The sequence below is a fragment of the Rousettus aegyptiacus genome, unplaced genomic scaffold (assembly GCF_014176215.1).
Source record: "Rousettus aegyptiacus isolate mRouAeg1 unplaced genomic scaffold, mRouAeg1.p scaffold_m13_p_9, whole genome shotgun sequence".
Taxonomy (NCBI): domain Eukaryota; kingdom Metazoa; phylum Chordata; class Mammalia; order Chiroptera; family Pteropodidae; genus Rousettus; species Rousettus aegyptiacus.
The window spans coordinates 10,348,851-10,420,939 of record NW_023416312.1 but is presented as its reverse complement, the minus strand read 5'-3'; the positions used below and the strand labels follow the sequence as shown (position 1 = coordinate 10,420,939).

General features: G+C 36.4%; 1 pseudogene; it reads right to left on the bottom strand.

Moving 5' to 3' along the window:
- Window positions 1-45,119: 45,119 nt before the first annotated feature.
- Window positions 45,120-45,623, bottom strand: LOC118607863 (annotated as a pseudogene).
- Between the last annotated feature and the right edge of the window lie 26,466 nt (window positions 45,624-72,089).

The following is a 72,089-nucleotide window of genomic DNA, read 5'->3' as shown; positions in this document are numbered from 1 at the left end:
AACCTCTGGGAAGAATTCACCATTCTAGATGCCTTTAAGAATATTTGTGATTCATGGGAAGAGGTCAAAATATCGCCATTAACAGGAGTTTGGAAGAAGTTGATTCCAACCCTCATGGATGATTTTGAGGGGTTCAAGACCTCAGTGGAGATAGTGACTGCAGATGTAATGGAAATAGCAAGAGAACTAGAAGTAAAAGTGGAGCCTGAAGATGTGACTGAATTGCTGCAATTTCATGATAAAACTTTAACGGATGAGGATTTGCTTCTTACAGATGAGCAAAGAAAGTGGTTTCTTGATATGGAATCTACTGGTGAAGATGCTATGAAGATTGTTGAAATGACAACAAAGTATTTAGAATATCACATAAACTCAGTTTAAAGAACAGTAGCAGCGTTTAAGAAGATTTACTCCAATTTTGAAAGAAGCTCGAATGCTATCAAACAGCATTGCATGCTACAGAGAAATTGTTCGTGAAAGGAAGTCAATTGATGCAGCATACTTCATTGTTATCCTGTTTTAAGAAATTTCCACAGGTACCCCAGCTTTTAGCAGCCACCACCCTGATCAGTCAGCAGCCATCAACATTGTGACAAGACCCTCTACCTGTGAAAAGATTACAACTCACTGAAGGCTAAGATGATGATTAGCATTTTTTAGCAATAAAGTATTTTTAAATTAAGGTATGTACATTGTTTTTTTTTAAGACGTATGATATTGCACCTTAATGGACTACAGTATAGTTAAACATAACTTTTACATGCACTGAGAAATACAAAAATTTGTGTGACTTGCTTTACTGTGATATTCGCTTTATTGTGGTCACCTGGAACCAAACCCGCACTATCTCTGAGGTATGCCTGTATAATAACAGTTGAAAAATGTAGTTTCACTTTGGCAGGCTTTTAAAGTACTTGAATATAAAACAAACTTAACAAAATAATAGAAGAAAGAGTGTATAATTAATGAGTAGATTTACTGTGACTACCACCACCATAACAAAACTCATGAGAAGAAAGCCACTGAAACTGCAAACATGCAGTCATAATAATAGTCTTTGCTAGTTTGGGGGTTCATTTTCACTGTAGTTATTAAACTGTTATTGCATTTTAATGATAATTAGAAATTCTGCAGATTTTCTCTGCAAATTTGCCAGAAATAGATTCTTTGGTTAAAATAATTACTTAACAAAATTTTTATCTATGAGTCTAGTGCTGCACTGTCCAGTTTGGTAGACATTAGCCACATATGGCTATTGAGTACTTGAAATATATCTAGTCTGAATTTGGATGTGCTATGGTGTAAAATACACATTGATTTCAAGACTTACTATGAAAAAAAGAATGTAAAATATCATTAATAATTTTAAATATTTGATTTTATGTTTAAATGATATTTTGGATATATTGGTTTTGATAAAAATATATTATTAAAATTAATTTTACTTGTTTATTTTTATGTTTCAAAATGTGCCTGCTAGAAAATTTAAAATTAGATTTGTGGCTCACATTATATTTCTACTGGACATCACTGATTTAGATGTTATTAGAGTGACATATAGATTGGCGCTTATTTTAAAGACACTAAAAGTGTGGGCCTGGTCTCTGGTTATCACTAGGGGAGGAGATTCTATGCTTGACTCTGATACCTCATTCTCACTTCTAGACTGTTTGAGTCTAGAAATAGGTGTTAGTTACCAGAGTGTCAGAAATGGCAGTTCCTTATTTTACATTGGACACTAATTAGAACCTGGCCTCCCACTTAACAAGCAGGGCCTGGGATGAGGCAAAGCTCTGAGCAGATGTGCTTTTAGTGTTTCTCCCATTTCCTTCAAAATTGGCATATTCCTATTCTTTAAAAGTCTCAGACCTTTCCAGTTACTTTTTGCCTCTTTCCACTTTTTTAACAATAGAAATTGTAAAGTAAGTTTTACAAAAATTAATTCTTCTACCATCCTTACTCATCTTTTTATTTTTGTATATTACTTTACACGTGGAATATCTATCATTAAATAGTTGTCGGTTTTAATGTACAAACATACTCATGCTTTGTACTCTGTTATTGGAACTTAATTATCTATAATAAATGTTTCACCATTTTTCATTATAGTTATCACTTTTAAGATTGCATGATATTACATTGTATTGTTGAATATTAATTAAAATCTCAACTATGGGTTTTTTTTTTGCCCAGGAAGTATGGTTTAGCCTCTTCCTCTAATTATTGAGTAGGGAAGCGTGTAGTACATAATCAGGAATCATATGTCTGGTTGAATATGAATTAGTGACTATGGGGTCGTTAGCATCCATCATGATTTATACAGTCAGTAGCTTGCTGGGTGCTTGCTTATTGCAACAAAAAGTAAATCTTAATACTGTCTACAACTCAGATAATAAAAATGTACTAAGCATTTTAATTAAACATATTAACCTGCTTAAAAATATTTGTGTAATCCACAATGTGCAGATGTGTTCAAAGGAGAGTTTTCTTTATACTTCAATCTTTCCCAAGATCTCAGTGGTGTGACTTCATTTATTTCTTGATTTTCTTTTAATTATTCTCTTCTGCTTTGTCCATTCTCTGTTGCTCACTTTGCTTACTTCCTGTATGGTCAAACTGGCTCTGATCTTTCAGTGTCACTTTCTGCATTCTTTCTTGGTCCTCTACTTTTTTCTCTCTACTCATGAGCTACCAGATTTCTTTTGTTCTGCTCATGTCCATACCTTTGGCTGAGCACTGCATTCAGTGCAGTATCTCTTGTATTTCTTCTTTTATTCTTAATGGGATAGGAAAATAATTTCCTTTAAGGAAATTCATGTATTTGGAGTGAAAATATAGGCTTCTTGATAATGGTAACTGGAAGAACTCTCTTCCTCCTCTCCAACTCCTACCCCCAGACAACTCTATATTTTAAGCTTTCTACTAGCTGCAGCTGTGAAGTTGAAATCATGGACTACACCAAAGCTATGACCATTATAATTGAGCAGTGATCCCTGAAACTGAAATTTCAAGCAGGTCTTTTAAGCCTTTACTATCCTCTATATACGGGTTATGTCAGCTCTGAGGGAGGAAAGGGAAAGAGTAGATGTCTTATGGTATTATTAATAATCCTGATGGAAAGGAGAACTCTTTATAAATAGTTGGTCCATTTCATTTAAAGAAAAATATATAATATTGTGAGTTTTAATGGTCTATAAGCTTTTTGTTGTGAGTAGAGGGAACTTATGATATACGTTTGATTCCTCCCTCTTTCTTATATATTGGGCTCTCAAATATTTGTTGAATGGATGAATGAATGACAATGCTGTTATCTTTTCCTATAGGATATATTTTCTTTAGCGTAAAATTAAAGAGGAATTGGTATACCCTATAATTCTTTTATTTTTTATGTTTTACTTTTATAATGGAAAATTTCAAATATATACGAAAGTAGAGAAATAGTATGATGAACTCCCATGTACCAGCTTCAACAATTATCAGCTCATGCCCAATTTTGTTTTATCTCAATCCCTACTCACTCACTAGAGTATTTTGAAGTAAATCTCAGCCATCATATTTTCTCTTTTAATATTTCAGAATGTAACTTTAGAGATGAATATGCTTCTCTTTTAAGACAGTGCCATTTATCACATCTAAAAAGTTAATAATTTCTTATGATCCGATATTTAGTCGGATCAAATTTTCTTGATTGTTATATAATATGTGTGTGTGTGTGTGTGTGTGTGTGTATGTGTGTATGTGTGTGTATTTAATTTCTTTGAATCAGGGTCCGAATAAGATCTATACATTGCAATTGATTAGTATTTTTCTTTAGTATTTTTTAATCTAGAGGTTTCTCCCCCTCTTTTCCTTGCAATTTATCTGTTGAAGATATAACATTATTTATCTTGGAGAGTTTCCTATCATCTGGATTTTGCTGACTGTATTCTCATAGTCTTTTTTCTTTTAACATGTTTTCTTGAATTTGCTGTAAATTGTTATTGGATCTAATAGTTTGATCAGATTCAGGTTCTTTTTTTTCTCAAGAATATTTCACAGGTGATGGTTTGAACTTCCATCAGGAGACACGTAAAATCAAATTTTCTCTTCATAATCTTTAGCTGCTATTAATGGTTATTGCCTAGATTTGTTAACTCAGTAGGAACTGCAGAATGGTTATAGTCTAATTTTATTATTCCCTTTTCAAATAGATAGCTATAGATAGATATAGCTACTAGGATGGTTATTGTGTCTAGGCTTTTTTTCAGTGGAGATATATATATATATATATATAGCATATATATATAAAGCATATATATATATATATATATATATATGCTTCAAATTCAAGAATTCAAGTTTAGGAATACATGGGTTTTACTTATTCTTCCCCCTCCCTCACGAAAAATGTCCTGGTTCGCAATGATTCCCATATAATTAATCATTTACTTTTTTTCCCCACAAAATGGCCTCCAAATAATAATTACTACCATCAGCAGAAATGTGATTACTGAAAATATTATCCTGTCTCTTTTCGAACAGAGGATATATACCACTAGGGATGTATAACTAAATTAACATGATTTAAATTCACTTGAAATAATTCTTCCAGTCTTCGCGGTTATGCTGCAAAATTAATACACCAGTTAATTTATCTCATTTTGCTCCTGATTTTCAGGGATTATTTTCTTATTGAAATTGTCTTGATTTAATTATTTTTTTTCTATTCTAATTATGTTAAATTGTTACATGGTTTCAAAATTAAACCTATAAAACTAGGTATGAACAGAGAAACCTAACTTCTAACTCTGTCCCCTTTACTTTATCTCCTCCCTTTCCAAAGAGGTAACTATTTTTTTAAAAAAGTTTTTTTTTTAAGTTAAAAAATCAACACAATTATACCCATCCTCTTTAAATTTTTAAAATTTCTCTGTGTTTCTGTTGAAAAGATAATTTAGGTTAGACTCCATTTCACATACTACAAACTAACAGACCTTTCAGATCAGTACTCGATCCTTCCAAACTAAATTGTACTCAGAGCAGCCCGAGTCTTCAAGATATGTCTTGTTTCATAATTATTATTAAAACTGGTTAGTGTCTCATTTGCTGCCCATAGTATCTGTTAGCTGGATAATAATGTGGACTACACCTCAGCATAATTTGAGAAGAGAAGTTAAAGAATAGTAATAAATAACACTTTCCCAAGTTTAGTGCTCTTATTTCCAATTTATCTTATTCAAGGTTAAAAACGGCAATCCGATATGGCTACATATGACATGGTTGTGATTGAATCTTGATGTTTCCTCAGGACTTCTTAACCCTGTAATTGCTTTTGACAGTGTTTTTGGAGAAGGAGATTAGCTGCAGCTCCCACTAATAAAGGAATGTATAATTGAAAGCTTATGTATTCCTTGTCCTTTACTTCTACCCAACACAACGAAGGGCTAACATAAATAGGTTTATTTTTCTAAGAGGATGTCTTTTATCATGACATTAATTCGAAGAGACATACATAGTGTCAGAGGAATAGATTTTCTTAGTACATTGAAAATTATTGCCCTAGTTGTTAAAATGTAATGGGAAGAGGGCAAAGTGCATGATCAGTATTTTTTCCATGAAAAATTTTTGTATTTGTAAAATAGCATAGTCTCCATATCATAAGCGTTAAAATTGTTCATATCCTTTGACCCAATAATTCTGCCTCTAAAGAAACAAAGTATTTGTGTATAAGGTTGTTTGTCTCAACCTTATTTAAAATAGTTAATGTTGAGGATTAATTTTCCCAAAACAGGGGATTATAGTTAAGTGGAACTTATAGTTCATCCATACAGTGTATTTAGTAAGTTTATTTTTAAAGTAATATTTAATGAATGAGAAATGCTTGATAGAATGCTCAGTAAAGAAGATAATACTAAACCACATGTGTTTTTTATATATATGCACATATATGTATGTATATAACATGTCTGTGTGTGTGTGTATATATATATATATTCTGATCCCAATTTTGTTAAAAAATATATTTGTGCTTTTAAATTAGACTTAAAAGAAGTATTCCAAACATGTAAGATAAACATTATAGAACAAAAATATATATTTAAATGGATGGTATAAAAAATAAATATAAAATGTTCTAATAATTTCCATTTACTCTAAATGGATTGATTGATTATCTTACACACCCTCTAAGGTGCAGAAACCCTACTTTGAAGACTGAGCCATGCTCTGATCAGTGGAATCTGTGGCCCAAGCTTAATCAGGAAAAATTTGTTATATTTCAAACACGAAGCAGATATTTTCTAATTGTTTTTCTTTTTTTAAATTGAATTTTCAAGGGAGAATTGAATAATTTGCTCCCCTTTTCTCATGCTATGGAAATTTTATATAGTCACAATGATAGTGGAAAAGCAATGAAGTATATGCATAGTCTGTTCCCTCTCCTTGCTTTCTAGGTATAAAGTGTACTTCTTCGGCTATGCCTTAACATTATTCCTTTATTTTTCCTTGTCCTTGAATTCTTATGTTTTTTTTTCACCTTGTAGAGTTTATATATTATTATGAGTTTTCTGAAATCATTTTTGGAATGAGATAAGGTATAAACAAAATTAAAATGTTAATTTCCTCTTCCATTTCCTCAGATGCATCCTTTATTCATAGTTTTAAAAAAGCACATTAACATTTTTTAAAAAGTAAAATATAAATACTGGCTGGGTCAAACTCATTAAATGACTTTATATATTTGTAAAATTTGTTTTTAAGACCAGATTATAGCAGGTTACAGAAGAGTACAACATAATATTTGAAAAGTATAAATTAATTTACTGGATAGATTGTATTCTACAAATCATGCCTAAGTAAACTCAAATTTCCAGTCTCAGAGAGATATTGGCATAATCAAGTTTTACATGGAATATTGAAAATATGTCAAACAGAAACACTATAATTCAGTAGCCTAAAATGACAGAATAAGAAGCAATTCTTTAAGGAACAGTAGAATTCCATAAAAACTCAATGATTTAGAAAGGAAACAGGAAAAATGCAAAATTTTTGAAGCAGTTTATTATTAAGTAGGATACAGTCTTTGAAGTGTGGCCCTAGTGCTATTCAGTCCTAAACTGGTCAATAATGCCCTGATTTTGCTAACACCTGTGTCTGGAGAAAAAGAGGAAAGAACAGTGGAGTAGCTTCCTTAAAACAACAAACAGTAAACACAGCTGAGGATATATATTGAGATTATAGAGACTTAAAACAGATTAGGGATTTATAGTTACCTTTCTTTAACAAATATGTATTAAGCATATATTATGTGCCACCCAATCTTCCAAGCTCTCTTAGTATATAACATAAAGTCTGCCATCATGGAGCTTACATTTAAGAGTAGGAAACATTCAACAAATTAGCAAGCAGGTCTTTAATTTGCTGTCAGGCTGTTACAAGTGCTCTAAGCTAAATAAAGCAAGTTAAAAGGGTAGAGGTCAATAGGCACTGCTATTTCAGATATGACAGTTAGCAAAGAGACATCTGTGGAGGTTCCATTTTCATTGTTCCTGTGTTCTTTTATTTCACTACATATGTAAACATTAAGCAAATTTCATTTTCAAACATTAAATCATGATTTTCAGTGGATTTATTGTAAAATTTTGAACAGAACAAGAATGCTAATATGTTGGAAATCTATTTCTCTTTGCATCTGTGTCTTGATCTTTTCATCATATCCTCTCTGGAATCTTACAGCAGACTGCTGAGTTCTCTCTGTTTCTCATCTTCTTCCCATAAGCCATCCTATATATGAAGAGATTATACCTGAGTAGAACCCTGATTGAAGGATGAAGGGGAACCGTATGGGCACCCTGAGTAAGAGTATTATCTTGATGACAGTGTAGTTTGACTGCCCAGACAACTGCACATAGAGTTTTGATTGTGTTACTTTCTTCAGTAAAGCTTAGAATAGAGGGCCTAAGAATTAGTTTATGGGTAATACACAATATACCATTTGTTATGGGTAGTAAACTACTTGTTATGAGTAATTTAAGGGATTTTCAAAATAATTTTTTATTATATGCAACATTTGCTTTACATGATGAGTTTAGTGACTAAGTCCCAAATACATTCTTCTGTAGGCCTTAAAACATCATTATGACATAAAGGGTTGAAGCTAGTAAGATGGGAAAAGGAATTCTGAGACTTGAGTATTTGATTTTTTTAGGGTAGGAAATTTAACAAATACAGAGAGGAATAAGGTAGAAAAACAATCAGCATTAACTATGCCACCCCAGAGATGATTGCTATTAATATTTTGGCATATAGTCTCCTAGTCTTATTTATTTAATAAAATAGGATAATAATGTGCATATTATTCTACAGCCTACTTGTTAATCTGCATTGGGTTACAAAACTTGGTGCCATCTCAGATTTTTTGACTGTTTCCTTCTTTTTACTCATTTGGTTAGTGTCCCATCTGCACTGAGTCACCCCTCCATATTCAAACTGAGAAGAACACCACACTGGGATGTGAGATCTGACTTCTTGAGCAACCACCTAGGGGTCATTTGCTTTTACTGGGGAATGTGGGAAGTGGGAGATAGGAAGGAGCTAGTCAGATAGATGTTTCGTCCTTTTTCTGTCCTCTGGAGTCCTTTCAAGTGCAAGTCCTTGTTGCAAAGCTTCTAGAGAAGTACTGTGTGCAGAGTGAACACGTCTGCTAAGTGGCCTGCTGTGTCTCTTCATGGCTCCTTGTGAAGCAGTAATCATGCTAAGTAATGCATCACATTGCATGCTTTGCATCTTTCCTTACCTTGTTTCTCCTTTCTTCTTCACCCTCACTACCTAAGTTTGTGTCTTTCAAATACAGTTTAATATCTTAATCTTTGCCTCAGGTTATGATTTCGGCATGACATAGTATAAGGTTAAATAAGCTTAACTATATATCGTGCAGATTTTCTTATATTATTATTATTATTATTTTTGGCATTTTATAAATTATCTTTATTAAGTATTATCATTTTAATAACAAAATCATGATTTATGGTAAAATGTACAGATCTTAAGTTCAGTGGGTGGACAGTCAAATGTATACACATTTGTGACCAACATTCCAATCAAATATGGAATATTTCTATCATTCAAGAAAGTTCTTTTTGCTAATCATTAAATATTATTCACTAACACCTTGGCTGTAATTATCTAGTACTCCCTTGTTGGAGATTCAGTGCTAAAACTTGGGTTTCAGAGTTGTGGAAAGAATAATGAATTATGAATAGTGAGATGTAAGTTCAAGCCCAATTGTCATAAAAAATGAGCTAGGTGACCTTGGGAAAGTTATCAGAATGCATTAATCTGCTTCATTACATGTCAGACAAAAGGGTAAAATTAAATAACTCTTACTGTTCCTTCACTTTTAATGTTCCAAGCCTCAACTGTCCTTTGGGAAACCCTTTCTCTTCTTTACCTCGTGAATCTAGTAGGTGGGTCCTTCTTAAAGCAGTCTCTTTGCTCCAAGGTCACCATCAAGAGCCAATTCAGTCACCTTTGGTGGAAGCCTTGTTTTGTGTTCTACCCAGAGTTTAGGTGACTCTTGGTGTGGCCTCTCTTGAGCTTTTTGGGGGGATATCCTTCATACTTCTCCTCCTTTGATACCTCAATGAAATGAGAGCAATGTGTCATAATCAATGAAAGTCTTCCTTGGGCCACGGCAACATGAAATGCCACTTTGTCCCTCTTAGGCTTCTCTTCGAGATTGTGACCACTGAGGTGAGGGTTCACTTGGGAATGAGGTAGGTATTGAATGATTGTGTTTCCTTTTGACAAATAAGACAGAGGTTCCTGAGGACTATAAGTATAACTTTTTTTTGCAGTGCTGTTATTCAATAGAGATTTATGCTTGTATATTGCACAAATGTGTTCAGAGCAAGAGGAGGTACCATGTGGTGTAGAGGTGACACTGGTTTGTTGAAAGTCTATTTCCCAAGCACATTCATAATTCTTGGATGAAATTTTACACCCCCATACTTCATTTTATTTATAGATAAGTTACAAAAACAACTGTCTCATTTTCCACTCAATATTTTTTTTAATAAAATCACTAGGATGGAACAATTGGAACTTGGCAGCAGCTTCATATTTGCTTGGACTGACTCATGTAAATTGATTGGAGCCTTGTTCATATTCTCTCGAAGAATAAATTATTGGTTATTTAAGTGCGTAGTTTAGAATTTAATATGGATAGGGCATTTCTACTATAATTTGGTTTGGAATGATTCATACTAGTTGAAAAATTTTAAATAATGTTCACTTATGAATACCTAATTTGTCACTTTTTTAAGAGTTCCCAGAAAATCATAGGCGTTCATGAGATTTTCGTTAGTTTCTCTTCTTCATGGATAGAATTTTGAACCATTTTTGAATTACAGAAGAAACATTAGTATGTATAATCTCCAATAGTTTGATATTGGGAAAATGTTAATAACATTTACTTATGGAAACTTCCACAGGACAGAACAGAAAATGAGTACTTTCAACATATACCACAAATAATCCAGTTTCTCATTAAGTTTTATTAGTGCTGTTTGCACTTGGTTTATAAAAATTCATTGGTGCCTTTAGGAAGAAGACCGGTGTTAACCTCTTGTTGGGTAACTATTTTTTAGTTTATGAAATTTTCTTGATTTCTAGGTGATTATTGTTGTCTTTCTTATATGTTCTCTAGGTAAATTTTTCAGTACATGGATGGATTTACTCTGTTTAGTTATACTTTAAAGTCCTAGTCCGCTTGCAGGATGATGGCTCAAATTAAGTGGGAAGTATTTAACCACAACCCAGAGGAAACTAACTAGGTCACAACTCATATAAGCCATGACCTTGGCTTCTTTTATGCCTAGAGGACAAGAAATATTCCCTTTTCCTTTATCATACAAAGGGATTAGAAAGGGAAAGGAGAGGAGTGCATTGCTATGATAGATTGTATCATTGTTCCCAAATACTAGCTCATTTATTGATGAGAAATTTATATTGTCCTTGCCTGTTGACATTTGAATTGCTGTGCCTGCCACCTTGAAGGTATTTATAGTCTACTACATTGACTTTAGGCTTGGACATCTGATGTTCAATGGAATGTGAATGGACATGATGTATGCCACATCTGAGGATTACAAACTTTCATCATCTCTCTTGCTTGTCTTTTCTGCCGTTAAAATGGCATGGCCCAAATAGGGCCTTATTCTTCAGTCTGAACTCCAGAATGAAAGCACATATGGAATTACAACAGCGAACTTGCAGGTGCCAACACATAATATGAACAAGAAATAAATGTTGGTTGTTGCAGTCTTGAGATTTTCGAGATTACTTGTTTTACAGCAAAGCTGACTAATAGACTTGCTTTCTCAAAGTGTGATAAAGGGCCTTTGGATATTCTAGGATATGAAGTAGAAATCTTATTTGCATGTTTTCCTATGTGACTTCAGAACTCCAAGAAACCTGAGAGATTATTTACATAATTGGCTTTTAAATGTTTTGACTACAATCCATACTAAAAAATGAACTTTCCATTATAACTCAGTACACTCAAACATATATGTTCATATATGTGTATATAGACAAAGTATATATGGAAACATATATGTAATATATATATATATATAAATAGCTGTATACATAGAAACTAGTTTCAAGAAAATTCTTATTATTATACTCTAATATTTTCTATTTTTCTATTCTGGTTTGTTTCTTTAAAAATGATGCTTTTGACATGCTAAATCAATTATACAGTTCACTAACCTGCAGTTCAAAAGCCCCAAATGATTTAGAGAAAATTTTCATTATAAAATGATGAAGAGCTGAAAGAGAGTGTATTTACTCACAGTTACACTGCCATTATTTGAAACTTTGAGAAATTTAGATTCACTTGTATAATTCACACTTAAAATATTTTATCTATTTGTAAAGGAAGAATGGAGACCACTCAGCTATGAAATAGAATTAAAGCTTGTCACTGCTTTATATACTGAAAATGATATATGAGCATTAAAATTAGCAGCTTACAAAATCAAGGTCAAAAGATATATGTGTAAAAATCCTGCAGAGTTGCAGAGATTGGCAAGAACAAACCAAAGATGAAATCTCATAAAATGTTAATGTTAATGGTAACTAAGTCTACATTCTATAGTTTTTTTATTGTGTTTTATATATGTCTCTGACAACTTGTGTTAATCATGTTGGTCAAGTATCCCATATCCATTCTGATTTTTTCTCATTTATTTTTATTTTTTTATTGTTTATTGGGATAAGATTGGTTAATACAATTATGTAATTTTCAGGTGTACATTATAATTTGACATCTATATATTCTATTGTGTGATTACCACCCAAAGTCCAATTTCCTTCAACTACCATATATTTGATCCCCTTTACCCACTTCACCTCCCCAACCTTCCTATATTTGACCCCCTTTACCAGGTCTACCTCCCTCTTCCTCCTTCACCCCTTGCCATCTGGTAACCACTAGTCTATAGACCATGTCCATGAGTCTCTGTTTGTCCTGTTCATTTGTTGCTTTTATGTTTATATCACACGTATAAGTGATATCATGTGATTTTCATCTTTATCTGGCTTATTTTGCTTAGCATGATTATCTCAAGGTCCATCCATGTGGTCACAAATGGCAGTATGTCATCTCTTCTCATGGCTGAGTAATATTCCATTATATATATCTACCACAGCTTCTTTAGCCAGTCATCTATCGTAGGACACTTCGGTTGCTTCCATGTCCTGGCCACTGTGAATAATGCTGCTATGAACATTGGTGTGCAAATATCTTTTTGGATATGAGTTTTCAAGTCTTTGGGGTAAATGGCCAGTAGAGGGATTGCTGGATCTTATGGTAGATCAATTGTTAGTTTTTTGAGGAACCTCCATGCTGTTTTTCATAGTGGCTGTACCAATTTGCAGTCCCACCAGCAGTGTATGAAGGTTTCTTTTTCTCTGCATATTCTCTAACATTTGTTACTACTCATCCTGTTGATTATAGCTATTCTAACAGATGTGAGATGGTATCTCATTGTGGTTTTGATTTGCATTTCCCTAATAGCTAGTGATGTTGAACGTCTTTTCATATATTTGTTGGTCATTTGTATATCCTCTGGGGAGAAGTGTCTTTCAGGTCCTCTGCCCATTTTTTGATTGGATCATTTGTTTTTTTTTTTTGTTGTTGTTGTTATTGAGTTGTATGAGTTCTTTGTATATTTTGGATATTAGGCCCTTATTGGAAGTGTTGCTTGCAAATATACTTTCCCATTCAGATAGTTGTTTCTTTACCTTGTTGACAGTTTCTTTTGCTGTTTGCAGAGGCTTTTTAGTTTGATGTAGTCCCATTCATTTATTTTAGCTTTTACTTCCCTTACTTTTGCTGTCAGATTCAAAAAATTCTCTTTAAATCCAAGGTCCTTGAGTTTAGTTCCTGTGTTTTCTTCTATGCATCTTATTGTTTCAGGTCTTATATTCAGGTCCTTAATCCATTTTGAGTTAATTTTGGTGTGTGGTGATAGACAACAGTCTAGTTTTATTCTTTTGCAGGTAGCCTTCCAATTTTCTCAGCACCATTTATTGAAGAGGCTTTCTGTTATCCACTGTATATTTTTAGCTTTTTTTTGTTGAAAATTATTTGCTCATATAAATACGGGTTTACTTCTAGACTCTCTATTCTGTTCCACTGGTCCTTGTATCTGTTTTGCTGCTAATACCATGCTGTTTTGATTACTGTCACTTTGTAGTATAATTTGAAGTTGGGCAGAGTGATGCCTCCAGCCTCGTTCTTTCTTCTCAGGATGACTTTGGCGATTCGGGACTTTGTGTTTCCATACAAATCTGCTGATTTTTTGTTCCATTTCTTTAAAAAATGCCAATGGGATTTTGATGGGGATTGCATTAAATCTGTATAATGCTTTAAGTAATATGGTCGTTTTAACTATGGTGATTTTTCCAATTCAAGAACACGGAATATCTTTCCATTTCTTTGTATATTCTTCTATTTCTTTTAATAGGGGCTTGTAGTTTTCATTATATAGGTCCTTCACATGTTTTGTTAAATTTATTTCTAAGTATTTTATTCTTTTTGGTGTAATTGTAAAAGGAATGATTTTTTTCTACTTCTTTTTCTGACACTTCATTATTCGAGTATAGGAATGCTATGGATTTTTGAACATCGATTTTGTATCCAGAGACTTTACTGTATTTGCTTATTGTTTCTAGTAGTGTTCTTGTGGAGTCTAGGGTTTTCTATATAGAATATCATGTTATCCACAAATAGTGACAATTTGACTTCTTCGTTTCCTATTTGGATGCCTTTTGTATCTTTCTCTTGTCTGATTGCACTTGCTAGGACCTCCAATGTTATATTGAATAACAACGGTGAAAGCAGACAGCCTTACCTTGTTCCTGATCTTAGAGGGAGGGTTTTTAGTTTTTCACCATTATGTATAATGTTGGCTGAGGGTTTGTCATATATGGCCTTTATTATGTTAAGGTACTTTCCTTCTATACCGATTTTGTTAAATGTTTTGATCATATATGGGTGTTGTATCTTGTCGAAGACTTTTTCTGCATCCATTGATATGATCACATGATTCTTATTTTTTAATTTGTTTACGTGGTGTATCACATTAATTGATTTGCATATGTTGAACCATCCCTGTGCCTCTGGGATGAAGCCCACTTGATCATGGTGTATAATCTTTTTAATATGTTGCTGTATTTGGTTCCCTAGTATCTTATTTAGGATTTTTGCATCTGTGTTCACGAGAGATATTAGTCTGTAGTTTTCTTTTTTTGTGTTATCTTTACCAGGTTTTGGTATCAAAATAATATTGACCTCATAAAATGGGTTGAGAAGTATTGCCTCCTCTTCAATTTTTTGGAAGAGTTTGAGAATAGATATTAAATCTTCTTTGAATGTTTGCTAGAATTCACTGGTGAAGCCATCTGGTCCTGGACTTTTACTTTTTGGTAGGTTTTTGATGATTGTTTCAATTTCTGTACTGCTGGTCAGGCTATTTAGATTTTTCAGATCTTCTTGATTCAGTCTAGGAAGTCTGTATTTTGCTAAGTACTGGGCTATATCTTCTAGGTTATTAAATTTTTTATTATATACTTATTCATAGTATTCTTATATGATCCTTTGTATTTCTGTGATATCAGTCGTAATTTCCCCTCTTTCATCCCTGATTTTGTTTATTTGTGTCCTTTCTCTCTCTCTTTTTTTTAGTGATTCTAGCCAGGGGTTTGCCCATTTAATTAACCTTCTCAAAGAATCAGCTCTTTGTTGTATTTATTTTTTCTATTATTCTTTATTTTTGTTTTCAATTTCATTTATTTCTGCTCTAATTTTGATGATTTCTTTCCTTCTCCTGACTTTAGGCCTCATTTGTTTTTCTTTTTCTAGTTTAAGATGAAGCGTTAGGTTGTTTATTTACACACGTTCTTGTTTTCGGAGGTGGGACTGTAATGATAAGAACTTTCCTCTTATGACCGCTTTTGCTGTGTCCCACAAGTTTTGATATGTTGTACTATCATTATCATCCATTTCTATGTATCTCTTGATGTCTCTTTTTATTTCTTCTGTGACCCAGTTATTCTTCAGTAGCATGTTGTTTAATCTCTATGTATTTGTGGTTCTTCCTGATTTCTTTCTGCATTTTATCTCTAGTTTCAAAGCATGATGATCAGAGAATATGGTTGGTATGATTTCAACCCTCTTCTATTTGTTGAGGCTATCTCTGTGTCCCAGCATGTGGTTGATTCCTGAGAATGTCCCATGTGCACTAGAGAAGAATGTATAAGCAGCAGTTTTGGGATGGAAGGTTCTATATATGTCAATTATGTCCATTTGGTCTAATGTATCATTTAAAGATGTTATTTCCTTATTGATTTCTGTTTGGATGATCTGTCCGTATCCGACAGTGTGGTATTTAGGTCTCCTACTATGATAGTGCTTTGGTCTGTTTCTCCCTTTAGTTCTGTTAGTAATTGCTTTACATATTTTGGGGCTCCCTGATTGGGAGCATAGATATTAATAAGTGTTATGTCTTCTTGGTGCATGATTCCCTTTATCATTATGGAGTGTCCATCAGTATCTTTCTTTACTTTTTTTATTTTAAAGTCTATTTCATCTGATATTAGTATTGTTACTCCCGCTTTTCTCGGAATGCCATTTGCTCGAAATATCTTTTTCCACTCTTTCATTTCGAATTTGTATTTGTCTTTGGAACTGAGATATGTCTTCTGGTTGGGTTTTGTTTTTTGATCCATTCTGCAGCTCTGTGCCTTTTTATCAGTATGTTCAGTCTAGTTACATTTAGGGTGACTATTGAAATATGAGATCTTCTTATAGCCATTTTATCTTTTGCTTTCTGGTAGCTCAGTGTTTCCATTGCTTCCTTGTCCTTGTGTTTCTGTTTTCTTTATTTTGTTTGGCTTTGTGGTTTTTCCCTCTGGTTCTTCTTGTTTTATGTTATATACTTCAGTTCAGAATCTTTGGTGTGGGGTTACTATTACAAATATGAAAAGGATAGTTATATATAGTGTCATCCCTTTTCTTCTTCATGTGCCTTATCTCCATTCCCCTTTGCGAATTTGGATCTTTGAACCCTCCCCTTTTTAGTCATTGTTATCTCAATTTGTCCCTATGTATGCTGAACTTTCATTAATGTCTTGCTATAGCAATTCTCTTATTATTTAATCTCATAATGCCCCAATCTCAGTAAGGATTGCACTGCTCTGCTTCTATTTGCCTGATAGTCACTTTACTCCTAATTATGTATTTGTTGTTGTTGTTGTTATTTTGTTTTAGGTGAGCTGACTGCTTTCATTATTTCTTGTAGTGCCGGCCTCGTAGTGGAGAATTCCCTCAATTTTTGTATGTCTGGAAAGGTCTTCATTTCTCCTTCATATCTAAAGGAGAGCTCAGCTGAATACATTATTCTAGGCTGGTAATTCCTTTCCCTTAATAGTTTAAATATTTCATTCCATTCCTTTCTGCCTTCTCACCTTTCTGCGTTGAGAAGTCCTATGATAATCTAATGGGTTTTCCTTTATAAGTTACCGTTCTCTTCTCCCTGGCTGCCTTGAGAATTCTATCTTTGTTGTTGGTTTTTGATAACTTTAATACAGTGTGTCTTGGTGAAGGCCTTTTTGGGTTGAGATATTGGGTGTTCTGTTGACTTCTTGAATTCCAAGCTCCAGCTTATTCCTTAGATTTGGGAAATTCTCGTTCACTATTTGTCTGAAAATACTTTCTAGTCCCTGCTCCTTTTCCTCACTTTTGGTAATGCCCATTATCCTTATGTTTCCTCTCCTGATGGTATCAGCTAGTTCTTGAATTTCTCTTTCATTATTTTTCTTACTTTGGTTTCTCTCTTCTTCCTTCTGATTTATTTCTAGATTTCTGTCTTTGATATCAGTGATCCTTTCCTCCATTTGGTCGACTCTATTTCCCATGCTTGTATTTCATTTTTCAACTGTTGCAGTGTGTTTTTTTAATCTCCAGGACATCTATTCTGTTCTTTGTGAGGGTTTCAATCTCCTCCTTATTCTGCTTATCTAATTGTTTTTTAAATTCCTGAAATTTTTGATATGACTCCTTTCGTAACTCACTGAGTTTTTAAAGAAGTACCGTGCTGAATTCTCTGTTATTTAAGTCGCATATTTCTATGACTGTAAGTTTATTTTTTGGAAAATTTTCTCTTTTTTTCTTAGCTACTTTGTCACCTTGTTTGTTCTTGGTGTTTAATGGACTATTTCTCTGCCTGGGCATTAATGGAACTGTATTCTGCTGTTTTCCCAGAAAGAAGTTTTATTATATAAAGGTCTCTCTTTAGCCTGCTGCAAAGAAGGCGCTTTTCTTTTGGTTTACAGTAGGTGGTGTCTAAGCCTCTTGGATCCCTGCTTTATATAAAGCCTAAATAATGCCTTTTTTTGTTTTCTTGTAGATATTTAATTACGCTTGTTACCCTCAGTTTCAGTCCCTCTTTGTGTCAGCAACAGTCTCCGCAGCATTTGCTTAGATTCCCCTGGGGCTTTGTGGTGATAGGTCTTGGAGGGTATTGGGGGAGAGGCTGTCTGGGGTGGGGGTTGGGGGCTGTGGCTCAGCCTTGGTTTTGCAGTTGGGGCCAGTAAAAATCAACTGCTGTTTTTCTGCCATCCTGCTTTGCTGCCTTCTGCCCTGATGACTGGGCCCTGCCACCGGCCTGCTATAGGGAGCTCACAACTCTCCCAGGCAGGGCTGTTCAGGGAAGTCATTGCACTTTCTCTCCTTCCCCTCCTGCAGGGAGCTCTGGCAGCTGAGAGAAGCAGCTTCTTTATTTTTTTTCCCCAGTCCACCACCCGACACTCGGGGTTCTGACCCATAGTAATTCTTCTGTGCAGATCCCGCCCTCAGTCATGCTGGTGTGCAGTTTGGGTATTTTTTCTTCAGTTTTACATGTTTAGCTTATTGTTGTTTCAAGGGGAGAGATCTAAGGACATCTCTCACTCCACCATGTTTCCCAGAATCCTCTATTCTGATTTTTTAATTTACTTGTTCTTTTAATTACTGAGACCTGTGTTAAAATCTTCCACTCTACATATGGTTTCGTGTATTTCTCCTTGTTCTGTCAATTTTTGCTTTAATTATTTTGATGCTGTATTATTAGGCACAGATTTAAAAGGCTCTATCTTTCTGGTAAACTTTACCTTTGATCTATATAAAGTAATTATCTTTATTTCCGGTAATATATTTTAATATGTTTTGACTTACACATTTTTTTGACAGTATTATAACTACTCCAGCTTTTTTTTTGGTTAGTATTTGCATAGTATATTTTTTTTCTAGACTTATGCTTTAACATTTCTTATCCTTTGTTTTTAGATATTGTCACTTTTGTTTAAATGTAATTTTTTTCATTAAAATATATTTCTTTTGATTAATATGTAGTTTTTCTAGGAATCTTTGTCTTTTAACTGGGGCATTGGGTTAATTTACATTTAAAGGAATTAATAATAGGTTTTGGTTTTAATTAATCATCCTATTTTACACTTTATATTTCTCTTTTTATTACCTTATTCCAGATTGAGTACTTTTAAAAAATAATTCTAATTCTTTTCTTTCTACTACTTTCAAAAGTCATGTGCTTTTTTTTTTTTTTACTGGCATCCCTACAATTACAATATGCTTAATTTATCAAGTCTAAGATTAATGCATACTTTTACTTTTCTCCTTGATAATATAAGGGTCTTGGAACACTTTTAATTTCATTTTTTTGCCTCTTCAGTTTTGTATCTTAATTATATCTTAATATATTTTAATCTCAAGGAACATTATTATTGTTTTTTTTAAAAGTAATATTTTTTAGATTTATCTACATTTCTACTTCTTTTTGGTTCTATGTTCTTGGTTCTATTTTAATTGTTCCTTCTGGAATATATTTTTTTTTCTGATTGAAATACATTTTTGTCAAATTTATTTGTTTTAATTAGTTTCAAGTATACAGTACGTTGTTTAGACATCTATATAGTGTGTAAAACGATACCCTCAATTGCTCGCTCCCTTCCCTGACCCTCCACCTAGCCAACATATTAATGCTAACTGCATTCCCTCTGCCGTGCTCCCCGTCCCCGTGACCATCCATCAGCCTCTAATATGTACTTCTTTAACCCTTCACCCCATTCTCCCAGCCCCCTAAACTCCCCTCCTCTCTGTCTATCACCAAATTGTCCATTATATTTGTGAGTCTGTTTTTGATTAGTTTATTCTTTTTATTCCTTAGATTCCACACATAAGTGAAATCATATAGTATTTACCTTTCTCTGACTTAAATACCTTCTAGGTCCATCAAAGCAATATCTTTTTCCATCCCCTTCCTTTTATTCTTTGTGTATCTTTTAACTGAAGTGAGTCTTTTGTATTTTTTCTTAAAGAAGTCCCTCCAACATTTCCTGTAATACTGGCTTGGTGTTGATAAATACCTTTAGCTTATTTTTGTCTGGGAAGCTCTTTATCTGTCCTTCGACTCTAAGTGATAGTGTTGCTGGATAAAGTATCCTTGGTTGTAGATCCTAGGTCTTTATCCTGTTGAATATTCTGTGCCAAGCCCTTCTATCCTGCATAGTTTCTTTTGAGAAAGCAGCTGCCAGTATTATGGATGTTCCCTTATAAGTAATTATCTGTTTTTCTCTTGCTGCTTTTAATATTCTTTATTTATATTAAATCTTTGGCATTTTAATTATGATGTGTCTTGGTGCAGGCCTCTTTAGATCCCTGAGTTTTGGAATTCTCTGAGCTTCCTGGGATTGTATATCCATTTCCTTCACCAGGTTAGGGAAGTTTTCCATCATTATTTCTTCAAACAGCTGTTCAACATCTTGATTTTCTTCAGTTATGCCAATCAGACGAATATTTGGACCCTTAATAGTGTCCCATGTGCTCCTTAAATTATTTTTATAGTCTTGGAATCTTATCTCTTGCCATATTATTTGCTATGTGTCCTTGGCTTTCTCATCCCCTAGATAGGGCATTTGATCTTTTTCTTTATTCATTTTGTTTATTCCATTTAATATGCTTCTTATCTCAGATAATATGTTCTTCATTTAAGGCTGGTTCCCTTTTATAATTTCCATTTTTATGTTTTTTTTTTTTATCTCTTTGTTGAAGTTCTCTACACTTCCCAAAAGTTCATTGAGCATCTTTATAACCAGTGTTTTGAATTGTGGATCTGTTAGATTACTTGATTCCATTATATCTGGATCTCTGTTCTGTTCTGTCATATGGTTTCTGCTTCTTTGTCTTCCCATTTTGGCTGCCTTTCCATATCTGTTTCTATGTAGTAAGCAAGGCTCTTAAGTCTCCCAGTTTTATTAGTGTGGATTAGTGAAGTAGGTGTCCAGTGGCACAGTCCTGAGAGGGGTTCAGCTGTAGGCCAAACTAGCTCAAGCCTCTACCCCTCCAGAGCTACCTGTTAAGATTCAGCAAGCAATCCACAGATGCTGTGCTTATAGTTGCCTCAGAAGGCCACACCAGAAACCGGGGTCAGCTGCCTCCAGTGTGAGTCTAGGCGCTGCTCAGCAAGGAGCACCTGACTTGCTGAGGATACACCTGGATGTGCCTTGGGTGGGGTGGTGAGTTGGAGGAGGTGGAGTTTCAGGGAATCCCCTGGGTGGAGCAACCTCTGTTATCCAGTTTGATGAAATTACAGCTATGGCGGTGCTGTGTCTGGTGCACTGGGAGAGGGGAGGGCTCAACAGGGAACAATGGATACTACCGGCACTTCTGTACAGAGCAAGTGTTGCCTCATCCCTCACTCTGACAATGTCTCCCTGTAAGTCCCTGGTGCCCCTGCACACAGTGGAATCAGCACTGGTGCTCAGAGTGAGCAGGTCTGTCACCAAGAAAATCTGCTCGCAAATTCGACCCCTTTAAGAGGCGTCTGCTACTGCTGCTTCCACAGCCTCTGTCCCACCCAGCTGCTCTGGACCAGGCAGCCCTGCGTCCTCGCCTCATCCTACCTTCCGCCCTTGCAGGGTGCTTTCTTGGATTTCTCTCTAGTTGTATGGCTTGTTCCTCTAGATCTCAGGTGATTTTTTCTTGGTGCTTCTCCTTGTTTCCGTCACAACTTTGATTTGGTCACCAGAGGGATGAACAGAGCCTCTGTCATCTATGCCATCTTTTTCAGTCTTGCTTGAAATACATTCTTTAGAATTTCCTTTAGTGAGATTATTTTGGAGGCAAATGCCATTTTTGTTTGTCTTAAAATGTCTTCAATTTGTAGTCATCAATTTACAAAAGAATTTTTGGTCATTTCATACACTGAAGATATCATTCAACCTCCCTCTGGTTTCCATTGCTCTTGTTAAGAAGTCAGTTTTTAGTCTAATTATTCATTTGAACGTAATTTGTTCTTTTTCCTCCCATTGGTTGCTTTTAAGATTTTTTTGTCTTAGGTGTTCTGCAGTTTTACTATGATGTGTATGTGGTCAAGGTGCTTTTACATATCTTTCTTGATACTTACTGGGTTCTCGAGTCTGTGTATCTGTGTGTGTTTTTTTTTAAAAATGAATTCTCAGTTATTAACTTTTCAAATTCCTATCCTTTTTTCTTTACTGGAACTCTGATTAAAGATATGTTAAACCTTTTCACTCTATGCTCCATATAGGGTCTCTTTGAATGCTTTAATTAATTTCATGTAGTTTTTATATTTTTTGTGCTACATTCTGGATACTTTCTTCTGACCTATATTTCATTTTACCAATTCTCATTCTTGCTATATGTAATCTGATGTTAAACTTATCCATTGAGTTTTACAGTTTGGATTGTAGCTGTTATTTCTATAAGTTATTTGGCTATATTTTCAAATCTCCTTGGACATTTCATGTTTTACAGTAAAGATAGTTTCAGGCTTGTCTTTTATTTATTTAAGCATAGTAAGACTAGTTGTTCTAGGTCCATGTCTTATAATTCATTCCTGTATTTGAAGTCTTTGGGGGTGTTTCTATAGTCTCTTATTTCTTCTTATTCTTAATTATGACATATTGTTTCTTTGGGGCTTTGTTATTTTTTCTGCCTATCATACCCACAGTAGTTAACACAATCTTTCCTAATTCCTGAATGTAATGATGGGTCAATTCATAAATCCTCATGTCTTTTTATTCCTGCTGTTCTCTCTTGTTTCAGTTGGCATATGGTAACTATTTCTAATGTCAACAAAATAATGAAGATGAGGAATGCAGGGTTATAAGGGGTTTTGAGAGAGTAATTCATCTACCTCTGCCACTTATGAATCATATGCAAAACACCTTTTACCTTATCTAGTTATTCATTCATTAATTATTTGTATGAAGAAAAAGGTAATGATGATAAAAACTTAAAATGGTTTTTGAATTTTCATGGTGTTGGTTTCATCATGTAGTATTTTTTCTGGGAAGTTGTCATGCTGACCCCTGAAGAATATCTGTAGGATCTAATGATTCAACTAGTAAGTAAAAAGATTAATTGTATTGAAGGCAGACCTTGCTACCTTCTGTTGGAAGGGCAGTTGACTAATAGTGCTAGTGCATTATGACATCATAAATTGAAATTGGTTTGCTTTTATCTGTCAGGGTTTTGGCATGTATTAGGATTAATCAACATATTACTCCCATGTAAACTTCATTTCTTTGATTACACATTACATTTACTATCGGTAACAGAAATCACAATTTTATATTAATAGAGAGTGATATCATCTTCCTTTTTTTTCTTTCAGCTCCCAAATGCCTCATTCCTATGTTGGGAAATAATGCATTGTAGCATTTGTCACTGTTATTTTCAGTCTGACTTCTCCTCTTTTTAAGTTCATTATTCTTCTAGGTTCTTAATTAGGAGCTGTCTTCTACCCATTCTAATTTACTATTTCGGGCATCATAAGAACCCAGTCTTAGTCCTTTATAGGTGAAAAAAGGAAAAGTTACCTAATTATTCATTTTATGTCAGATATTGGACCATATACTGTCAGCATTTTCCAAGTTGTATTAGGAAGAATTAAGTCTGTTCATAGATATTCTGTAAAAACATGGTTTTATGGTCAGGTCAATTCAGGGAAGGCTGAATTAAGTGAAGTTAGGCCTATTTATTAAAAGAGAGGTTTGGTAGAATTCTTAATATCCAAATATATATTCTGAATTTCACAAGGAAATATTTTATTTGATAATTTTAAGTAATTAATATTCTTCAGAAATTTGGGAAGTGCTCACATAAGAGGACATTAAGCCCTCATAATTGCCATTTCAGAAAAGTATTAAGTTTTTAAAGATGAGAAAACTTAAAGAAGTTGTTAATTTTGTCAAGGTACAGAGTTTCAGTTATGCAAGATAAATAAGTTCTGGAGATGTATTATACAGCATAGTACCTACAGCTAAACTGTATTTTATATTTTAAAATTTCTAAAAGGATAGATCTTATGTTAAATGTTCTTACCATAAAAGAATAATAGAAGGGGTGGGAGAAAACTTTGGGAGGTGACGGGTATGTCTATGATCTTGATGGTGGTGGTGGTTTCATAGGTGTATACTTATCTGCACACTCATGAAGTTGTATACATGAAATATGTACAGCTTTTTGCATTTAAATCATACCTCAATAAAGTGTTTTTTAAAAGAATGTCTTAGTTTGGTTTTTCTCAGAAGCAGACCTCAAGGCAGAAACTCAAGAACAAGTAGTTTATCTGGAGGTGAGGGAATCATTGGTAGGGAAGTGGGGAAGTGAGACAGGGAAGAGAAGGCAGCCCTCCGAAAAATCACCACTGTGAGTGATTAGTGTTTAATCTCATGAGAAAACTCTAGGAAGCAGTCTCCCTCCTGAGGCGCAAGGGAGGTAGAATGTTTATACACCAACTCCCATTAGACATTGGTTGGGGCCTTCTGGGAGCAGCGTAGATGCTAGGTCTGGCCTGCTGTGTGAACAGCAAGGTGGCCTGATAAAACCCTCAGGCATGCAGGTTCTGGAAGTTGGAAAACAGAATGGCATGAATTGGTAAGGATTGAGATAGAATGTGCTCTGGGCTGCACAGATGTTGAGGGAAAGCTCTTTCTATAGGAAATGAAAGTTCTCTTGCTATGTCAAAGATGGAACTGATGTATGGGAAGAGCAAACTGGAATAATTTGAAGACTTGTTGGAAGTATAGTAAGATAGAAAGACGTGGCATAATGGGTTAGCTTTAGCAATAGAGTTTTCTGAAACTACTATGTAAACACTCTTGATGGGAGATGATACCTTCCTGTGGAAACACTAGATGGTGCTGTTCTCTAAGTAGAAATCTACAACTAGATTTTTTTTTTTTTGGATGATCTATTATTGCAGTTTAACACACAATTTTAAAACAGTTGGGCTTCAATCAATCAAAAAGTATTTACTGAACACCCATTAAGTGCCAGAGTTGGGCCTGAAATAGAAAGGAAAATAGTATTAAGAAGAGAAAGACAGCAAAGCACAAAACTGAAGCAGGAGCTTTACAATTTAAATCAACCTGGATTTTTCCTTTCTTTAGAGAACCTTTAGAGAATTTATGTAAGAATTTATTATAAGAATTTTATTTTATTGAGAAAGAACTTTGTATTAATGGATACATATTTAGTATAAGTTTTTTACTATATTATTTCTTGAATATTACATATTTAGTTACTGGTTAATTTTATGATGAAATTAAAAACAATATTTTCTATAAAATACTATTTTAATATTCTTCTCAAATATACCTCCTCTACAAACCTTTCCCTACTAAAGCCCACTAGCCTTAATTACTCCAAATTTCTCTTATTACCCTGAGTAACTCTAGGGAGTCCTTATAGCAGTGCTCCTTAAACTTTCATGTACATAATAGGTACCTGGGGATCTGGTTAAAAAGCCTATTCTGAGTCAGTGGTCTGGGGTACAGCTAAATATTCTGTATTCCTAATAATCTTCCAGCTGCTGCTGCTGCTCCACAGACCACATGGTAATTGAATGAGTTTTGGCACAGTTAGAAACATGTTTTAATTTTAATTTCCTGTAGGAAAAGTTCTTTCTTCCTTTGTGACTTTCTCTCCATCTTCAATCTCCTTTACCCCATCTCACTATGTACTTATAATGAACTGTACATTGCATACAGTAGTCACTCAATAGAAGTAGAGGAAGATTGGGGCAAAAAACTGTCCTTCTAAAACATAGAGTATTGGATAGTTTTCATTAGTCCCCGCAGTGCCATTCTCCTTTTGTCTTTACCCTGCTCTCTGCCTTGGGATGGTGACCTATATCGGTCTCATCAAGGCGCTCCCTTGTCCTCTGGCTCCTAGGTAGGTTCAGCCCATAGTGGCTCCAGAAGATCAGAGAGAGAGAGAGAGAGAGAGAGAGAGAGAGAGAGAGAGAGAGAGATCAGGTATTTAACTCCTGGCTCCCTTTATACAAGGTCACCTTGGATGGGCTGAGACCTACTGAATGAAGGTCAGTGTCCTTCAACAACTCTCTCCTTTTGGGTTCTGGAAACTGCTCCCTTTACTCCTCCCTTTGGGACTAGTGGTTGTAACTGCCCTTATGTTGTTAGCCCTGGGCTACTTGTGGTTCTTCTGCATCTTGCCCACATCCTTTGAAAGAGTTTTTTTTTTAATAAATCTTTAAACAAATCGAATTTGAGTATGCCAACCCACTGGGACCCTGACTGAAACACTTGGTTACTACTGATTTTGGAAATACAAATAGGTAATATTTGAGCAATAGGGAGATATAAAAACAAACAAACAAACAGAAAAGGCTCTATTTTAATAAATACTTAATTGCTTTATAATTTAAGGGACATGTCAGTATTGCATAACATTATCACTTTGTTGGAGCAATGACTGAAATCTGGCTTAGGTTTTCCATTATCTTTGTGGTATTTTAAATATTCAGACAAATTCTTCTGTTTCTTTGATCAGTATGGGTCAGAGTCTTAGTTAGATGTAGCTGAACAGGGACCGCTGGCTAGGTAGACGTTTCCCAGACTGCTCATCTCTATCCTCATCGCAATTGATGATGACAGACAACAGAAATAATAAATTCAACTTACTCTGAAAAACAACAGTGGTGATCGTCTTTCTTTGACTCACCCTTTTGTTTAAATAGATTAGCTTTGCTGTTCTCTCATCTATGTCCATTCAGTATGTATGCATATATATGTGAATATAAAGATATTCAATCCAGGGTTTTTTAAAGCTTTCTTATGGTTTGATTGCAGGAGATCTCACTTTGTATGAAATGTACCCATCACCATATTTAATTTGCACGCATTAAAATGTCAAAGAATGATCCATATTGAATTTGACCTGGAATATTCCAGGGTGATAAAATTTTTAGTCCTCTTAAATGTGGCAGGGATTTTCTTCTTGGCGGTATCAACTCCTTCTTCATTAGACTCTAAGGCCTGAGGCTACAAATTCATTCTTTTCCTAAATAAATGGTCACAGTGTTTACCAGAATTTTATTACTATGGCAGAGACCTCATCATTGGGATTTTTTTTTTAATGGAGAAATTTCATGGCCTGTTTTCAAGGTTATTACTCAGAGCATCAGCTATGTAACAAGGTTTTATTTTTCTTTTATAGTTATTGTCACAATAGATGCCAACATAGCAGTTTCAATTGCTCAAATGATCACGGCTAGCAAGAACTTTTTCATTTGAGACAATTAGGAAGTCTAGTTGGACTGTTTAGAAAAACAAACAACCATTGATGGCTCAGTAATTGATTTCTTCTCTATTTAAATCATTCATCCATTCGCCATCTGGTGATTGAGAACAAGTGCTAAGGTATGTAGATAAATAATCTTTTTTTTTTTTTACACGGGGCTCATCATCTTGGATGAGTAGCACCTATACACAACTTATAATTTATTTTAGCAATGATAAAGATATTAGTTACATGACATAGAGGAAGAAGGGCCTATCCTGATTGTGGGGAGAGGGGTTGGTTGAGAGAGTTTACAGAGGAGTTGATATCTCAGTGGGGTTTTGAATGTTGAAAAGGAGACAAAGAGGCACCAAAGTAAGTAGGTAGGAGCCAATTTATAAAACGTCTTATACCTCCTATTAAAGAAGTTGGTTTTTATCCTAAAGACAGTGAAAGCCTCTAAAGAAGGACTTTTACCTAGGAAAGAGATATGATCAAATTTGTATTTTGGAAAGACCTTTTTACAGGAATGTAAAGGATATACTGGAAGGGAGGGGTGGAGTTGTGTGTGTATAAGGCAGGAGGTAGGGAAAGTAGTTGCTACAGAAAGCCCACACAAGAGCTAAAAACAGCCTGAACTAAGGCTATAGTGGTGAGAATGAAGAGAAAGAGGCAGATCCAAGAGATAATTAGGAGGTAGAGTTGGCAGGACCTAACATCTGAGAAATTATTGCTAAGATATGAAGTACACAAAAGAGTATGTTGGGAAAATAAAATGGATGGGGAGAAAGGATTTTACTTTTGGATACTTTGAGGTTGTGGTACTCCTAACAGACAGCTAGGTAACTAGATAACTCTGGAGCTCAGAAAATAAGTCGAGTAGGGACACATCTTTGGAAATCAGAAAGTAGTTAAAAACAAAGGAGTAGGTGGGATGTTTGAGGGGTTGAGTGCAAAGCAAAGCTCTGCAAACTGTTTTTCTGTCTCCATACTTTTCTTATGTGCAACATTCTGATTTAATGTTGCTAATTACAGGATGATTTCCACCAGGATGGGTAGTGGGAAGGACATGCCCTGAACTCAGTTAAAAATCACTAGAAGATGGACTGAGAAGTTGCTTATAAATGCAGGGAAAGAATGAGAAGATGAAGTCCCAGAATGTAAGGAAAGGAAGTTTTAAGAAAGCAAAACTCAGTTACTTAATGGACTAGGTTGCTTTAAATTTACAGAGAGAACATTAAAAATGTTAAAAAATGTGTACAGTGATGATCGTACTTAAATAGAAGTTTAATTTTAGCAGTAAACATGGATGACTCTGAAGTCAGAAATAATTGGAAAGACCCCCAAACATTTGAAATGATTGTCACAGACTGCATGGCTAAAGCCATATGTCTTTGATAAGCTCATCTTCACTTTATTTTGAGCCATCTTTGCTATTTTTAATATCAGCAAGAAGAACTTTGAATACATATTTAAAATTATTTTCTTTACAACCTGCTTAATTATTATTTCTTTTATTCTGAAAAAGTTTTCCCAGGGAAAATCAGTGGAGCAAAGTTTGCTTTTCTAGGAATGGAACGATATAATAAAATACCTGGGCATGATATTAGAATTCAGGGTCAACACATGGATATGAGAGTAAAGTTCCTTCTGTCTACACTCTGACTAACGTTTGGTGGATCCAGTTTGCAAAAACTGCTGTATGAGAGCCTGAGAATGCTACATCCAGGCTTCTGCTTCTGGTTTTGCCGCTGATAATCAGACATTACACTCTTTAGCAACAGGAATGTCAAGTTATGCTGTACTTGAATCAGCAGAGAATAAAAGGAATCAGATTATCTATAAAGAGCTTCACAAAGATGTTACAGGAAACATGTACTTGAACATATATACCTACGCTTATGTCTGGTTCAGTCCTCTGAGGCCAGGGCGGAAACATGAGTCCCCTTTTCTTGGCTGCTTGTGAGTGGGGGAGGTTTGGGGAGCCAAGGGGTCTGTCACTGAGCTGTATGCCAAGCCTGGGTGAGAAAGCTTGGGCCAATCTAGGTATTAAAGCAGGAAGATCATGAGTTCAGAAGTCCATGGGATTGGATGGAAAGTGCTGAAAACAAGCTCAAAAAACAGTGGAAATACTCAAATCTGGATAGTCATTGTCAAGTTGAGACCTACATGAAACTAGTGCCTGCCTCCTAGAAGTAGGCAGTGGCCAGATAATGAAAAGCCCTATATATCCCACTAAAGAAGTTAAATTTTTTATCTAGAAGGCAATGAGAAGCCATCTGCTATCTCAGATCTTTGGTTTAAAGATGGCATAGCCTGTCCTAGGCTTTCTACGCATTCTTTCTGCATGAATGGTTTTCATTCAGTTCTTTCGGGATATAATTTACATGCATAAAACTCACACTTTTTAATGTATAGTTCTATAAGCATTGACAACCACATAGTCGTGTAACAACCACCAGTCAAGCTATAGAATAGTTATATCACCTACATAATTCCCTTGAGGCCATTTGTAGCCAACCTTCTTTTCCACCCCCACCTCTGGCAACTACCAGTTTGTTTTCTGTCCCTATAAAAACCAGGCCGTTTGGGCATAGCCATTATGGAAAACAGTTTGGCAGTTTTCTTCTAAAGTTAAATAGACACTTACAATATGACTCAGCAATCATATTCCTAAGTATTTACCCCTAAGAAATCAAACTTATGTTAACATAAAAACTTGTATGTGAATGTTTATTGCAGCATTATTCATAATTGCTCCAAACTGAAAACAACTCAAATGTTTTCAGTAGGGGCATGGATAAACAAATGGGTATATCCATAAAGTGGAATACTACTCAGCAACAAAAAGCATCTAACTACAGATAAAGGCAGCATGAATGAATCTCAGATTCATTATGCTAAGTAAAAGAAGGCAGCCTCAAAAGGCTGCCTACTGTGTGATTCACAGTGGCTGTACTATTTTGCATTCTCTCCAGCAATGCATGAGAGAGTTCCAGTTACTGTACATCCTTATCAGTACTTGGTAGAGTTAGTTTTCTTAATTTTAATCATTTTAATAATTTTAATCATTTTCCTTTCCTTTCCTTTCCTTTCCTTTCCTTTCCTTTCCTTTCCTTTCCTTTCCTTTCCTTTCCTTTCCTCTCCTCTCCTCTCCTCTCCTCTCCTCTCCTCTCCTCTCCTCTCCTCTCCTCTCCTCTCCTTTCCTTTCCTTCTTTCTTTCTTCCTTTTTTCTCTCCTTCCTTCCTTCCTTCCTTCCTTCCTTCCTTCCTTCCTTCCTTCCTTCCTTCCTTCCTTCCTTCCTTCCTTCCTTCGTAACATGTGGATGTCCAAATGTTCCAGCACCATTTGTTGAATAGAGTATTCTTTCACTATTGAATTTCATTTGCAATTTTGTCAAAAATCAATTGACTGTGTATATTTGGGTCGGTTTCTAGACTCTACTGTTCCATTGATCTATGTGCCTATCTTTTTGCCAATAGCACACTATGTTGATAATTTATAGTAAGTCAGTTAATTAGGTAGTAGGAGTCTTCCAACTTGGTTCTTTTTCACAACTATTTTTGCCTATTCTGGTTCTTTTACCTTTCCATAAACATTTTAGAATCAGCTTGCTGATTTCTATAAAAATCATGTGTTCTTTTTGAGATCATATTTGTCTATAGATGACTTTGGGGAGCATTGCTATCTTGACAATATTGACTCTTCTAATTTATTAAAACTATATATCTCTCCATGATTTTTACATCTGCCTTGATTTGTTTTATCAATGTTTTGTGGATGTTATCATATATACCTTCACTTATTTTGCTATATTTATATTGAAGTATTTCATGGTTTATTTGATACGATCATATAATATTTTTAAATTTTTATTTTCTAATCGTTCATTGTTAGAATATAGAAATGTGGTTGGTTTTTGTATATTGACCTCTTATACCGCAACCTTGCTAAAGTCACTTGTTAGTTCCAATAACTTATTTGTAGATACTTTGGGATTTTCTATATACACAATTATGTCTTCTGCAAACCTATATGCCTTTTATTTCCTTTTTCTTGCCTGATTGCACTGGCTAGGAATTCCAGTATGATGTTGAGTAGAAGTAGTAAGAATGTACAGCCTTGCCTTATTCCTAATCTTAGGTGAAAAATACTTAGTCTTTCATTGAGGAGACTGGCTCCTCACAGGCAATTACAAAGGCTTTGCCTGGCAGCCCTCACAGGTGAAATGCCCTGCCCAACTGAGACTGACTGCATTGCAATGTCTAAAGGGAATTACTGTCAAGGACTCAGATCCCTGTGGCTGGCTACATTCTTACACATATTTTCATTCCTAGTCCAGGCACCTTTTGAGCAAGGCTTTCCTCAGGAGCCTCTGTGAAGGCCTTCTTTTTCAAGGTAGGGGGATCAAAGGAGAACTTGAAGACACTATTTCCCACTCTCAATACTCAGTACTTTTCCATGCCTAGCCCTTCCTTCTTTTCTTCCCTCTGGCCAGAGTTCATAAAACTGCAAGAGCCTTTTGTTTGGGATCATGAAACAGTCAAAGAGACAACACTCCCCAACATTGATGCTGATCTATCTGACCAGTAACTAATAAAAGCAGGGATTGAGGGTGAGGGAGTCAGTACTTTCTCTGGTTTTAGCCTTTTGCTTCTACTATTGCAGAGTGGTTAAAAGCTTCATTGTTGCTTTCATTTTTGGCTTCTTTCTTGAATCATCTACTCTAGACAACTGACAGTTTAGCTCTCTCTAGCTCAGCTGAGCTTCTGCCATTCACCATTAAGTATGTTATTAGTTGTTGGGGTTTTTTTGTAAATGCCCTCTATCAGATTGAGGATGTTTCCTTCTAAGCCTAGTTTGCTGAGTTTTTCCCCCTAAATCATGAATAGATGTTGAATTTTGTCAAATAATTTCTCTGAATCATTGAGATGACCTTTACACATTTATTTATTGTCTGCATTAACATTGTTTTACACTTCCCACTCTGTATCCAGTTCATTCTTTATAAAGTGTAATTCTTGATACCAAAGTTTTTTGGTCATTCAAGAACCATGTAAGACATAAGGAGGTACATTCTTGGTTTTTCAAATGAATACTCTCCCAATTCCAAGGTTTCCTTCATGGGAACGAGGAGGTTAATAGTATGAAAACAGTTAAGAATTTTGAGTATTTGGATGTGGCTTCATTCTTTTCTTAAAATAATATTTTTTCTAAGTATATAATGAATAAGAGATGCACATTCCTGCCATTTTCTCTGTGTTTGCTGCTCTGGTGCTGGACTGGGGAGGAGGGACAGGAAACAAACCCCAGATGCTTTTTTTTATATGATTGCTCATGACAGGTTTGACTGTCTTCTTTATTGTGGTCCCAACTGCTTTTATTGTATGTGAGGAGCAACATTTTTGGTAGTAGGAAGAATGATAGTCTTTTTTTTAATGTCACTCGAATATATCTACCTCATTTGCAGGCTTGGCATGAACTGATGGTATCCTTAAATAGGCCTGCTGGAGGGAGGCTTAATCCTGAGAACCTCTCTTAGGCTTTGGTGGTCTCTTGGGAATTTTCTGATTGGCAGCCTCCTGCCTCTTTGAGGGAGAAATTGCACCATGCCTCTGTCCTAGGTTCTAGTAGACAGGGCACTGCAGTCTCTACCTCCATCCACACATGACATCTTTCTTGTGTGTCTGTGTCCAAATTCCTACCTTATAAAGATTAGGGTCCACCTTAATCCAATATGAATTTATCTTAAATTGATTATATCTGCAAAGAATATACTTACAAATAAGGTTAGACTCCACAGGTTCTAGGTAGACATGAAATTTTGGGGGAACTGTGCAACCCAGTGTGTGTGTGTGTGTGTGTGTGTGTGTGTGTGTGTGTGTGTATCCCTTAAAAAGTATAATATATAGCCATTCAATAGAAAAAAAACTTCTGAAGCATGGTTTTTAATGGCTGCATATTTTTCATCATATGGTTAGCTATGCTGTTTTTCTAATTTTAGCTATCTAGGCTATTTTAATGAATTTCTTTTTTAACTAACACTGCAGTAAATACTCGTGTGTATAAGTATTTGTGTGCATGTCTAAAAAGTTCCTTGCAGCAAATTCCTAGGTGTGGAATTTGGAATTGGTTCCATTACTTTTAAACTAATCCTTTTTAAAGATACTTTTTGTAAAAGCATTTTGCAAGGAAATACCAGATAAATTCCTGTTCCAAGGCTAGAATTCTTAGTGTCTTTTTTTTTGTCTTTGAATTAAAAAAAAATTAGAACCTAAAAGAGAAATAGCTCTACTGAAATAAAACACATTGTTATAAATTTTATTTTTCTCGTAATGGCAACTTTTAAGATATACTGTCTTAGCAACTTTCAAATGAAAAAAAATTTGTATCAGCATATTATTGATCATTTGATGTGTTTAATCCTGGGATTGCGGGTGGCTGATCCCTCTGGATGGCTTAGGTAACCTAGGATGTGGCTCAGGAGTGAGGAGGGGAAAGGGAGAGGGGCATCGGGATTTTATTGTCTGCCTGTGAGTATGTACATGTGTCCTTTCCCAAGTGGATGCAAGGCTGCACGCCTAGGCAGGTTTATGTAAGAGGAGGCTCTGTTCCCCCATTGCTCCAATACTCAGCTAGGAGACCTGGAATCCCCACATCTGCCTACAGCTCTTAAGAGTCACTCTAGATCTATTTCATGAGTAGCATCCCCTTGTAAATGACCTGATTGGACCATGTTCAAATTAGTAACTGAATGTGGTTGTCTTATTTGCTATACCTCACCTAGATCACTTCATTAACTTCCTAACCAGTCTCCTTGCTGCTTCTCTTAATCCTTTACAGTCTAGCAGCTAGAATGATCCCTTTAAAACGCAAGATATAATGTCACTTTCCCAGTTCAAACTCTTCATTGGCTTTCCATCACACTTAGAATGACATCTAAAGTTCCTACCAAGGTTTCTGTGATCTGATCTAATTACATCTATGACCCCGTTTTCTATTACTTTTCCCCTTTATCATTTTAGTTTTCTTGAAGCTTCAGCTCCTCCAAGACATTGGTAATACTTCCAGCTCAGGGTCTTTGCAGTTGCTGTTTCCTCTTCTTCAGACGTGCTTCCTGCAGCTACTCAAATGGCCTTATCCCTCACTTATTCAGGTCTGTTCAAATGTCTGAGAAGCCTAGCTTGGCCGCCCTGTATAAAATAGCAGTCTCTCTTCACCTAACTGTGATCTCTCTTTACTATCTTACCCGCTTTTATTTTTCATTTTTGGCACCTGACATTATATATATTTATTTGCTTATTTGTTGTTGTCTATTTCCCACCATAGAATATATGCTCTAAAGAGAGAGGACTTCGTTTTACTCACTGTTGCAGTCTCGAGAGCTGGGACCATTTGCCTGGCCACATAGTTGGCTTTTTAATAAATATTTGTTGAATTAATAAATAAAAGGCACAATGCTGTATAATCTGAGGAACAAAAAAATGGAGTAAGACATGGAATCATGGTGTGGTGGTAAATGTTACACAACTGGCACTCTGGTGGAGGGGGGGAGCCCTCACTTGTAGCATTTGCTGATTTCCATAATGTAAATACACCCACTATGGCCCATTTCAGGTTACCAACATGACATCATTGAAAGCAGTGTTAGGGAGAGATGCACATTTAGTTCTCAAGAGCTGGTAAAAACTGGTTTCAGCATACTGCTACATGGGAGAGATAGTACTTGATAAAGTAGAATAAGTGTTAAAAGAAATGAGTAAGTTAAAAATTATGAACATTTAAAGGAGAATACTATTTTTTATCTGGATGGTTTAAGGTGTTTGTACATTAGCAGGATCCCAGGACTAGTCTTCAGCTTGCTGAGAAACTTCAGTTTTTCAATATACCCTGAACAAAGGGAGATCACTGTTTTATACAAAGTGGTCAAGCTAGGGTTCTCTGAAAAAGTAGCATCTTAGCAGAGACCTGAAAGAAGTGATGGAGCGAGGATGAGAGTAACTGCAAGAAAGCATTCAAAGAAGTGGCAACAGGGTACTTGGAAATTGATTTTCAGTAACTTTATCAGTTGGGATATTTTGGCTATTAGTAACTGAATATAATTTAAAATGACATAAATAATAAGAAAAATGTATTACCTTACATTTTAAGAAGCCCATTAGGTTCTCAGAGTTGAGTAATTCAGTGGCTCAGCAATGTCATTAGGGACCCAGATTTTCCATCTTCCTGCTTGTCCATCCTCACTCATCATGCCAGTTTTTCCTTTCAGGTTAGCTCTCCCGATGGCATCAAGATGGCTGCCTCAATTTCTGGGATCATATGCAGACTGGATAATATCCGGTAGATGGGGAACTCTTCATCACTCTTTTTTGGACTGTTTAAAAGTTCAATTGCTCATAAAAGTGGAGAAAATAATACAAAATTATCCCTATCTATCACATAGCTCTAGTCACCGTTAACATTTTGGCATATTTACCTCATCTATTTTTTTAATGAAAAATTTTAAATTACTGACATGAAATTTCTTTAGAATGCATCTCTGAAAAATAAGGATTTTTCCATAACTAATCACCTCGTTATTATCATACCTAAATTTAATCATTATTCCTTAATACCATCTAGTATTCCAGCCCATATTCAGATTTCACCATATTCCCCCAGATGTCTTTTATGGCTGGTTGTTCAAACCAAAATCCAATCAAGGATCAGGCATTACATATTATTGTTATATCTCCTAAATCTCTTTTTATTTTGATTCTACAACATTATCTTCCTCCTCTTTCTAATAAAATTGAATGTTGAAGGGCCCAGTACCGTTGTCCTGTAGAATGACTCAAATTCAGACTTTGTTCCGTTGTTTTTTTGAAGTGTTTTTCTAACCTTCATATTTCCTGCAAATTAGATGTTAGATCTAAAGAGTCGTATAGATTCAGATCAAACATTAATAGAAGAAATACTTTATTGGTGATATTGTATAGTTATTGTATTATTTTAAGTCATATAATGTCTGATTGCATTATAATGAGGCAAAATAAGGGAATTTCAGCCTGATCTGTGAATTATAAAATATCATTTTATAATAACAGTTTCCTTGCAACTAGCAACTAATTTGGGATTTGATACGTTGACACTGATGTAACTATACAGTTTCCCATTAACCTTTTTATCTAATGACTTTAGCTTCCACTGAACATAGTTGCCTGAATCAATTATGTCATTAGTGTTAACAAAATATTTATCAGCTGAAATTTTTATGGAAAAAGGAGAGTCGACTATGACTAATAGGTTATCCTGAAACACTAGAAAGGCAAGATATGTAAATGGTTGACTCTTAACTTTTAATTACCAATTTTCAAAGTAAGGCTTTGGTGTAATGTTGACAATTGAGTTTGTTTTGACTTTCTTTTTAAATATATTATCTTGAGCTCACGGATTCTTATATATTCAAAAGATTTTAATCAATTATACTTCCTATTCTCTTGGTACTCAAGTTGTCCCTATTCTAGTCAGGGGGTGACTCTTCCTAGTGACTGTTGTGTCCTTTTGATATGACTCCATTCACCTTTGAAAGCTGTTTTGCTTTCTGAGAAAACAAGATGTCCCTGGCTTACTTTGTACATTCTCTGCTTCAGACTTAAAATTAGTGATTTCTTCAAGAAGTGCTACTCAGTGTGCTTCTCATTAAGAATGAAGGAATTTTCCCATAAGCCCTGTAGCATACTTTCCCTCTCCTTTCATTGGTCAGAATTGCCTTATATGCCTATTCTTAAAACACTCCCTGGTTAGAGGAATGGGATTCCTATGCTTGATTTAGTGAAGCACATGACCATTTAGAGAGGGTTTTAGAGATCCCGTTAAAAATAATAAAGCCAGGGAAGATAAACTGGAGTAAATAGTTGCTGGGTAACAAATCCAGTGTTTTCTACACTAATCAAAGTAATAAATTGCCAGTTTACATTAAGAACTATCTCTGGCAAGATAATGGCTCACAGTAGTTTATACCAGGGATTCCCATTCAGGAGGCGACATCACATGTTTTCTGGGTAAGAAATAGAAATTGAATGGACTTAGGGAATACTTCCGTTAAATTTTGTAGCTGGCTGTAAAAGTATTTTGGTCTAGATAACCATGACAGGTTACCAGAATCAGGGCATTCTCTTGCCAGAAATATTTCTGATAAACATTGACATTTTACTGTCCAACACTTTGGAGTAAGGCAGTTATAGATTCGAATGCCAGCTCTTCTATGTGCTAGCTATTTGTTACCTGATCTCTCTGAGTCCTCAGTTTCTATATCTATAAAACGGAAATAATAGAGTGTATTTCATAGAGGGGTTTGAAGTTTAACTGATTTAAAGTGCCTACTCCAAATGCACACATAGTATTCAGTGTTAGTTTTTATCACAGCCCTCTTCTTCCCTCCCTTTTCAATTATCACAATTTTTTTTGTCTTTATCAACTTCCTTGTTTCAAAGAAGTTAGTTTCCAAGACTGGTTTATCTCCCAGAAGTTATATTTTAGATTTCGTTTTAGAAAAGAACTGAAACCTCTTTATGAGATTTAGCAAATCATTCTTTTTTTAAATCAGCAACCACTGTCTTTAGAAGTTATCTTTTAGATTAGTTATTTGTTCAGGAGGCATCTACCCTTTATATGCTAGCTCTTATTAACTGTTATTTCAGAGGAGATCTTTTCCAACCTTTCACCAAATTCAAGGGCACATCTATTGGGGGCCTTCTTCCTTCTCTATACTGATTACAAATGAGTCTCAGAAAGAGGTCTGTACCAGCTCTACAGATGATCAGAGATGACAAAAGAAGCAACATAGAACTCTCTCCACTTAATGCACTTAGTAATTGTCCTTCACAGCTTTAGACTTTCATGGGAAAGTGAATGCACAATCAGCCTTGATTATCTGAGGTTAGTTATTGTCTCCATCAACTTGGACCTTGTCTCTTTTTTCTGCTCTCACCTGCTGATTGACAAGTTCACTGTTCATTAACAGTTTTTAGAAAGATTGGCAGAAAAGGAAAAGATTATTATACTTTAATCAGTCTACTTAGGTTAAAAAATCAAATTATGTAAAGTTGTTTCATTAAAGTAGAGGAGTGGGATGAGATTAACAAAGAAAACTAAAATGATTTTTTTGTGTATTATTTGTTGATTTGATATTATTCATGAGTTTCTAGCTCTAATGATAATGGCAAATTGAGAGCTGTCACTATATCTATTTAAAATATTATTATATAGAATGATCCTAACTTTGCAAAAAAGTATATGTGTGAGTATATACATATATATAGGAGTAGAAGAAAATATATCAAAATTTAATGGTGGATTTCTTTGGTGATGGAACTTTTATTTTCTCTTTTTGTTCAATATTTTTCAAATTATCTGGAAGGAGCCTCTATTACTTTTATAATAAGAATAAAAGATATTATGGTAGTTATATTAAAGTGTACTTTGAAAAGTGAAGAAGAAATTGGTGCAATGATTCATATTTTCTAAGTATATGTTAACTACTACTTGAAGCTTTTATAAGATCGGCTGGGCAATTTTCCTTTAGGAAGTCCATCAAATTCTTTGGAATAGACACAATAGAAAATGCTGAAGGACCAGACCAGATGAGAATCTTTGGTAGCCTAGTACTGGACTCAGAAATGTTTCTTTAGATTTAACTTTTTGGTCAATAAATCTGAGGTCTTTGAACCACAAGGGCTTCCTTTTACCTTCACACCAAACTTTTTAGGAAACAGAATTTTGTGGCTTAAGGGGTCATGCCCTTCTCTGGCTGCTTATTTGCCATTCAGAGTCCCAGACATTTGAAATTGGGTTTCTTCTCTATCTTAGCCTCTCTTCCCCTAGAGGCAGACTCTGAGGCAAGGATTCCACTACAGATAGTTATAAGCATAGCTCAGAGATAAAGTGGATTTGGTTCCAGACCCCCTCAATAAAGCAAGTGTGGCAATAAAGTGAGTCATAATCTTTTTTTCTGGTGGACGGTCTTGCCATCAATTTGTTAAGGAGGAGGAGGAGGAGGAGGAGGAGGAGGAGGAGGAGGAGGAGGAGAAACCAACATCTGTGAAGTGCAATAAAGCAAAGTGCAATAAAAGGAGGTATGGCTGTAATTCAGATGGTGATCCCAAAAAGCACTAGCAGGAGAGTTAGGGAAGTTAAGGGTATGTGTGCTACCAAGAAAGATAGCACCATGAGTAGCCAGAGCATAATTCCACTGGAAACACTGAGAGTTGATATAGAATACATGCATCGGAGCTGTCTCATCCAGTCAGGTCGAAGGCTGCTCCTGGGAGCACTGACTCCTTGCCATTTCCAGGCTGTCGTAGGTAGCAAAGTGGGCTATGATAGCCAAAGAAAGCTTTCAGGTGGAGAGCTGTGGATATTGGCAGTCAGTAGTGGGCAAGGAGTTCACAGCAATGGTAAAGCCTGACACAATACAGGCAGGTTTTGACATATCTGTCACACTTCCCCTTTCATAGGACACTGTAATGTCACAGAACTCGTCTGCATGGGAACAAAAGCAATTGAGTGTGGTTTTTTTTGCTTAGAAAGGAAGCATATGTTGCAAAATGCAAAAATCATATTTGGTAACAAATGCTAATAAAGGGTACACCATTGAGCAGGTCACCACTGTGGCTTACTGAAGCTCAATCTTACTGTGGGCTTTGAGAGGTAATATAAAACATGTCTCAAAGTTACTCCACCCAAGGGACAGGGAAGCTGAAGGTTTTATCCTCCACTTCAATCATTACTGTCTGAGAATTGCTCCTGGGGTATCTCCTTTGCACTCCTCACCTTCCCCTTATGCAGGCTGAGAGAAAGCCCTTAGGTGTAGAGCTGTAGGTGCTGGCAGTGGGAGGACAGGTGAGAGCAAGAGGCCGTAGTGTCAGGGCACGGGCTGTTATCTGCTATACCTGGTGTGGCCTGGGTAGCAGTTATGACAGTTGTCCCTGTTCCAGGGAGGAGGTGACCTCTTTGTCTGATTCACAGTGGGCAGAAGGGCCTAAGACATGAGATCTGGTGGTTCTCATAGCTGAGCTCCCCTAGGGAAAGTAGCAGAGAAGACAAATGCAGAACCCACATGGGGTGCCCCTCAGGGACATCCTGAATTTGAGAAGACGTTGAAGAATGTTGGAGAGCCATGATGCTTCATTATGGTCCACTTTTGTGCCTAAAGGCTGTCGTGGCCTGGGCAATCCAGGTTCCAATAGAAATTTAGTGCTATAAGGAGCATTTGACATCCGTCTCCCCCATACAGGGTTCTGCTTCTCCTTCTTCATCCACTGTGTGGACTGTGAATTGTTTAGGTCCATCTATTCTGTTATCAGATGGGGCATGGGCAGGAAGCTATTAAGATCCCTTACATAGTAGAGCATCTGCAAGACAATCGGACCTTTTACATTGCCAAGATTTACTCTCTCTCAAATTTCTACTGTGTGTGGGTATGCTAAAAACATGCCTCTTTCCCAGGTTCTTTCATATATTCTAGTCAGTATATTTTTCATATGCTTGTTAATTGGTGGTGCATGTTGGTTCATAAACCAGCTTGGTTCATCTATCCAGGGAAATTTACTCATTATCACCGTCAGCTTCCATAGTGTGCTTGAGTTTGAGGAACCAGGAAAAGCTGAATGTTATTGTAGAATACAGAGGCAAAGTTCTGGGGGCAGGGGGACCTTGATCGAAGCTCAGTAACTTGGGCCTAGCTTTTCTGTTTAGCTAGGTTATCAATGTGGTAAATTATTGACACAAACTCAGAAACGATCTTGACTGAATTTCTTACATACATTTCAACTTATATTGTGTGTATTTTATTAGGAAAACAATCATTTCCTTTAATGAGATTTAAGATTTTTCTTGTATTTCAATATATGATTTTATTTTGTGTAGGGAAACAAATTCTTTCCCATGCCTGCCCAGAAGAACGCAGGTATCATTTTATAATGATGCTTTTCCAAAAATAGTATTTGACAAACTTTGCTGGGAACCTTTTCGTTTCATTAATTAATCAGTTTTTTGATTGATTTATTCATTCTATCAACAAATATACATTGTACTCCTACTATGTATGTGTCTGTCGATGTGCTCAATGCTGAAGTGAGCAAAATAGAGACAGGCCAGCTCCTTCTGGAAAGGTAGGATGGGAGAGTTGGTTGTATCACCCATGTAGAAAATGCAGCCCATTTGCCTGCTTGAAAAATGTAAATGATAGCAAGGCAGTGGTTGAACTCTAAGCTCAGTTCTCTTTTGTTAGTCCCTGCTTCACTCCTAGCTCCTTTCTCTTGTTTCCTGTTATCCCTCCGTTTGTCTCAGAGGGATTTTCTGGGCTGTCTTTTCCTTCCGATGGCTAGGTTCCCCTGGCGCTGGCTCTTGTCACACAGCCAGTTCTTGAAGGTTGTGGAGAGAATGTCACCTTGTTTTTTTCCTCTAAACTCTCCTTATATATTTAGAAATGGAAGGTGATTTACGGCAATGATTCATACCCTGCAGCCCTGGGATTGAATGGCTGACTCCCAGGAGCATAGGAACAAGGAATATACTGAAACCCCTTAAATTCAGACATCGTTGCCTTAAGCGTTTGGGAATTATGCATTCAAGCAACGCTCCCTTTTTCTCACATTTTACGTGGTGTGTGAGCAGGTGGGCGAAAGCCTGGTAAGTGTCATGGGCTAGAAAATGCCGTGAAGATTTTGTGACAGCTCTTGGCTGAACCTTCCACAGTGAAGTTGATTTGCATCTGAGCTTGTAGTTCTGCTCCTGCGAGCTGTATTGAGTATGTGCTTATTTAATCGCCCTCTTTACACGTGGTTCCTTTCTTCACTTTTGAATTTGGTCTGTTCCCTGCAGGATAGACTTGACTATTTTTAACCTGGTTGGCATTAAACACACTGTGGTTTCCCTTTCAATTTGTTGATTGAGTAAATTAATTTAGAAAAACTGTGGAGATAAACGTTTAAGGGAGGGTTTTTTTAGGGAGAGGCTAGGACTTGCTTCACTATCTTTCCAGGCTGCTGTTATGCAAATGAATTTCTTGTAGTCACATTCCTGAGTTTGTCTCTCTCATGTTAGGATGTTAAGTACACATGCTGCAAAAGGGAGGATTTTTTTCATTATTTGTTCAGAGGAATGAGAGAAAAATGAATGTTCACAGTATAGAAGAAATTGACTTTAAGAATATATTAAGAATAAAATGGCCTGGAACTGAGGTGGGCAAATATAAGGGGTGAATATATATTCAAAGCAGTATAATTATTTTACTAGTCATTCATGTTATTATCTCAGATTGATTAACCATGAGAAGAGATTTAACACAGAATCTTTCAGAGTGCCCTATTTACAGGAGAAAAAAAGGGTGACACCTTTGTCAATTAAAGTATTGCTCTAAATACTAGTTTTTTAATAAGGGTTTCTTTTTTAAGGAGATGTTCGAGACCAAGAACACAAAATATATATGAAATGGTGCATTGTGCTATCACACTCCTGGATGGTTGGTATATCTGCTTCAAATTAAGGGTTTGATGTCATGGAAACAGCTTGTTCATTTGGAAAGCTGCTGACACTCTGTGGGAAGGCAAAGGACCAGTATGTGCCTGTGTGTATGTGTTTAACATTCCCTATCAACCCTCAGCAAAACAAATACCCATTCCTGCCAGAAAGTCTGGAATTATATGGGAGGCTTCAACTTCTCTTTTACTTTTGGCATCAGAGTTTTAGAACATAGCATATGAATCATCTGGAGAATAATGTTAGAATGAAAATTCAGATTCAGAATGGAGATTCAGATTCAGTGGGTCTGGAGTGGGGACTGTGATTCTGTACTTTTAAGGTGCTTTCAGCTGATGCTAATACTGATGTTCTTGGAGTCACACTTGGAAAACCACTGGTCTAGATTTGTTCTCAATTTGGCTGAACATTAGAATCACCTTCCTCTTTGGCTAGTGAGACTTGCTTTAATTACTTAATGTTTGGTCAAAATTTTCAAAAAGAATCATAGTTTTAAATTGCTGCTTTTGCTGGTTTTTATGTCAATTTTAACTTATCTAGAGCTAAGATGTCTTGGTGAATAAAAGAAAGTAAAATTACATATGTATTTAATACATTATTTTGAATCGGACATTGTGGATTATCAAATTATACTGGAATTTGGAGACCTGGAAGGAAAACAGTTTGCAGTCTCCTACCCTTAAATAGAACCAAGAAGCCTTATAGGAGATCAATCTGGTAAGAGCAGTGACTCTGGCAAATCGAGAGTGCCCACTGTAGCAGCTTGAATAGTGTCTTTCTATAATTCATGTTTACTCAGGACTTCAGAATGTGACCATATTTGGCAATAGGATCTTTGCAGGTGTAACAAATTAAGATGAGGTCATATTGGATTATGGTGGGCCTAAATACAGTGGCTGGTGTCTTTACAAGATGGAGAGTTCAACACACACAGGGGAGAAGGCCATGTGACAATAGAGTCAGAGGTTGGAGTGATGCAGCTACAGCCCAAGGGACTCCAAGGATTGCTGAGAGTCGCCAGAAGCTAGGAAGAGTCAAGGAAGAATTCTTCTTTAGAGCCTTTACAGGGAACGTGGCCCTGCTGACAGTTTGATTTCAGGCTACTGACTTTCTGAACTGTGAGAACACACTTCTGTTGTTTTAAGCCACCAAGTTTGCAGTAATCTGTTACAGCAACCCTAAGAAACTAATACACTCACCATGACATAGTTAGCGGTACTAAAACCTAGCCTCATCGGGTTGGATAAAATATGCCCTTCTTGAGATAGACAAGCACTTCATTTCCTAAGGGAAAGTGTGATTTTTATTCTATTGGTCCATAAATTTAAATCTCTCAATTAATTTAGGGAACATCTATTGTCTTGTGATTTTTTTTACCACAGCCCTTTATTTGTGTCACAATGATATGTTGCTGGGGCTTAATGTTCTTACAGAACAGTAGAAAACCAAAATTTGTTGTCCTCTCTTAAAGAATGGAGAATTATGGACAAAAACCTTACATAAATTAAAAGGATGAATAAATTTACAGGTGCAAATGCAAACTGTTTTCCAACTTAAGGCAAGTAAGAACCTGGTGTTCTGGAAGGAAAACATCAGCTAAGAAAGGAAAATGAGTCCTCATGCTTGGACCTTCCCAACCGCTTCAGACTGGCAGGACAGAAATGATCCAGGACTCTTGTCAGCCTCTAGAGAAATCCTGCAGTAGGTGGCTCTTGCACATTAATACCCTGCACCGATAAAGAAATGCGTGGCCCCCTAGATTCTTATCAAGGTACTGGTCTTCTCTTGCATAAACATGTTCTTGCTTCAGTCACCAAGTGACTAAGCCGTGTGTTCTAGGGGTTTAAATCAAAGATGTGTACAGAGTAGTAAGCATGTAGCAAGGGAACAGTTAACTTGAATACAAAGTCAAAATAAGCTACCAGGCCTGCATTTCAGTGCTGATGTCAGATACCAGCTTCGGGGACAAAAATTCTTTGAAAGGCTTGTTCCAGTTTTGTGAGGCTAGCATGAGGTATATATATTTGCCAGGGAAAATTCATACTTCTGATGGACTCATGCAGCAAATTCTGTGCATCTGCTCACAGTCCATTTAGAAGCATTTGAGTTGGGTGGTGGAGGTGCATCTGCTAGAAGGTGGACAGCAAGGCCAGGATGGAGCTCCCAATCTACATAGAGTACTTGTGCTCTGGCAGAGCGACGATCTTGATTTTTATCATGCTGGGGGCCAGGGCCTTGATCTCCATCTGTGTCCTATCCACAATGCTGGGGTACATGGTGGCCCTAGCAGATAGCATCATGTTGGCATATAGGTCCTTCTGGATGTTGATGTTATGCTTCATGATGGAGTTGGATGTGGTCTTGTGGATGCTGCAGGATTCCATACCCAGGAAGGAGGGCTGGAAGAGTGCCTCTGGATGCCAGAACTGCTTGTTGCTGATGGTGATCACCAGCCAGTTCCAGATGCAGGATGGTGTGGAGAAGGATATACCCTGTCCCCAGAATCTATAACAGTACCAGTGGTACGGGAAGAGGTGTAAAAGGACAGCACGGCCTGGATGGCCACATACGTGTCTGGGGTATAGAAAGTCTTGAACATGATCTGAGTCATCTTGTGGTTGGCCTTGGGGTTTGGGGGTCCTCAGTCAGCAGCATGGGGTGATCCTTGGGGGCCACACACAGCTTGTTGTAAAAGGTGCGGTGTTGGATCTCCATATTGTCCCAGTTCATGATGATGTTGTCCTCAATGGGGTACTTGAGGGTCAGGATACTGTGCTTTCTCTGGGTCTCATCCCCTGTAACCTTTTACCCCATGCCCGCCATGAGGCACTGGTGTTGGGGGCATCCACTGATGGATGGGAACATGGCCCGGGGCATTATCCCCAGCAGCCAACTTTGCACATGCAGAGCCATTATCGATGACAAGTGCAGCTATTTCTTCCATTGCAATTGACAGAGGTGGTGGCTATGGAGGCCACAGAGGAACAGACAATAGAGCAGTGAGAGGAAGAGCATGAGCTGGGAGAAGCCAGTCAGTGTCCTGAGATTCTGAACAATCCATGGTGAAGCACATGGTTCCAATCGCAGCTGTGAAATAATAATGATGAAGTAGTATATCTTTCATCCAGTTTTCTTCAGCATCTTTAGGTTATACTTGAGGAGATAGTTGTGCTGCTGGTTTCTGCATGATTCACCATAACTGCTTAGCTGCTCTTGGGGTCAGGGTCATAGTTGTCTTTCTTCTAGTTCTTGGCCATAGACTGCTCACTTAACCCTGCTAGTGTCCTTGAAAATGTTGATCAGAGTTGAAATGGAGTGAAGATGTCTGGAGCAAGTTTATCTCTCTAACAAAACATTTCAAGAACACAGCCTTGAAGAGCACAATACCAGCTAATTATACTAACAGTGGGTCAGTAGGTGTCAACTTCTCATGCAAAGGATGATGTGATGATGATGATGATGATGATGCGAATGATATTTAATCTGGTGGTATATGTGGGCCAGTAGTTTAACCCTTCATCAGCATTTGGTTCATACTTTGGTAAATCAAATTGTGTGCCAGGTTTGATCTCAATCTGTGCTAGATTTGTAGGCTCAGTTGAGGTGGTTTTGAAATTTATTAAGTTAATTATTAATGCAACTGCTTTGATTTTGAGGATGAAATTAATTCTGTGGATTTTTATAGTTGCCTTAGATATAGCTTTGGGAGTTTGAGGGAGACATTGAAAATGTTGCCCATTAATTTCTCCTGTTTTATTTATTATTTTTTCCTTTTTAAAATAATTTTATTCTTCAATTACAGTTGGCATACAGTATTATGTTAGTTTCACATGTACAACATAGCAATTAGACATTTTATTATATAACTTACGGAGTGATCACTTCGATAAATCTAGTACCCAATCTGACACCATACATGGTTATTACAGTACTATTGACCATATTCCTTATGCTGCACTTCACATCCCCATGACTATTTTGTAACTATCAATTTATACTTTGTAAACTCTTCACCTTTTTCACTCACTGCCCAACCCCACTCTTATCTGGCAACCATCAAAATGTTCTCTGTATCTATAAGTTTGTTTCTGTTTTGTTGGTTTATTTTATTCTTTAGATTCTACATGTAAGTGAAATCATATGGCATTTGTCTTCCTCTGTCTGATTTACTCCCCTTAGCACAATACCCTCTAGGTCCACCTATGTTGTTGCTCTCCTAAGTTTTAGATTCTTATCTCAAATCTGACAAATTTGCTCTGGGTCATATAATAATTTCTAGCAAGGTGTAAACAACTTAACCAATAGGGTGTTTGTGTCAGTACAAATTTGCTCTTATAATTGGTATTCTAATAGAGGTTATGAAAACAGATCTTGGGAATTATTTCCTCTATGGCAAGATGCTGCGCTTTCAAGAAAGTAGTTTGGTAAAAAGCTTTTCTGGATGCAGTACTGCAATAGGCCCATTCTTTACAGTGAATATTAATTAGTAAGGTGTCTTGGTAGAGGCAAGGGGCAAGGAGAGGAAATTCATGCTTTTCCAGGGATTGAATAACAGTGTTATTACCCAAAGATGGAAGAAGGAAGTAGATTTGTCTTAAAGCATTTGAGATTTGAGATAAAAAAAATTTTAAATGCTCTATCATAATGCAGCATTTCATAGTTTTTCAGAGGTTAAATCAACTGCAGTAGGTTTAGTCAGAGAAAGGGGAAGTTGGCATAATACCAGCTAATTATATTAACAAGATACTGCTGCCCAGTCTGTCTTATCTGGTGTCATTTATTACATTTAGGGATGGGGACCTCCCTAAACATCTTTCCTCCCTAAACATTTTTTCTCTCCCTAAACATAGGAAAAGATGTTTAGGAAAAATAAGAAAAATTCTAGGAAATTTTCAGACAGAACCTAAGACTATGCCTGATGGCTTTCATTTGTCCTATTTGTTTGCTCCTTTGATTTATTACAAGAGAGAAAGCTTAGAGTGTTAGGATACTCATAGAGGAGAATTTCAGTGCTCTACATACATTTATCTGAGAACCCATCAACTGCTAGGTGTGGTACAAGTAAATTCACATATTCTAGCAGCCCTCTGACTTTTAGGAAACTAAGGCTCAAAGAGATAATGTATTTGCCCAAGATTACACAGCAACTAAATGGGAGTCATGTTAGTCTGACTCCAAAGCCCACATTCTCTTCATTGTACCATGTTACCTTTCAAAATGCAAAAGTAAAGAAAAATATGGAGTCTCACCTGTGCATTTGCCAGGCACTTTCACCTCCTGGGAGGTAGAAGAACATGGTGGTTAAAAGGGCAGGCCCTGGTGCCAGGTTGCCTGGGTTCAAGCCTCACATCTGCTACTTAATAGCTGTGTGACACCCAGCAAGTTGCATGCCCTCTTGGTGCCTCATTTTTTCATCTGTATAACAGGTAGTGACATTAGTACTCATACCCAACAGGAACGAGTAGCTATAGCAATGCCTGATACATGGTGGGGACCAGTTTATTATTAATCACTAAACCTCATGATAACACTGTTTTACAGGTGAAGAATTGACTAACTTGCTTGGAGTGCTACTACTAGAATGCAGTAGCACAGATGAAATAGGGGTTGAGCCCAGGCTGATGCTATGTCTAGGGTCTTTCCACTACATCTCAAGTGAAGATTATCAGGAATCACCAGGAGTTAGAATTAGGGAGGATACAACATACTCTTCTGAGTCCCTGAAATGCTTTCTTTGGTCTCTGAACACGCGTGCATGCACACACGAGAAGAAAAGAAAGGGGAAAAAAACAATTAAAAAATACAAGCGGTGGGGGTGGCTCCATAGTGTAGTGGTTAGCATCTCTCGTTTACACGCAGAAGGTCCTGGGTTTGCACCCCAGGTGGAGCCACAGTACATACCCAGGATGGGCCAGGCCTCCTGAATGCACCAGGGGTGCCAGGCCCTGGCTACATGCTGTGAGCGTGTGGGAAGAGACGGCCCGTCTTCAGAGATCCAGTTCTTAAGGGGAAAACAGCACCATCCATAGGTCAGGGGTGGAAGTTGGAGGGGAAATTAAAGAGGAGGAAAAATAAAAATAAAAAATATAAGCAGTGAACATGGTGGTAGGGTGAATTAGGTACATGGGGTCAAAAATATGATAATAGAAGGAAACTAGATTTTGGGTTGTGAGCACAAAATATACAGTTATCAAATTTCCGGTGTTGTATACCTGAAATTTATATAATGTTATTAACTTTAAAAAAAGATAAAAAGGGATGCAACAGCTATTCTCAGGGGAGGGCGAAATGCAATATCCATAACCAGAAGGCTGTGATTTCCAGTTCCAGCTCAGGAAGCTGGCTATTAAGAAGGCCATCACAGCTTCTTCCTAAGTATTTTTCCTTAGAATCTGACTCACTGCAGCTTGCATCCCCTCTCTCCCTGCCCAACATGAACCCCAGGATTGCTGTGGAGGCAGCAGGATCTGATAATTGTGAAGTGACTGTGATTTGGGTCGACCTGCAGAGCTAATCCTTACATTGGTTGCTGCCTTGCCAGAGCTTTGGAGAAGAAGCCCGTAGTGTTGGTGGCCAAGCCCCTTCTGACTGTTGGTTCAAATGTGAGAGGGTGGCTGGGCTGAGGGCAAGAGGAACTTCCCAAGCTTTTCAGCAGGAAAAACTAAGGAGATTGTCACCTTCTACCATCACTACTCCTTTCTCCCCTTTGTTCTCTGTCCTTGGCAGGTCATTTTCTCTTCACATGTAAAGGGATGATAGTTCACACAGCTAGTTTAATACAAATCTCTCCAAACATTTCTGATGGAGTTTGATTTGAGGTCCCAGCCTGCTCTGAAATCTTAATTTCTTATGCTTGCCCTATTTTATTCCTCTCCTCTATTTCACTGAAATTGATAATAATGGTGCCACAAAGAGACTTGTTCTAACTAACCTTATTTTCTTCTCATCCACTGAGCACCCCTTGACATACTCTGCCTCAGGACTTGACTCATGCCCTTCCTTCTCCATTCTGCCACTCAGAGTGTTAGGATACTCTTAGAATAGCAGTTTCAAAGCTCTCCATATTCTTGACTGAGGAGAAGGTCGAAATTAACATTTTCTGAGCACCCATCAAGGACTAGGTGTGGTGTTGGTAAATTCACATATCCCAGGAGCCTTCTGACTTAGGGGTTATGATTACCATCCAACGGGGCTGGCTGATCTGTCTGAGCTGCCTATTTGGCATCTATCATATAACCCCTGTGTCAGCACTTCTATCATATAGCCCCCTCAACACACACTGCTGATTCCTGTAAACACGAATGATTGGCTTCTCACTAAGAACACTTGCTTTCCTGCCAATGGAGTTTTTCTGGTGTGATTATGCTTAGTACATATACAGGGCAAGGGAATGTCCTAGAAGCAGCCTTCAGTAAATGGTAGGTGAGAAGTTGATGGATAAATTCCACAGCTTCCTCACTTTTGGTAGGATAATTCTGAGGACATGTTCTATGGTATGTCCCAGAGGTACCCTGGAGGATTGAGCCTCAGTTGTCCACAGTGGTAACCTGGTCAGTAATGCACCATTTATTGGCTTCTTTCAATTCCCTGGCTCATTTTCTGTCACCCTTATCGGAGCTTCCTGGAATCATCTCCAAAGGAAGATGATTATACCTGAATCTTCTTCTGGAAAAGTCCAACTCAGACCTTTTAGATTAATTCTTTTAATGTGATTGTTTTTCACAGCTTTCTTGCAAATTCTTTTATGGAGTGGGGTGAGAAACTCTTCCATTTTTTTTGATTCAACAATATTTATGGAACACTCAATATGTATGAAACACTGTACTCTGGATTATACAGAGACTTAAAAATTGAATGACATAGTACTTTACCTCTTGGGATTGTGTTGTGAAAATAGATTTAAAAATAGCAATCTCAAACTTTCTTTACAGTTTTTTCTCTTAGTTTTTAATTGGTGTATTTACTGAAACAAAATGGCGTTATGGTAACACTGAGATTCAGAGATTACACATTGTTGACTATTCAGTATTAGTAGTATCAGGTAATTCTCTGAATAAAAAATACTCATAATTCTACACTGCTAAAGCATCAAATGTCATTTGATCTCATATTCTTTTCCAATCTTTATATTCACAATACTATAACAGATGGCAACCAGAGCAGAGATATAATTTTGTATTCTACTTTTAAATTACCACTTTTGTACATTTCCGTTTTTAGATTGTCTTCATAACTATTGTGAGTAACTTAGAGTAGTGTACTGAGCTGATATATCATAAATTGCAAAGTAGTTTCCATATTACATAACATTTAGATGATCTACAAATTTTTACTGTTACATATAATACTTCAATGAAAATCTGTTGACAGCTTCTTTTCCCTATTGAAATATTCCCTTTTTATAAATTCTCAGAAGCAGGATTACTAGCCCCAAACAGGCTGAATATTTTTGTAGCTCTTCTTGTCTTTGACACTTCTTTGTAGTACCTAGAGCAGAGAGAGCTGTTTAAATCTACATGTTGGGGACAGTGGAGAGATGAAAAAAAGATACTAGGTGTCCATTAAAACTTTATCCTGTTATTTCAATAGCATGGATTAATGTAAGAGGCCAGTTAATGATCTCATTGGCAATCACAAAGAGTCTGGCTCTAGGAGCAGATACAGGGTATCTGAGCAGGACCATGCTCTTGACCTGGGAGCAAGCATCTCAGTGCATTTCCTGGTGAGATGTGTGGAGTGCTCCAAGTAGCATGAGGCAGACAGATGAGAATACTGTCTGTCAGGTTTTGACTAGGGATGTCCTTGGCTTCCTGGGCCTGCTCAGGTCAGCCAGGAACTCTTAGCAACTGCGTCTTTCCTGGAGCTGGGCTGTGATTTGAATATGTCGTCATTTGCTCCAGTGGTCCCTGACTCACCTGACATTGTGCAGACTGATTGCCAGAGGAGAAATTCTACATGTTTCTTGCCTCCTGGGCCACAGCTGGGGACAGATGTATGCTTTAGAAAATCGGTGATACCCCCAACTCTGTGGTTTTAATTTGAACAATGCACAGGACAAGTAAATAGTTCAGGACAGTTTCTAGATACCTATTTGATTAAGTAATTCATTAGTAGTTTCATTCACTATTAATTAAACACCTATAAGCATTTTTTGGGGGGTTATCATGTGCCAATCATTGTTTCAGGTGCTAGGAATATAAAGATCAGTCAGACTTGGTACCAGCCCTTGGGAGAATGGTCTGTGACACAATACTACACTGTAACTGTATTATTCTTCAGAATAAGAACATAAGTCTAAATTTATTTTGTAGTTTATAATCCTGCAATTTTCAAAAAGGATTTAAGGATCATAACCCAGGCTATATCCTGACTAGCTCTGTATGATCTCACTTATATGTGGAATCTAAAAATGTCAAATTCATAGGAAGAGTAGACTGATGGCTGTGAGGGAGTAGAGTGGGGGAAATGAAGCGGTATTAGTCAAAGGGTTTAAATTTTTAATTATAAGTTGGATAAGCTTCATGAATCTAATGTACAACATGGTGATTTTAGTTAAAAATACTGTATTGTATACTTGAAAGTTGCTATGAGAGTAAATTTTAAATGTTCTCACCATAACAAATAACGAAATGGTAATTGTATGAAGTGAAAGATAACTAACCTTATCAAGGTAAACATTTCATAGTATATACATGTCAATCATCACATTGTATACATTAAAATTATATATGCCATATGTCAATTTTGTTCCAAAAAAGCTGGGGAAAATTTAAAAAATAAGAGTACTTTTAGTTTTTAAATTTAATTTTAAGGTTGATTTAATTTACACATTGTGTTTTAAGGTCGAAACCATTGCTTATTTGTGTCCCAAATGTTGAATTCTTTAAAGAGGTTTTTTTTTTTTTTTTAAAAAAAAGGTTTGTTTTGTGAGGATAGTTTCCAACCTGGGAAGACTGTACATACTCTTTTTACTGATTATGGCAACAAAATATTAGATTTGTTGATGTTTTTACCTAAAGGAACATCTTTTCATAGCAGCAGACAAGAAATGAAAGCTATTAGGCACATTGAGCTTGGCTAGAATGTTATGGAAGAATTTTAGGTAGGGTGAGCTAATCGAGGACTAGGATGGAGGAAATAATTGAAGAGAGCTCCATCTTCTTTCTTGAACTTTGGGACCGAGTGTATTGACATCTTTTTTCTTCCCTTATCCTTGCACCCTTCTGCTGGTGCTCCCAGGACATCTCTGTTCTGACTTCAATGTGACTGTCTTTATCCAGTGTAGGGGAGGAAAATAATTTTTCATCTACCCTCTTAGGATTGGAAAGTGGGGTCTGCAAATTAAACTGACAAAATTTTCAGATTAACAGGACAAAAACACATAGTTGACTTATGCATGCAACGTACATCTATGTGGGAGAACTCAATGATGAGTAACTCAAAGAAGTGGTTATAATTTGTGGCTTATCTCCCATCTTAACAAAGGGAAACAAATTGGGAAGAAGACTAGACAGGAGAGGGGGATTTGGGCTTCTGGGTGTGGTAAATTGTGGCAAGGCAACTAGGAAATGTATGGTAGATAAGAGTTGTTCAGTAAGGTTTGTTATATATGAGAAGTCATTCTCCTCTTCCTGGTACAGGAGAGGGGAACACCTTTGCAAATGGAGATTTATATCACCTTTACAAAGGGAAATGTATGTTCTGTGTCTACTCTTTCTTCATTGTCTTCAGCTCAAAATAATCCTTCTGCCAAAGTGGCATCTTTGGGGGTGGCATATTTTGATCCCCTTCACAAGTAATTCTGTAATGTTTTCTTCTTCTCAAGTTTTAATATGCACATGGAAGGGATTAGATGATATTGAAATTGAAGGGGAAACAAATGTGGAAAGGTGTCTAGAGAATCATCTATTATAGGCCAATTCTGAAGTAACAGTTCCATCAATTTTCCTTTGGTGTGAGTAGTCAATAAAAAAAAGTCTAGTTATGCATAGTTTTATGTACCTTTCAGATAACTTTCAATTTTAAATAAACAATGTAGCTCTGGTCTGGTGTTTTTTTTTTTTTTTTTAGCATTTTAGGAGCATTGTAGTTCTGAAGATAATTACAGCATCTGGTGTAGTTTCTAGCTCCTTGTCTCAAGTATTTACCCAGGTGGTCAGAAGGAAAGAGAGAAATTAAGTCAAAATAGTGATCAATAAGTTGTCTAGACTGGGAAGATAAATTGGTTGCAAATAGATTAAGTCTTTTAGACAGAATTGACCTAGGAACAATTGACTTAAACATGAACTTTCCCTACTTATTAAAATAAAGGAATATCCAAATGGCAACATGGATTTTTTAAACGATTACTTGAAATGTAATCTGTTAAATTGAGGAGAATAGCTAAATATCTTTTTTTTGTATCACCAGTGACAATTGTGAAAGGTTTATCTTCCCCATCTATTAATCACGAGACAATTAATAAATAGCATGCCCTGCTGTTTATTATGGGACGAGATGGGTTTGTAGTTAAGAGTTATATAGTCTCTTGATTCAGATTTTCTGGGTTCAAAAACCCACTCTGTAAATTATCTTTAACAGAATAACGTAAAGGGGTTTAGTGGAGTGAGCCATTGAATAAATAGAACTTTATAGAGTCTTAGGGATTTGATCACTGACTATATCTTTTACTGAATTCTAAGAATACACAGTGATTTCAGGATGTTTTATTTGGTTTCTTCAGCCTGTGGGCCTTTAATACTTTCAAGTGTTTATTTGGCACAGCTGTAATCATTGGTTGACTAATGATATGTACTGTATTTAATGTAACAATAATTAGAAAATTCTCAGTATAAGATGAACAATATATTAGCTCTACAGAACCATTTGGAACATGTTCTCCAGCAGAAGGTGGTTATTACTGGAAGAAGGTGTGGGGTAACATGCTAGAAAGGCAAAAGCTATAGCTATCATAGTTTCCTAAAGGTGCATCCAGGTAGAATGATAAGCTGGAGGAGACTTTAGAGATCTAAACTAGTAGGCTGCAACCCTGGCTGCACATTAGAACCAGCTGAGGAGTGTTAAGAATGGTTCTTACCAAGGGCAACAAAAGCAAAAATAAACAAATGGAACTATGTCAAACTAAAAAACTTTGGTACGGTAAAGGAAACCATTAATAAAACAAAAGGACAACCTACTGAATGGAACAAGATATTTGCAAATGACATACCCAATAAGAGGTTAATATCCAAAATATATAAAGAAGTCATACTGCTCAACATCAAACAAACAATCCTATTAAAAAATGAGCCAAGGACCTAAATAGACATTTCTCCAAAGAAGACATACAATCAGCCAACAGATATAAAAAGATTCTCAACATCATTAATCATCAGGGAAATGCAAATCAAAATTATAATGAGACATTACCTCACACCTGTTAGAATGACTATTATCAAAAAGTCAACAAATAACAAGTGTTGACGAGAATGTGGAGAAATGGAAACCCTCATGTGCTGTTGGTGGGATTATAAATTGATGCAGCCACTATAGAAAATGGTATGGCATTTTCTCAAAAAATTAAAAATAGAACTACCATATGACCCAGTAATCTCACTTTTGGGCATTTATTCAAAGAAACCCAAATCACTAATTTCAAAAGATATATGCATCCTTATGTCTATTGCAGAATTATTTACGATAGCCAAACTATGGAAGCAGCTTAGGTGTCCGTTGATGGATGAATGGATAAAGAAGATGTGATATATAATGGAATACTATAGGAATACTATATATATTTATATTTACTTGTATGTGTAAATATAACTATATACATATTTACATATATTTATATATACTGTATACTTAAATATATATATTTACTTTCCATAATACTAAAAAGGTATTATGCTAAATGAAATAAATCAGAAAAAGACAGATGCCATATGATTTCACTTATATGTGGAATCTTAAAACCAATATAAATGAACAAACAAAATAAACAGAAACAGTCTTGTAGATACAGAGAACAAACTGATGGCTGCTAGAGGGGAGGGGGTAGAAGATGGGTGAAAAATGTGAAGGGGAATAAGAGGTATAAACTTCCACTCATAAAATAAATAAGTCACTGGGATATAATGTACAGCACAGGGAATATAGTCAATAATATCATAATAACTTTGTATGGCAACAGATAGATACTGGACTTATCATGGTGGTCACAGCATAAGGTATATAAATGTAGAATCACTGTTGTTCACCTGAAACTAATATAATATTGTATGTCAAGTATACTTTAATTAAAAAAATAAAAATAAAGACAATAAGAGCTTTAAAAATAAAGATTGTCTTTACCAAAGATATTTGACTGGGGTGGGACCTGGGCACTGGAATTTTTAAAAAGCTCTCCAGGAATTCTGTTGTGCAGCCTTGGTCGAAGACTACTAATATAAACCAAGTATAATTTCTGAAATGTAGAAACAATAAAACCGATTTCCCAAGGCTGTGCAGCTAGTATGTGGTAGGGCTGGTTCTAGCTCTGGTGCTTTTTCTATTACACCATCCTCCCTGCTTCATTACCTTGGCAAATTCTATCTCCTGCTTCCCCTCCATCCTTATTTTGACTTACAAAGCAGTCATCCCCTGGCAATGAAATGGTGTATTTTGGTTCCAAGAGGTAAATTATTTCTTATGGACAAGCACTTTTTCTCCCAGGGGAGCATATTTTACTTACCCTACTTCGCAGCACTGTGGGGGTTTCACGGAGATGTCAAGCAGCAGGAATTCTCTGGGGGATAAAGAAGGCATTGTATTAAAAGGGCATGACTGCTCTTTGGAAATACAAAGAGAAAACAAACTTAGGAGCCTCCTGACTCTTGTACGTTTTGGTTTGGAAATGAATTCTCAGTTCTTGGGGTTTTTCTGGAACATGCAACTTATTTCTAAGATAAAGGCCTTTCAAAAAGGTCTACTCTGCAGGACTAGTAGGCCTCTGATGAGTTTCTAAAGAGTGGTATTACAGAGATATTTGTGAAACATGGGGAAGATGTAGAATTTTCTTTCTAATAATTTTTTAAAAATTAAACAACACTGCAAACATGTAAAAAAGAGTCAAGGAAAATATGAAGAATAACGGTGTACCTGCCTCTAGCCTTTTCATATCTTAACAATATAATATATAATATAACAATGAAGCAATGTAATATAATTTGGTCTATTAAAACTTTTTACTATGAAAAACTGCAAAAATACACTAAAATAAAATGTAGTCATGTTTGGTATGATGAAATTTTTGTCAGCGATGGACTGCATATATGACAGTGGGCCCATAAGATTATAATGGAGCTGAAAAATTCCTGTTGCCTAGTGATGATAGCCATCACAAAGTCATAGTGCAAGGGTTGCAAAAATCAACAAGGCTGCGGTTGAGATGGCAGATAATTTTAACTTGGGTGTGCATGAGGATGACTTTGAGATGCTCCTATAGGTAATTCCTGAGGAATTGACTAATGAGGAGTTGTTAGAACTGGGACAGGAACACGTAGATGAAGAAGAGGCAAGAGAAAGGAAAACTGCAGAATAAGAAAAAGAACCCCAAGAAAATTCACAGTGAAGGGTTTAGCAGAAGCTTTTGCAGACCTCAATAGGTTCCTTAAAAAGTTTTAAAACATGGACCCCAACATCGAAAGGTTTTCATCAATAGAGAGGAATGTTCATCATGCATTATCTGCTTACAAGCAAATCTATGATGAAAAAGAAACAACAGCAACAAGCAAACCACCATAGACATACTTCTGAAAAGAGTCACAGCTCCTCAAGAAGAGCCTCAGGCAGGTCCTTCAGGAAGTATTCCAGAAGAAGACATTGTAATCATAGGCAATAATAGTTTCATGCGTGTTATCACCCTTAAAGACCTTCCAAGTGGGATGAGATGTGCAGGTGGGAGACAGTGATATTGATGATCCTGACCCTGTGTAGGTAGGTCTAGGCTAACGTGTATGTTTGTGTCTTAGTTTTTAACAAAAAAGTTTAAAAAGTGAGAAAATTAAAAATTTTGAAAACATAAAAAGTTTAATAGAATAAGGATATAAAGAAAGAAAATATTTTTGTACAGCTGCACAATGTGTTTAAGTTAAATGTTATTTAAAAAGAGTCAAAAAGTATTAAAAATTAAAAAGTTAATACAGTAAAGTAAAAAGATTATAGTAAGTTAAGTTTAATTATTATCAAAGAAAATTTTTTAAATAAATTTAGTGTAGCCTACGTGCACAGTGTTTTTAAAGTCTACAGCAGTGCACAGTAATGCTGTAAGCCTTCACATTCACTCACCACTCACTCACTCACTCACTCACTCACTCACCCAGAGTAACCTCCAGTCCTGCAAGCTCCTTTCCTGGTATGTGCCCTGTCTTTTATGCCATGTTTTTACTGTACCTTTTCTGTTTAGATATACAAATACTTACCATTGTGTTACAATTGCCTATAGTATTCAGTGAAGTAACATGTTGTACAGGTTTATAGCCTAGGAGCAATCAACATTTTGTCAATCTATCTTTCATCTATCCCCCTCCACCTCCTTTTTAAAAAAAATATACTGCTAGAATATTTTAAAGAAAATCCTAGATATTAAGCAGTTTCTGTCGTAAATATTTTGGTATGCATCACTGACATGGCAATGTTTTTACATGACTATCATGCCATTATAGTACCTAACAAAATTTGTGAAGATTTCTTAATATTGTCTCCTACCCAGCCTATTATCGGATTTCCCTAGTTGTCACAATTTTTTTTAAACAATTGCTTGGTATAATAACTTTTTATCATCAAAATTTTCAAACATAATCGAAAGTGGAGAGAATAGTATAACGTACCCAATATCCCATCACCCAACTTCAGCAATCAGACAGACGTAGCTTTTGAAGAGCTAAAACATTATTGCCCACCTCTTTTGCTGTATTTAGTGTAATTTCTGAGACTATTTTAAATTATTTTATTACATGTAGGTAATATTTAGTGGAAACAATGTATGGTGTTGTTTCCATGCTTTTAGCCTTATTGAATATTGTACCTATGCTTTGGCAATATATCTTTTTCACTTGATATCATATGTTTTTAGATTTATTTTTTTAATGCTTCTTTTGTGGGTCAGCAATTTTGCCTGGGCTCAGCTTTTTCTTCATCAACAGAGATGATCATGTAATTTTCCTTCATTCTGTTAATGTGGTGTATTATACTGATTGGATTTTGTCTGTTGAATCATCCTTGCCTTCGAGGAATAAATCTTACTCAGTCATGGTGTATAATCCTTTTAATGTGCTGCTAAATTTAGTTTCCTTGTATTTTCTTGAGGATTTTTACATTAATATTAATAAGAGATATTGGTCTGTGGTTTTATTTTCTTGTGGTATCTTTGTCTGGATTTAGTATCATGGCAATGCTGGCCTTATAGAATGAGTTAGGAAGTGTTCTTTTGTCTTCAATTTTCTTGAGTAGTTTGAGAAGAATTGGTGCTAGTTCTTCAAAAGTTTGGTATAATTCTCCAGTGAAGCCATAAGGTCCTGGTCTTTTTCAGGAGATATATTATTACTGATTCAATCTCCTTATTAATTATAAATTTGTTCAGATTTTCTATTTGTGACTCAGTTTTGATAGATTTTGTGCCTCTAGGAATTTGTCTGTTTCATCTAGCTTATCTAGTTTGTTGGCATACAATTGTTCACGATGTTCTCTTATAATCCTTTTAATTATGTAAGGTCAGTAGTATGTCCCCACTTTCACATTTTGTTTTTGTTATTTGTATCTTTTCTCTTTTTCTTTGTCAGTCTAATGGCTTGTCATTTCTATTGATCACTTAAAAGAATAAACTTTTGGTTTCCCTGAATTGCCATTTAAAAAATTCTCTTTTTGTTTCTGCTCTAATATTTATTTATTTTCTTCTCTCTGCTAGTTTTGGGTTTATTTTGCTCTTCTTTTTCTAGTACCTTGCGGTGTAAATTTAGGTTTTGATTTGAGACTTTTTTTCTTTTCTAATGTGTGCATTTATAGCAACACATTTCCTTCAGAGCCCTGCCTTCACTATATCCCATGTGTTTTGGTATGTATTTTTTTATTTCATTCATCTCAAGTATTTTTATAAGTTCCATTGTGATTTTTTTCTTTGAGCTATTGCTTGTTTGTGATTCTACATGTGTGAATTTTTCATTTTCCTTATGTTATTGATTTCTATATTCATACCATTGTGGTCAGAGAAAATACTTTGTATAGTTTTAATTGTTTAAAAATTAATTGAGACTTCTTTTGTGGCCTAAAATATAATCTATGCTGCAGAATGTTTTATGTCCACTTGGGAAGAATGTGTTCTTCAGATGTTCTAGTTGGTTTATTCTAGTTGGTTTATTGTGTTCATCTAATATTTCCTTATTGATCTTCTAGCTAGTTATTCTATCCATCACTGAAAGTTAAGTATTGAATTCTGCAACCATTATTGTAGAATTAGCTATTTTTTCTATCAAATATGTCAGTGTTGCTTTATATATTTTATGGCTCTATGGTTTGGTACATACATGTTTATAATTTTTATATCTTCTTGATCAATATATAATGTCCCTTGTCTCTTGTAATAGTTTTTACTTAAAAACTGTTTTGTCTGATATTTGAATAGCCACCCCGGCTAGTTCTCTTTTTGTTTCCATTTGCATGGAATATCTGTTTCCGTCCTTGCACTTTTGATCTATTTGACTCTTTGGCTCTGAAATCAATCTCTTAGATACGGCATATACTTTGATTATATTTTTAAAATTCATTCGGCCAAACACTGCCTTTGTTTATTTTTAAAAATAATTTAAAAATTTTAAATTACAGTTGATATACAGTATTATATTAGTTTCAGGTGTACAACATAGCGGTTAGACATTTATATAACTTACAAAGTGATCATCTCAATAAATCTAGTACCCATCTGACACCATACATAGTTATTACAATATTATTGACTATATTCCCTAAACTGTACTTTATATCCCCATGACTGTTTCGTAACTACCAATTTGTACTTCTTAATCCCTTCTGTCCAGCCCCCCTCCCACCTTTTTTACCCACCGTCCAGCCCCCCCTCCCATCTGGCAACCATCAATATGTTCTCTGTATCTGAGTTTGTTTCTGTTTTGCTTGTTTATTTTGTTTTAGATTCCACATGTAAGTGAAATTACATGGCATTCGTCTTCCTCTGTTTGAATTACTTTACTCAGCACAATACCCTCTAGGTCCATCCATGTTATTGCCAATGGCAAGATTTCATTCTTTTTTTATGGCTAATTGTGTATATGTATCATCTCTTCTCTACCTATTTATCCATTGATAGACACCCAGGTTGACTCCTTATCTTGGCTATTGTAAATAATGCTGCAATGAACATATGGATACACATGTCCCTTCAAAGTAGTGTTTTGGGTTTCCTTGGATAAATATTCAGAAGTGGGATAACTGGGTCTTTCTTTGTCTATTTTTATAGCCTTTCTTTTAGAGTCTATTTTGTCTGATATGAATACTGCTACCTCAGCTTTTTTTTCTTTCACTTCCATTTTCATTAAATATCTTTTTCCATCCCTTTACTTTTAGTCTGTGTGTGTCTTTTGATCTGAAGTGAGTCTCTTGTAGGCAACATATGTAATGGTTTTGTTTTCTTACCCATTTATGCACTCTATCTTTTGATTAGAGCATTTAATCCATTTACATTTAAAGTAATTGTTGATAGATTGTTATTGCCACTTTATTATTCATATTTTTGATCTTTTTTTCCTTCTTAAAAAAGTCCCTTTAACATTTTTTGTAATATTAGCTTAGTGATGATGAACTTTAGCTTTTTCTGGTCTTGGAAGCTCTTTATCTGTCCTTTGATTCTAAGTAATAACTTTGTTGGGTAGAGCAGTCTTGGTTGTAGGTCCTTGCTTTTCATTGCTTTGAATATTTCATGCCAATTGCTTCTTGCCTGCCAAGTTTCTGTTGAGAAATCAGCTTATAGTCCTATGGGAGCTCTCTTGTAGATAACTGCTTTTTTCTTGCTGCTTTTAAGAATCTCCCTTTGTCTTTAACCTTTGGCATTTTAATTATGATGTGTCTTGGTGTGGGCCTCTTTGGCTTCATCTTGTTTGGGACTCTCTGCACTTCCTAGGATTGTATGTCTATTTCCTTCACCAGTTTAGGGAAGTTTTCCATCATTATTGCTTCAAATAGATTTTTAATTCCTTGCTCTCTCTGGTACACCTATGATGCACATGTTGTTATGCTTAATTTTGTCTCAGAGGCTCCTTAAACCATCCTCCATTTTCTTTCTTTTTTTCTTGTTGCTGTTCTGATTGCATATTTTCTGTTAGCTTATCTTCAAAATCACTGATTCAATCTTCCTCTTCATCTAATCTATTGTCGATTCCCTTAAATGTATTCTTTCAGGTATTGTATTATTCATTTCTGACTGGTTCTTTTTTATGCTTTCTATTTTCATTTTTACATTTCCTATCTCTTCGTTGGCCTCTCAGTGAGATCATTGAGCATCCTTATGACCAGTGTTTTGAACTCTGCGTATAGCAGATTGCTTGTCTCCATTCGTTTTTTTTTTTCCTTTTTCTGGAGCTTTGTTCTGTTCTTTCATTTGGGGCATGCTTGTCTCCTCATTTGGCTACCTCTCTGTTTTTGTTTCTATGTATTAGGTAGAGCTGCTGTGTCTCCCGGCCTTGAGTGGCCTTATGTAGGTGTCCTGTGGAGCCCTGGTCACCTGAACTTGGCGCTCCAGGTATGTCCCTTATGTGGGTTGTGTGTGCCCTTTTGTTATAGTTGAACCTTGGTTGCTGTTTGCATGTCAGTGGGAGGGATTGACCCTCAGGTTGATTGGTTGTGAGGACTGACCATGACCACAGTGGAGGAGCTGTTGTGCAGGGACTGAGCCTAGGGAGCAAGTTTTATTTTAGCAGGGCTCTAGCACTTGCCCAGTCTGCTCTTTGCGTGTGTCATCTATGGGAGCAACATGGCGGTACTTCAGGCCCATAGCCTCCTGGGAGGGATACCGCTGCAGGTCAAGTTCAGCCGCAGCCTGTATCCTGCCCAGGGCCACCTGGCATGAGCCAGCAAGCAATTCGTAGATGGCCATCACCTGCTCTAGGATTGGAGGTACCTGGGAAAGGCCAATCCTTGAACTTAAGCCAGCTTCCACCAAGGCTGGTTTTAGGGCTGCTCAGCAAGAGATATGGGGCATGCTGAGTCCAGATGTTGCTTGTTTGGCGTTTGCAGACCTTTGAGAGATTTTAGGAAAATTCTCAACAAGGACCAGGACAGACTGTTTGTATGGAAAAGCCACTGAAAGAGGCTTGGGTGGGCTTGTAAGTTGGGAAGGGTGGGTTCTCAGGGAATCACCAGGGCAAAGTGAATGATGGTAGCTGTGTTGATAGAGACTCAGATATAGCACGGGACTAAGTTTGCATGCTGGGTAGGGGGCAGGGTTCAAAAGGAATAATGGCTTCTGCCAACACTTCTGTCTGGGAGAAAGCTGCCCCTCCAGCCTTTGCCCTGAAGCCAGACAATTCATTTATTCCCTGTGTATCCCTAGAGCCTTTTGTACTTCTGCCCCAGTGCTAGAGCTCAGAGCAAGTGAGTCCATGAGCATGTGAGTCCATGCATGGGCCCTTTAAGAAGAATATCTGTGACACCAGTAGCCCTTTGTCTCACTCAGCCACAATTGCTGGTGGTTTTCACAGCCAGAAGTTATGGAGACTTCTCTTCCTAGCACTGCAGCCATGGGCTGGGAAACCTGTTGTGGTGCTGGGACACCTTGCTCCTCAGGGGCAACCTCTGCAGCCAAGATATCATTCTCAATATTTAACTACCAGCCCTTTCTGTGTCCTGACCCTCCTACCCACCTCGAGGTGCCTTCTCTATATTCTTAGTTATAAAACTTCTGTTCAGCTAGACTTCAGGCAATTCTTAATGATGGTTCTGTAGTTTAGTTGTAATTTTGATGTGGCCATGAGAGGAAGCGAGCACAGTGTTTACCTACTTCACTCTCTTGACTGGAAAAGTCAGCTTGCCAGTGTTTTTGAGCAATGACCCCTGTTTTCTGTCCTGATTCTGAATTAGGTGAAAGGGAGATAAATACCTTATATCAGTCCTTCAGATAACCCCCAGATAGGTTAGAACATACACAATACTTTGCAAATAAGGTATGCTTTGTTTATTCTGAGACCAGGGTCCACAGTCCCACACTAAATATGGGCTAAGACTCCTGCCATGCCAGAGAGAAATTGGGGCAATTACAAATAAAAATGCTACAAAGCTTTCCTGCTGTTTCGAAGTTACCTTTTTCTTGATTCAGTATCTGCTTGATTGCTGTAAACCTTTGTTTTTTAAAGTTATAAGACAGTTGGTTTTCATAGTTTCTGCTTATTTTTTGATATTTCTGTGAGGGAATGAGAGCTTGGAGCTGCCTGTTCTGCCATTTTTCTCTAAACTGTATCATGAAGCTCCATTAAAGAGAAACTGTCTACTTATTACCCCTACTGAGGGATATTCTTTCACGGGTCAGATGACTCCACCTCTTTGACCACAATTTTTGGGACCATGACATGTGTACCTGATCTATATATAGTATGGCTTGAAAATCTTTTGTTAGTGCGTCAGATTACCTCTCTTGGGAATCTGAACTGAGAAAATGGGGCATATAGTATCAGAAAGTGAAGCTGAAAGTATGGATATAGAGAGGTCTCATGATTTAGAATCAGTAGCCAGGGGCCTCTTTGAAGCAGATATTCAGAAAGCTACAGAGAAGCCATAAACAAGAGATTATGTGGTCTGTGACAGAGGAGATAACAACCAATCCCCAGATTTCTCTTGGCTCCCCAAATCTTTTCAGTTCCAGTGCTTTTGTATCCTTACAACAAACTCCAGTTCTCAAGGCTCTTTGTATGATTTCCTGTTTCTCACATCCTGTGGAGCTCAGTTGGAACTGACACCATCCCTGAGGCCTTCATAACTACTCACACTTTTAGGAAATGTGTGTGTCACCTCCCTAACATGGCTTACATTTCTCTTACATTAATACTATAAGAAAAATTTATGATGAAAGGGAAAAACATCAGCGCAAATGTCTCTAATGAAAACAACTCATGTGAAAAATAGTTCAGAACATTAGATATGACTGGATTCATTCATCCTTAAAAAATAAGCAGTTGCCCTCTGTGGCTTATGTTTGGCCAAATTCAAAGCCAAGTAGAAATTTGAACATATCTTTGGGCTATGTAAATTCCTCTTTTCCTTACATTAGAATACAGTAGAAAGGCTCTGTATGAAAAGATGGTAGCTACATCTCAGGTGAGCTTTCTTCAAGAAGAGTTGCAACTGTATTTACTCAAAGGAGGCATATGGAAGCGCATATGAAGGGAGACAACTGCCTTCTAATAGGATAGCAGACAGAAGGCAGAATAGGTTCCAAGTTAGACAATTGTTCTGTGTTTATTCTTTTAAGCAGAAGAGGGAAATTTGCTCAAAGCAGCCGTATAATACTGAGGTTAAGTAATTATACTGTCTACAAAGCCAATGCTATTGCTTTTATAAGAATCTTCTAAAATGGACGAGACATCAGATCCAGTCTGCCTGATTACATGCTGAGTAGAAAAAAAAGAAAAGGAAATCCCTTGGGTAGATTAGAGTACCCAATTGGTTCTAGCAGAAATGCTACTGTTTTAAAAGTGGTAGGTGGCAGGTGGCATGTTCTCATTGGGATAAATGCCTTTTGAGTCCATTGTCAGGTACCTCCAGGCCCATGTTTGAATCAAGCTGAAGGTTCACCAGGGATGTTTTTCTTCTTGTCTTATTACCAGAAATACAACTTTAGATAACTGACATAGAATAGTATTCCTCAATAATTTTTTTCTAGCTTATTTCCTTTCTTAACAAGCATAAAAATCTCATAGCCTCCATTAATTTTATGTGAAATTTCTAAATAAATTAAAATGTAATTTAAGCTAATTCAATGTAATGAGACAAAGAACTACTTTATTTTCAAACTAAGGACTGATCCTTTTAAAGTTACTAAGCAGGATAACAAAGTAATCAAATTTCAAGTTGAACTTGAAAGTTGATCTGTCAGGTTATTATTTTACTTAAGTTTCTTGAATGCTTTAAACATATTCTGTAGCCTTCATGTTTGTTTCTCTCTTGTGTCTCTCTCTCTTTAGATATAGATAGAAATAGAGATATAGTATCTCTCTCTATATATATTAAGACATATCATGTCTATCTTTAACTATATATCTCTGTTTCTACAGAGAGAGAGAGAGAGAGAGAGAGAGAGAGAGAGAGAGAGAGAGAGAGAGAGAGAGAAAGCATGCGCGCGCGCAAAAAAAATAGTAAAAAAGTAAAAAATAGTAAAAAAAATAGTAAAAAAAATAGTAAAAAAAGTAAAAAATAGTTGTTAATACATTTGTAAGACAAGACTTTCATGTCCAAGTTAGCTCTCATTATAGAGTTATGAATCTACATTGAATTATAGAGATGATGTAAGTACCAGGAAAAAATTATAAATAAGTACTATTGAGAGGGAACAATAACTGTAAGTTTGTTTATACCAGAAAAGCCTTCTCAGTGGTGGATTGGAGTTGTCCTGAGTCTTAAAAAATGAGCAGAAATTATATACTGCGAGGAGAATGGGGTAATGTTTTCAGTCTTGTAGGATCCTTTGTTTTTTAGAGAATGCCCTGACTCTGAAGACCCTATGCTGAATAGCTCCTTATTCCAGTGTTAAGCTTCCAAAACTGTATTGAGATATTTGTAAAACCCTCTCTTCAATGTCAGTTGGAAGCGTTGAGAACTCATGGGAGGATACAAAATTGTTTTGGGTAGGCCAAGATATAGCCAGTGAAATTTAAAAGAATGTGAAGAGACTGATTACAGAGTTGATGCATGGTGAGCATTGCTCAAAAGAGGAAACACTTCTCTAGGAAAAATGTTAACTAGCCTGTGGTTGAATGTCATTATAGTCTGGATTGACCCTGGGCAGTCATATTGAATTCCTGTCTTGCTATTGTGTAGGAAACCAATGTAATATATCTTCTAAGATGGCTTGTAGTATCTTTGTCTCACTGAGACATTGGGTCCTAAATAGGATGGATAGACATTTAAAAAAAATCTCAGCTTTTTGTGTATAATCACTAATATGCCAAGAAAAACCAATAAGTTGTTTCTGAAGTTCAGTGGGAAAAACTTGGTGAGAAGCAGACAGTTTTCAGAACTCTTTCAGACCGAGCTTTTATTAAGAAATAAAATAGAACAAGAAAAGAAATAACTGTTACCCAGGTGAAGGCCTGGCATGCAGCAGAAGCTTCTTTTACTGTGCCTGTCAGCCACTTTGCTCTCTTCCCTCCCTGCCCTGTTTTTATTTTCTTCCCCTGCTCTGAATTCAGAGCCAAGTCTGGAGGTGTTTTGAAAGCTCAGCCTGTGCCGTGAAACTCTTTTCTCTGGAAATGTTACTGTACTGGCCACTTAATATTGTTTCCTTCCACTGTTGTTCTCTTTTGAGCTGAGTCAAGTGTCCTATAAGTCTGTGTGGGCTCCATTTCCACCTCCATTACTCTATGGGTATATCATTTAGCCTCTTTTCATTTTAAGGAGTTCTAACCTTAAAGGACCAAAAAAAAAAAAAAAACCCTTCAGAGGTTTCCATTGTGATTTCAGTTGATTTCAGCCTGATTTTGGCGATAAGCTAAATCATTCAAACACCATCAGTGTTGGCCTACTTCTTTGCTTTCCCCCTTGTCTCAACTCTAGTCCCAGGACTCCACTATCTCTGTCTGTGCTAGTCCTTGCCTAAAGCATTATAGATAAAAGCATCCAAAGATAACCAATGCTTTATACTTAGAATACTTAAAAGCTTTCCATGACTCCTGAACAGCAGCAGGGTAAAATTTATACTCCTTGGCATGGCCATTGAGTCTTTAACATGTGACTCTAGCATACATTTTACAATCCAATGTGGTGGGTAACTTGACTATGCAGGATAATACTTCCACACTACAAAGTTTTTGCTCACACTGGAACCTATGCCATGAAAACCTATTCCCTTATCTACTCCTACAGCCTTCAAGGTCCAACTCAATATATCATTTCCTCGGTACATTTGACTTATACTCCATCCTCAAATTAATTTCTTCTTAACGGTTGTTTCAGTCAAGATAGGCCAGGTTATACTGCAATAACAAATGGCTTCCAAATCTTAGTGACTTAAGTTTATTTCTCATTTACATTACATGTCCATCTCAAGTCAGCTGTGCCTATCCTCTGAATTGTCTTCACTCTGGAGCCCAGACTGACAGAGCAGCCTTTATCTGAGATGTTGCTGGTCAGTCGGCATATGGAAAAGAAAATACAGTGAAACCAAACAATAGCTCTTAGCTCAGAAGTGAAGCATGTCAATTCTGCTCATATTTCATTGGACATAAGAAATCCTATGTCATTAGTCATTGGGATCAAGAAGTATAGTACACTCCCAGAGAGAAGTACCTGGTATTTTGAATATTGAAAAATTAACAATTTCCCATAACACTTTGTGTCACTATTATATTTGTTATACACTGTTATTGTTTGTATATCTTGTCCCTCTGAACTATGTCTTTATTAAGAGCAGGGAATACTTCTTATTCATCTATTTATTTCTACAATTTATGCTATGCCATCAAGGCACATAGGAATTGCTTAAGAATATTTTTTTTGACTAGCTGAATAGTCAACAAATGAATAAATAATTCATTTTATTAAATGAAGAAATAATTTTGACCTGAATTCAGTTGAGATGTTTGCAAAACAAACAAACAAACACACACACAACAACAACAAACCCTACTCTATTTAAAATCGTTCCATGTCTTGGGAAAATGTGTTTTGGTGAATATTCTTCTGGTGTCTTTTGAACCTTATGCCTCTGAATTATTTTCACAAAATATGAAATCTTTGGGAGCCAGTTGGCATCATCATTAGTCACTGGAAATCATCCATTTGACGCCAGCAAAAACGCAGGCATGCTGTATTTCTCACAAGGGCTCTAAGTTATTGAAACACCCAGCAGTGAGAATATATCATTGTCCTTTCTATTCAGAGATGACAAAGATGATGCTTGACTCTTCTCCTGTTTGGATGCAGAGGAGCAGTCTCATACAAATGAACCTTGGAGTACTAAATCAAATTTTTTCAAAGGACAACATCACAGAAGTGATTGTGTAAATGATGTTCCTTCCAGTGACACCAAGAAGCTTTTCCTGCTCCCAAATGATCTTTCCTATAGTGTGTCAGGGCCCCAAATTTCTCCATAAGAACTACTACCATATTTGAGTCAGTGTTTAATAGTTCCTCCTTGCTTCTGCTCCTTTCTCTGCACCTTTTGTTAGAGATAGCAGTTGTAGCTTGGCTTTTTTTTTTTTCATTTTCCGACACAGGCATCTTACATTTTTATAGTTAACTCTGGGCTAAGAAATAGAATTTATACAACAAAAATATATTAAGTATATACTGGGTTTTAGATACTGTGGCTTCTCTTAATAAGTTCATAATCTAGAGGAGATGACAGACAAGTAAACCAAAAATTAAAGTGTGGTGTGATAAAGGCTATGATAGAGACATTCCTGGGGTACACAGACATGGACCATCTATAAGGTGAGAGTGGTCAGAAGATGATGACCTATAAGTCTTGAAGGAAAATGGATGTCGTGTAACTCAGCAATAGATATTTGATACTGAGGAAGCACCAAGTATCTCTGTGTGGTATGTAGCATGGAGGTGAGGAAGATAATCCTTTTGTGAGCTGGCTGAAACCTAGGATAATGATTCTAGAAAATGATACTGGAGAGGTAAGTATCACCTCTGAGAGAACCAGGTTGTAAGAGGCCCTTGTTTAAAACATTAGTGGAGGCACTGAATTTTAGATTTGTTTTAGAATGTTAATTTCAGGCAGATGACTCAAACAATGAGTATAAATGGACAGAAGGCACTTTTGGTGATGAGAAATGATGAGTACTATAACTTTAGAAATAGGCAGTTAAAAAAGTCAGTGTGATAGAGGGAAGCAGAAAAAGTAGGACCTGACCGTTTGCATGTGGTGGTAGAACTGAAGGGAAGGAAGGAAACAGAAGTCTAGGAAAACTAGGAGGTTTGTCATTTTTGTAAATAACTAGATAGTAGAATTATCTACTCAGATGAAGCAGAGTACCAGATTAAGGGGCTAAAGAGGAATAGAGATTAGGGTGGGAGATGAAAAGACAGGTTTTAAAATATTAGATATAAGGAGTTTGTATAACACTTAAATGGTGATTTGGAGTTCAGAAAACTTACAGTAGAGAAAAAGATTTGGTATGTAGATTTCAATTAAATTCAAGGGAGGGAAGGAAAGAAATTGAGGGAAAGAGGAAGAGAGAGAGAGGGAGAGGAGAGGAGAGGAGAGAACGAACTATGATCTGAGAAGAGAAAACAAGAGGGCTATGTCTGTCAGGGCTTTAGTTTCAAATAATAGAAATTGGGATCGAGCCCTCATTGATTTAACTAGAATATCCAGGAAGGCAGGAGGCCCAAGCATGGAAGTTGCACAGCCAAGGTGTGCTCCAAATCATGCTCGATGACTGGTGTGTTGCAGATCCCATTGGTGCTAGTACCAGACTTCACCAACCCTGAGCCACTTTTTACTTGAGTAGATTTAGCAAAGTTCCTGCTTTATTCTGTGGGATTCTGACAGGAAATGCATGGCATGCTCAAAAGGGTCAGTAAAGAGAATTTAAAGAAGCAACTATTTTTAAAGGAACAAGAAGGGATGATGAAGCACAGAGGAGTTAGCAGCAGGGGGAAGATTTTACCACTCCTATGTTTGAAAAGGCCAGGAAGGGAGCAATTACAAGAACCCAGCAAGATCTAGTATCATAAGAGAGAGGCTGTGGCTTTACCTAGAGGAATACAGCCATTACAAAATTGCATCCCAGCAAGGAAGAAGCAAGGAGATACCACGGTGCCAAACACAATGGGAAGGCAGCTGGCGAAGGAATCCTGGGGGATGTGGTGTCTAGAGGTCAGCTTCTTGGGGACGCAGAACCAGGTGGAAAATGGTGGAAAATGTATCCAAAGAGGTAAGTGGGAACGTCCAGCACAGCTTCCAATTTAAATCATGATTGGCAGAGCCTAGTGCATGTGACCATGGTTTGCTGTCAAGGGAACCTGGGGAAGCAAGCCACTAGCATTTTCAAAATGTATAGTGAGAAACAGGCTATGTTCAAATAATAGGAGAAAAAGTTCAGCCATAATGAATGACAACTGTCTTCTCAATGGTCAAGGATATGGCCCTGGGAAAAACCAACATTCAGGATAGGAGCATATAAAGAGCACACTTTGAAAGGCCACTAAAATTGTGTGACTGAAGAGGAAGGAAGGAAAACCAAGGAAGACCAGAGTCAGATAAGCAAAATCACCAACATCAGAGGCTCAGGGTGGTTCACTGAGACAACGGGTGTTTCTGTGGAGTAGTAGTAGGCTTGGGAACTATATCACCGAAAAGTGAATGAGAGGTGAGGAAGTGCTGAAAGTGAATGTACATTACTCTTTTTAGCTTGTTTTTATTTTTTTATTTTTTGGAAAAGAAGAAAGAACACGATCACATCTTTGGAAGCGATCATGAATTTGAATGAGAATTTTTTTTTAAGAGAAGGAAACTTGAATATTGCTTATGTGAGTGAAAAGAGGTTGTGAATAAAGAGATGGTAGAGATATGTTATCCGCCACCAAGAGCCAACCTTTCTTTCTCTCTTTCTTGTCTGTCTGTGCTTTCTTTCTACTTATCTACCTGCTTATTTATTTTTTAACAGGACTATCCCAGCTTTACTAGCTATGGTTCATGTTTTTTTTCACATATTTTCATATAAATAGCTATATATTGCTATCATAATTTTTTCCAACTTTTTTTGGGGAAATTGACATATATTGCATATATTTAAAGTGTACAGTGTGATGACTTGATATACATTTTGGAATGATTACCAAGATCAAGATAATTAATATATCCATCTCCTCACAGTTACTCTTTTTTTCCCCTTTTTTTGTGGTGAGAATGCTTAAGATCTACTCTCACCAACTTCCGGATATACAACACTGTATTATTAACTGTAGTCACCATGTTGTGCATTAGATCTCTTCTTATAGCCGAAAATTTGTACCCTTTGACCTCTATCTCCCCATTTCTCCCTCCTCTCAGCTTCTGGAAACCACCATTCTATTCTATCTCTATGAATTAAATTAAAAAGATGATTCCAGATATAAGTGATACCATACAGTATTTGCCTTTCTCTGTCTGGCCTATTTCACTTAGCACAATGCCCTCTAGATGCATCCATGTTATTGCAAATGGCAGAATTTCCTTCTTTTGTATGGC